Below are 72089 nucleotides of genomic sequence, written 5' to 3' on the forward strand. Positions count from 1 at the left end.
AAACCAAAGACATACTGGAATGATAAAATAAAACAATTATATCTAACTGCTAAACACGAACGATTACAATGGATGCGAAATGGTCGTCCGCGCAATCCAAGCCATGATTCATTAAAAAGATTTAAGCGAGCAAAATCCCTTTTTAGAGCTACACAGCGGAGGCTCGCCGAAACATATGTGCATAATGTTTTCGATAAAATCGATAACGCGGCAGGAACAGATGACAAGTTATTATGGCGCCTTCTTAGAAAGTTAAGAAATAAAAACCCTAACAGTGTTTCAAAACTTGAGGTTGATGGCGTAAAGTACGAGGGTGAGATGATAAAGGATGGTTTTGCTAGTTTTTACTGATCCGTATTTGATGTTAGCTATAATATGCCGCTTTCAGAATTTGAGCGTGAAGTTAAAGACAGAATTAATGAAAAGATTCGCGAATCTTTACCAGATAACACTACATTTAAAGAAATCTCAGAACATGAAATTAGGATCGCGATTAAAAGATTTAAACGTAAAAAAGCGCCCGGTCCAGACTCGGTTTTAAATGAACACGTTTATACGGTGAGCAACCAGTTATTATGGCCCTTAAGGTTCTGTTTAATGATATAGTACGCTACGAAAAGTATCCAGCGTCATGGAAACGTAGTTACATCATCCCTATTTACAAAGGAAATGGCAAGCCACGGTCAAGTCCTAGTAGCTACAGGCCGATTTCACTTTTTTCTACGTTTTGCAAAATATTCGAGCGTGTCATCGTAAATAGATTTGATATAATATCATTTTCCAAATTTCAGAATAAACAACAACAATGATTCCAAAAAGGACTGAGTTGTATAACTGAAGCCTTTAATCTACATGAAGTAATTACGCATACTCTCGATAGTGGATGTAATGTATATGTACATCAGTTAGATATGAAAGGCGCCTTTAATTTTGTCTGGCACGACTCCCTATTTTTGAAATTGCACGATCTTGGCATTCAAGGGAAGCTATGTACATCAGTTAGATATGAAAGGCGCCTTTAATATTGTCTGGCACGACTCCCTATTTTTGAAATTGCACGATCTTGGCATTCAAGGGAAGCTATGGAAAACTCTACTTAATGGTAACCAAAACCTTACAACATACGTGAGGTGGTCTGGTTCAACGTCTGACTCTATAAATGTACGTAGATCTGTCCGCCAAGGCGGCGTATTATCAGGTTTTTATTATTTAGTGCACATTAACGACCTGCTGAATCGATTAGAAACATCCGGATATGGCGCCAAGGTTGGTACAATTGCTGCAGGGAATCCTACTCTCGCAGATGACATTTCACTCGTTGCTTTAACGTTCTCCGGTCTTCAGCATATGCTTGATGTCGTACAAGACTATGCAGTTCTTCACAAATATGAAATCAATACTACAAAGTCTTGTTGCTTGTCGTTCTCCACAAAACGCTTGTCAGTTCCACTAATAGTAACATTTGCCGGACAATCGCTTAGTTACGTCAAATCGTCCACTCATTTAGGGATACTAGTTAACTCTAAGTATGGGATGCGGTCTACAACACGTATTGAAGAACGGTGCCAAAAGGGCAAAAACTCATTCCATGCTATGAAAGGTTATGGACTACATGGCGAAATTCTTAGTCCATTAACTGCCACTAGCATATATAAAAAAGTCATTATTCCAACTATTTTGTATGGAAGCGAATTGTGGAATAACCTCAAGTCATCGGATCTCGATATTATCAATATGACTCAACATTATATTGTTAAAATGATTCAAGGCTTTAATAAATACACTCGTTCCGACATGTGTGAGTCAATGGTGGGACTATATCGTCTTATAAGCTTAGTCGAGATCCACAAATTATCTTTTCTGCAAAAGATAATGACGTTGCCTTCTGATAGTTTAACACGAAAACTTTTTGTAAGGAAATATATAACATTTCTTAATCGCCGAACAAGTAATCCAATGCTAGGCTTTATACCTGATATATGCGCTTTGGTAAACAAATACCGCTTACAGGATAGCCTTAACGATTTCATATTGCATAATGTAGCGCGTTCAAAGTCGAGCTGGAAAAGCTCTATTCATAAAACCGTGAAACAGACAGAACTTACTTAATGGCGCGAATGACTTATTAGCGACAGGGATCTTTTACTATTCAAAATTCTCCATAAACAAATTGAGCCATGTGTTGTGTGACAGTCCGCAAATAATCGCTCGGACTTAAAACTTGCGCATTTTATTGCTAACTTGTGGCTAGACAAGCCCTCTTTACTGCACTCCGTCTGCTTAATTTGCAAACGCGTGTTCTTTAACAAAACCGAGCATATCGTGTTTGCTTGTCCGTGTACAGCAGCTGTACGCGATAGTTTTTATTGTGATAAAAACATAGTATTTGTCAACATGTCGGATCCGACTTAGCTAAAAAAGATTCCACAATTTTAAGAGATTTTGTTTTAGGGAGCAAGTACATACAAAATGAAGACTATAATCAATTGCTGTTATGCAAGCTCAGTTTTCGTTAAGTACAAGATGCGTTCAATGTATACAATACTTTCGATAATGTTTAAATAATACTGAAACAGTGGCATTTGTGCATATATTACGTAAGATGATTATGTCTATATTGTATGATCATACAATTGCTGTTAGTTTGTCATAAATATTGTGTTTGACTTGAACCCATTGTATACATGTATGTATTACTCTCATGCTACTTCATGCATGAAATAACTTTTCCTACTGACATATTTAAACATGCTTATATATATTATATTGTGTTCTCATCTCCCGTGCGGAGGATATATTGAAATAAATGAAATGAAATGAATGATAACAAAATTGTAACTGTGTATTTAATAGCAGAAAGCGCAAAAAAATAATAAATGATTGGTGAATTTTAAAAGATTAACTGTGGTCTACTATAGTCTCATAAGGTAGAAATACCTTGTTTTATTTTTATTTCTTTCAAATTTAACTTGGTATCCTTCATAAGAACCAATGTTTTCGACATTTATTCATACATTTTGAAAGATTGAAGCAATATCATTAATTATGGTAAATCTAATCTGGGAGTAAGGGTGCATCTTTAATGTATACTGAACTGTTATTACATTAATTACAGTGAGTTATGGTGCGTAAAATTAATGTTTTCAATATGTCGCTTTAAAATATAAAAACATATTGAAATTTTATGAAAAACGTAAATATGATCTAACCACAAGATAGACTACATGATTTTTTTTTTCAGTCTGATGACATCGGTTGTTCATAATAATAAGCTATTGAAAATAAACCTTTTTTTATTTTACTGTTTGAAAGCTCAATCGATTTTAATTCACTGTTTTGCATTTCAATCTTTAACAGGTTACTTTCTAGTCTCAGCATATAAACGGAATTTTGTTGGGTTGAAATTATCTTAAATTGAAAAAAAAAACACATGTCCTCTTTCAATTCTTCTAGTAATATTAATGTGTTTAAATGTTTGCATACAAATTGTGGCCCGCAAAATTAATGGATAGAGATTTGACATTGTTTTATTTTCGATAAACATTTTGCCACAGAATATAGCGATATAATTAACAACCAAACAGGAAAAAAGAGAGGTTATTCGCCTAAACAATATCAAATGGTATGGACAATGTTATAACTAGGGAGTTTTGTTTTAATGAATAACGAAAATATTTATGGGGGATATTTGTTGAATTCATGATCAGTGTATTTTATTTCACGAGTGGTCAAAGAAAAAAATATTTTCACGAGTGGCCTAGCCACGAGTGGAAATATTATTTGTCTGTGACCATGAGTCCCGCCCCTTAGAAGTAGTAAAATAATAAGCTCATTCGCTAAATGTGGCAGTCGTTGTTTTTGACCTGTGAAGTCAATTGACAAGCTGTAGAGAAATTCGAATTCACTCGGTGTATTCAGGCGGAGCTAAAGCCACGATCATTCAATGCAACGTATCTTTCAAATGCTAAATTCATTTGCAAACAGTAGTATCGAGGGTTAAGTTTTGCGCATACGCATTGTTCTGCACCTGCGTTAGTTAAATGTATACTCATTTCTTTTAGCTTAATTATGACGAAAGCTGATATATTTCATTTTTATAATCTCTCTTGATTCCATTTTAACCCCCGCCACTGAGTGGTGAGGGGATTATAGGAATGCACTTCGTCTGTCTGATCGTCTGTCTGTCTGTCCTCCCCTCCGTAACATTTCGTGTCCGGGCTCTAACTTATGCATTAATGGAAAACCATATTACTTCGTACAAATGTTGTCCTCATTGGGACGATGTGCAGTGAACTTGATCTGGGTCAATACCTGAAAGGTCAAGGTCACACGAAACATTGAAATGTCAGAGTACACATACTCGTGTCTGCGCTATAACTTACTTATGCATTGATGGATTACCATATAACTTAGTACAAATGATATCCTCAGTTAAGACAATGTGGATTGACCTTGACCCGGGTCAAAACCTCAAAGCTCAAAGTCACACGAGACATTTAAATGTCAGAGTACACATGCTCGTGTCCGCGGTATACTTTACTAATGCAATAATGGATTACCATATAACTTGGTACAAATGTTGTCATCGTTGAGACGTTGTGGAGTGACTTTGACCCGGGACCATACCTCAAAGTTCGTGTCCGCCCGATAACTTCGATTTGAATTAATGGGTGACCATATAACCTGGTACAAATGTTTTCCTCATTGAGACGATGCGCATATACTTTGACCCGGGTCTATACTTCAAAAGTCAATGTCCAACGATATATTTAAAGGCACACATGCTCGTGTCCGCGCTATCAATTACTTGTGCATTGATTGATTACCATATAACTTGGTAGAAATGTTAACCTCATTGAGTGACCTACTTTAGAAACTTTTGTTGAGAATACATAAAAAAATTATCCTGGATCTCATCAATTTTATTATGCAAGTATTAAGAAAAAACAAAATGTTCTAAAAACAACGGCGGGGGATATAGCCGGCCTTAGGACTGCTTTGTCAGGGTAGGACCTAGTATTTGTTTCATTTTGAAAAGGCCATCAGAACGAATCCCTGGTGGGTATCGAACCCACGACCTCTTGGTTGAGACGCGGACACATATACGTTTTACCACTTAACCACTCTCATTCTCTCACTCGAACGTCTACATTAGAATACAACTAACTGTTTATCTTATTATTAAAGAGTCTCCTTTACACCCATCTGAAAAATATAAACACAATCGTTAGATATTTGCTTTATAATACCTGGAAATAGAGAATCAGAATTACGACGATCATTTGCAATCAAGTATTAATTTATAAGACACCAAATGAACCTTAAAGTTCGTGAAGCAGTATGGTAGTTCGTCATACTTTAAAAAGATCGAAAATGTTTTTAGTTAATTGTAAATTGTCATGTTATGTAATTACTACAGTTTGTTTACAATTCGTTTCCTACTAAATTACAATTCATGAGCACCACAACCTATTCATTGGCACCACAACGATCAGAAAGTCGAGCATAGTGCACCAAGTAAAACAATTTTTCTAAAATATTTAAAGAGACAACCTTTTGTCAATAAAAAAAGCCACACACATGTAAAGTAATTGCTTAAACCTAAGGTACGAAAACAATTCTCAAGAAAATCCAGATTTTTAAGTTGTCGACGCTAACCTCTAGCAACTTTTGCAAGTTCTAGACAATCAGATTTTAAATTTTATTCAGGACTTTTACAAGAACTACTCATAGCAAATTCTATGTGGAACTACAATCTCCATTTTTTAATTTCCTAGTATAATCCTCTAAAAATGTAAAATAAGAAACCATACTCACTGTTTACATCCATATTCCACTCATTGGCAATATAACGGGTGACGCGTTAGAGCATTTTCAACGCATAACAAAATGTTTGCCCGTCGTAATTTAAATATCTAACTTGTTAAAAAACTGATTTATGAAACATGTATCACGTTCATTCAATATTTTACAATAACAGAGATTTAAACTTTTCTTTCGATGTCATTACAAACATATAAAACATTCGCGCTTTAAAGGCTAGATAAAAACATTAACATATCCCTCTAGTTTTTCATGCACTATCACGCACGATTTGTTTTTCATTTTAAAAACCAGCACGCGTGTGCAAATTACGTCATACACTGGCATAAAGACACATTGAATCTTGAATTTGGATGAAAAGGAAAACTATTGGTCAAAAACACATGTAAGTTTACACTTTTATCTTTGTTCAATATCATTAAGTGTGTAAATATGAATGGATACTTTTGTTAAATTCGTTTATAACCTATGTTGATTTTGTTTTGTAACTGATTGAATGATGTAGTATATTATATTTTATGATACAGAATATTATACTCTTCAGAAATGGCTGAATAGATGTATTCAGTCATCCTACATTATACCATATCCACAGTATTCGTAAAACGTATTTGTGGATGGGAATGGGAATATGATCATTCTGGCCCAAAAATGACATTTTGAGATATTGTAACCTTTATGATGCCAAGTATTTCAAGAACAAAAATCCAAAGTTTCAAGTCAAAATTCACAAAAACTAAAAAAATATAGTACTTTTCGTAACACGGGTGTAGAAATCGAAATGAACAAAATGTATGGTCTAATGTGTTTATTTAGAATGAAATATCCATGTCAGATAAGTATCATGTCAAGGACTATTTACATGTAACATATAAGTTTTAGCATAGAAACAATAAGCACTCATAGTTTAATTACAAAAGTTAACGAAAAGTTCATAAGTGCATTTGGTTGCTATGGTAACTATTGATAATGCCATTTTTACTCATTTTCTAAATGTTTCTCAAAAAATAATGTTTTTCATAAAGTTGTGTTTTAAGTTATTGACATTTTTATGATACCAAGCAATTGCAGAAATAAAATCTGAACTAGTCAGTCAAATATTAAAAAATAAAAACAATGGATATGGAACATTTCGTAACAGATCGCTTTAACACAATTTGAACGAAATGTTCGCTAAATCTGTTCTTATTTTGAATGAAGTACACAAGTCAAAATATTAAAATATTAAACTATCTTTACTAGTATCACATTCACTACAAAAGGAAAATAACAAGTATACATTGCTAATGTCCATAATGATAAAGAAACTTACAACAAAGGTCAAAGCAAAATTCAGTTGCTATGGTTACTTATGAAAATGCTATTACCAATCATTTTTGAAAGTCCGCATAATTTTTTTTTATTTATAAGTTATTGACATCTTTATGATACTAAGTATTTACAGAAATTAACTCTAAAGTTTCACGTTAAATTTCACAAAAGTTATAAAACATATGAAACATTATGAAACACAGGGATAAAAAACAATGTGAACAAAACTGTTCTTATTTTAAATATTATATATATGTCAAGATACCTGTTTAAATATATCACTTATCTTTACTAGTGTTACATAAACTTCAACATTAAAATAGCAAGTACACATTGCTAATGTCTATAATGACATAGAAATTGGCCACAAAGGTCAAAGCAAAAATCGGTTGCTATGGTTACTAATGAAAATGCTATTTCCAATCATTTTCAAAGTCTGCCACAAATAATGTGTTCTCAATATACAATGCGTTTTAAGTTATTGGCATGTAAATGATACCAAGTATCTTAGGTATAAAAACTAAAGTTTCTAGACATTTTTGTACAAAGAAATCAAAAGATATGGATCATTCTGTTACACATTGGTAAGCCAGTTTGAAAACAATGTCCACTAAAAATGTTCTTATTTTAAATGCAGTGTCCATGCCGAAATACTAACTTAACTGTCTGTTATAGCTAACACATAAAATAATTCATAGACACAAAGAGTACACATTGCTCATTATATGTACAAAATGACATAAAAGAACTACATAAAACAACAGCCTGTTCCTATGGTTACATGTGATAATGCCATTTTTTACTCATTTCTTTCATATTTGCCACAAACATTTGATCTACAATCGACATTTCACCAACAAATGAGTAAACTTCGACTTTACACAGAGTTGGTTTAGGGCATACTGCAGATCTTGATGACTCAGATCTAAAGAATGGACCAAAAGAATATTGAAGGTACGATTGACGTTCAGCATCTAGGCACGTTGCGTGCTTTATTTCAGGCAAAACACCACATTCTGGACTCATCCTCAAAAGAATAACTTCAATTTCTGAGGAATCTACAAACTCTTTGCATACTAAACTCCTGGTTTATGTTTTGATACATAGAAATGGTGGTATTTGGTAATATTCTTTAGAGTTTTGAAATATGTATCTAGGAATGATTTCCAACTGTGAACTGTGATTGGCTATTGAGGGTCATAAACCAAGTGTGGGATGTTGTGGCCGGACTTTGAAGAGGTGAAAACAGTGTGGGCAATTTCTTGAAGATTCTCGGCATTACAACATCGCCACTGGACCTTCCAGTTGCCGAAGTGACAGTCAGGAGCAAATTTGGTGTGCCCAGCCAACATAGTGTTTAGTGTTACACTCTCATGCAATCCTGAAAATTGTTGGAAGATCTGTTTAGTGTAAATAAAACTTATCTATATTCACAAAAAATATAACTAAGCAAATGATTTTAACTAGGGTATAATAAAGTTTTCAAGACATATAAATCTTACAATAATGGAGTGTTAACATATGTTTATTTAGTTAACATATTCCTCATATCAAATTACTGCCAATTACACTTTAACTTCATCCAGTTCTGCATCCTTTAAAATTAAAGCACCAATCGCAGATATCAATGATGTGATTGATTTCAAAAGACAGTGCATTTGTCCTAAAAAATCAGACAAACCATTATTAACAGATAAGAAAACTTACAGGTCACATGGCATACCAAAGCATAGCATTGTTCTTGTTTTGGCCGACAGCATTATCGAAATAAACCTGGAAAATTTAATACATTTTTTTTCTTTTTTAAGCTATATGCAGTACATGAAGAAAGCAATGTTATATTGATGGACACATTTCATAAGCCATGGTTGAATCCAAATGTCCAATCGTTATCAATCATCGAATGTGAAATGGAAAAAAAAATCTGAGTAAGAATGTGTTTCATGGTGTAAAATATGTTAAGTTTCATCATCTTTTATATTCACTATTGATTCTCATAATCTCTTCTCAGCAATAAGGATAAAGTTTGCATAAGCTGTTAGAACCTTTAATCCATTAAAATTCTATAGATAATTTAAATGGGTGAAGCATTAAATACCTCAGCATGTTTTTCACCGACACCATAGTGCTGAAAGTAGTGGTGGGCCAGGCTCACGACACTGTCACTTCCTTTCCCCGGCAATTCGGCCTCGTCCACCAGATAAAATGTCTAATTTCCTGTACAAATAAATGTTAACTATTGTTAAAGGGACTATACACCAGATTGGCACCAAAAACAGTTTTTTTCTGTAACAAATCTCAGGACAATTATTTAAAAAAATGTTTTACTCTTTGATATCATAATTGTAAAAAAAATACCAAAATGTAAATGTTCGATCCAGATTCACCAAAATTGCAGTCCAATGTTGTATCTACTGTGCTACGAAGGCTTACTCTAAACCTTTGGAATATCTAAGCTATATACCTAACTTGGTAATATCAGGTGATAACATCGACAAGCCAATCACGCATACAAATGAATTCTACTAGGTATACATACCTAGTAATCTTTTTTAATGGTACAATACGAAAAAACTGCAAATATATAATTGTAAACTATGTGGTACTTCAGTTACATGTAGTTAGTTTCAATGCATTGTACTCATTGATACCAAGTTTATGTCAGTTTTCGACAATTTTCTTCTTTTTTTCCCGCTATTTCATCATATGGTGTATAGCCCCTTTAATTGATTTCACAAATAATAATAAAAATTGTACTGAAATAGTCAGCAAGAAGATAATGTAGACAACCCAAAATGACACTAACAGATAGCTGTATTACAATTACAGATCTTTATTTCTAATTAAAATTCATTTTTAAAATCCAAGCTAAGATCAAGAGTGTTTAACTTGTTTACGTTGAATCTTTTAAAAGGATTTCTAAGTATGGCCAAGGTAAAAGTTTTTGAACAGGAATACAAAGCTGACAACATAAAAAATCTAACCTAAAAAATTAATTCTGACTTGGAAAGACAATTTTTACAGGTACATCATTATTGTATAAGATCTGTCTTATTCTGTTACTCCATGTTTAATTCAGAGTGACATCTTACCATAAAAACATAGCTGAACCTAAGGCACACATGCGAAACACATGACACTTCTGTGGGGTGGCGAAATATATCGGCCCAACTTGTTGGCATGATGTGGATAGTGGACTTGCTGGGCAAAATCCCATGAGTAGTGGTAGTGCACATCTTGGCTACATGGTTCAGCACCTTCAAAAACAATAATGATAGCAAACAAAAAATCAAATAGTATTTTACTTTATGAAAACAGGTGATCCGAACCGTTATTCAGTAACATTCAAATGATAGTAGTATGCACACTGCAGTTTGTTTACATTTTGAATCTCCTTGACATCTTCAGTTCTCAGAGTACCATCATAATTATTTTACAAAGTAATAAATCATCTTTGAAATTAGTCTCAGAAACATCATGTCCACTATCAGACTCTTGTTCATTTCACAATCAAAATCATCATTATTTATCAAACATAAAATTGACCTTTCATCTGAATCTTTTATATTTTGACTTTGAGAAGACTGCACAAATTCATTTATAATAAAGATTGTCAAGTTAAAGTTGTACATTTGCAAAATCTGGATCATCATTTTGAATATATTCTTTTTCATAAGGTACCGTCGAGGCCTGTGACAACGTTTAACATTTAACCTTGGCGGTCATTATCGGTTGCTAACAACAAAACAATTCACAGAATTCACTTCCGGGTTTTGACAATTACTTTGATTGCCATGTGAAAGTACTGTCAAATTACTTATCAAGTTTGTAGATTGTGTTATACTGATTAAAAATAATCATTAATGATTAAATAACATTTTATTGTACTTACCACTTGCAATTCCACAATTTAAACCAAGAAACGTTGAAGTTTAACACCGAATGTTCCTCGTGATAAACTGGGAAACGGTGTCTCGGTTACTACGTTGTTTGTCAGAATGTTAACAAATATCGGTTATAAACAACCATTTCATGATCAAGCATATTCTGATCAATGTTCTTTCGTTTCAAAAAAATAAAATAATACTGTTTTTATTTCAAAAACGCCTCACATCCTCGACCAGAAATGTTTGCACCTTACCGTCATACAAACGTAGTTACCAAAGTCCAAAAGCCGAACAGCTGACCAACTCTTTCGGTAAATTAAACACACGTTAAAAGGTTATGATCAACTAAACGTCAATAAATAGTGTTGGAGAGGGTTTATTGCTGAAATTGACGTGTTTTTTTATGTTGACAACAAATAACTAAGTTTTAAGCTCGAAAATACCATGAAAAATCAAGGGGAAAAGAGTGCGCGATTTGATTCTCGCTTTTTCTCGTTATTCACGTTAGCGCCACAATGATCAAAATCGCGTTCCCATCCACATTTATATAATTTTCATATTTACGAACCATCATTTTGCTTATTGTATTTATAAAACAAAACAACAGAAACGTGCTTTGCGCTACAAAAATGGCAACTTCCGGTCAACGCAAGCTTCTTATCGACACCGATGCCGGTGTTGACGATGCCCAAGCGATCCTGATGGCATTGAAGAGCCCGGATGTTGACGTCATAGGTATTACGTGCGTGGCCGGAAATGTTGACGCGATGCAAGTCGGGAAAAATGTGTTGAGAGTGTTACAGGTTGTGAATCGACTTGACGTAAGCGTGTTTTTTTTATAAAAAAACAATATTGTTAAGATCAATTACTGCCCTGGGTTCCTTTAAACTAAGTAAGTCGTCATTGCCTACTAAATGGGTGAGTCCAAACATGCAGACAAAATGTTACTTTGGTAAGAAATACTCTGATTCTTTAACGTGCACTATCGTACAGCACCCTCACACGGGACACCTGTTTAACGTCCTTCCCGGAGGACCTTCAGATCGAACCTGCTCCCCCCGGATCAATAGTAATGTGTGTTGTTACTAGGACAAGGATTCGCCTCTTATAGACTTGCATTTGTAGATTCCAGTATATATCGGATGTAACGAGGCGTTGCTTGGAGACGAAAAAGAATCGAGTGATTATTACCACGGTTCGGACGGTTTAGGCGACGTACCGGATCCTGAAGCCCCGGATAAAAGTCTTATCCAATCAGAACACGCAGTTAACGCGCTGATACGACTTTCTAAGAAGTATAAAGGTATGGCTCATTTTTTTAATCACAAAGGACAATATAAATCAGTGAATACGCAATATAGTGTTGGGTATACTTGATTAACTCCATATACACTTGCTTATCCTGGTCGGTATCCAACATTAGTCAAAATTGGAAAGAGGATTGATGTGGCTAATCGGATTGTATGGTAAAAATAACATTGTATACGAAAATTGAAGTAAACATTGTATTAACACAATATCAGCTTAAGTTGAATTTTGAATACCACCCTTATTATTAATGTATCTTAACAGTGGTATGAGGGTCCGGTAAACACTGGTCAGTTTTATCATTTAACTTTAATAACATTTGGACACTGACTAGGTTTACGAATGAATCTGATATCACAGCCTAATGCCCTTTGCTTGTTTGTCGAACTCTGAATGGTTGTCGTTTATGTTCATATATTGTTGTCCAAACTGTTGTAGATAAATAATTTTGACTAAAAGAATTTGAGTTCCAAATTTTAGTCGAAGTCTCAAAGAAGATATGTTAAAATTTTAGAAGCGCAAGATAACTTGCTGTAAGGAAAATGAGATACACATCATGATTATCATGGCGATTGTGATTATAACTTATTACGTGTACGATTTCTATTTCGTTCTATTTTCAGGGGAGTTATCTCTGGTGTGCCTTGCTCCCCTTACCAATATTGCAATGGGCCTCAGATTGGATCCCGGACTCGGCCCACGACTTAAGCACTGTTATATTATGGGCGGGAACCATCATGGTAATAATACACACATAGTATTACATAATACTATTGTAATAGGATTTAGGTTTGACAGTTTTCGAAGGGTTCTTCACCCTGCCTTTTTGGTCCCACCTCTCTGCCCTCATTGAGACCGGTCCCCACATACCTCTGTGCTTATGAAAATCAAATATTGCATTGGTTTGGACCGCATGCTTATTAATTAGATAAGTCGATAATAACTACATACAGACTTAAAATAGTGCCAAATGAATTTAAATCATACGAGTATTTTAACAGTTCGCTTGGAACCATTTCAATGGTAATCTTTAATCAGGTCGTCAGCAAAAAATTAGATTTACATTCGTTCCGATACAATGTTTTCCCTTACCTTTTCTGCAGCTCTCTGCCCTTTTTAAATAATGACTTGAAATACTATAAAAGATAAGTTACTTTCAAAGTATCTGAACCCACAATTTTATAAATAACGAACGAAACGAAACACATACAGTTAAATGAATTAATACTCTTGGGCTTATTTCCCTTTTAGAGAAAATATCAAAGTTTCTTTAGAGTACAAAGTTTACGAGTATCAAGTCTTTGGTTATAACTATAGTATTCGCGATAGCACAGTAAGGATCGCGCAATTTAGAATCGCGAAATATTGAAAAAAACATCATTATCGTTAAAAAAACGATAAAAGGATGTCAGTAATACTTATTATAATGGTATGTCCATATAAATGTGTACGTGATATCTGTACTGTTTTAGGGAAAGGGAATATTACAGTCGCCGCGGAGTTTAATTTCTATTTTGATCCTGAGGCCGCTTACGTTGTCTTGAATCAACTAAAGGCGCCCATTACCATTGTCACGTGGGAGACTTGTATGGAGCATTCCATTCCATGGGTAAATATATTAAGATATAGTTAAAGGCAGCCAACCGTATCTCAAACCTTTTCGGCGGATATTTATGAAGTAACACAAAACAGAAGAATCTAAGCCGAGAACGGTACGATTCTTTCCATTCAAGAAGTAATGAAATTGGCGGTTACAATTGCTGGCTAAGATAATCTTTTTTCAGATGTATGTGGTACAAATGCATACAGTAATAAATACTTTAAATGGTATTTTCATTCTTAAAAAATAGAACTGAGCATTTCATTAGGAGTTAAACGTTCGAAATGTGTTCGATGCCGGTGTTGACGATGCCCAAGCGATCCTGATGGCATTGAAGAGCCCGGATGTTGACGTCATAGGTATTACGTGCGTGGCCGGAAATGTTGACGCGATGCAAGTCGGGAAAAATGTGTTGAGAGTGTTACAGGTTGTGAATCGACTTGACGTAAGCGTGTTTTTTTTATAAAAAAACAATATTGTTAAGATCAATTACTGCCCTGGGTTCCTTTAAACTAAGTAAGTCGTCATTGCCTACTAAATGGGTGAGTCCAAACATGCAGACAAAATGTTACTTTGGTAAGAAATACTCTGATTCTTTAACGTGCACTATCGTACAGCACCCTCACACGGGACACCTGTTTAACGTCCTTCCCGGAGGACCTTCAGATCGAACCTGCTCCCCCCGGATCAATAGTAATGTGTGTTGTTACTAGGACAAGGATTCGCCTCTTATAGACTTGCATTTGTAGATTCCAGTATATATCGGATGTAACGAGGCGTTGCTTGGAGACGAAAAAGAATCGAGTGATTATTACCACGGTTCGGACGGTTTAGGCGACGTACCGGATCCTGAAGCCCCGGATAAAAGTCTTATCCAATCAGAACACGCAGTTAACGCGCTGATACGACTTTCTAAGAAGTATAAAGGTATGGCTCATTTTTTTAATCACAAAGGACAATATAAATCAGTGAATACGCAATATAGTGTTGGGTATACTTGATTAACTCCATATACACTTGCTTATCCTGGTCGGTATCCAACATTAGTCAAAATTGGAAAGAGGATTGATGTGGCTAATCGGATTGTATGGTAAAAATAACATTGTATACGAAAATTGAAGTAAACATTGTATTAACACAATATCAGCTTAAGTTGAATTTTGAATACCACCCTTATTATTAATGTATCTTAACAGTGGTATGAGGGTCCGGTAAACACTGGTCAGTTTTATCATTTAACTTTAATAACATTTGGACACTGACTAGGTTTACGAATGAATCTGATATCACAGCCTAATGCCCTTTGCTTGTTTGTCGAACTCTGAATGGTTGTCGTTTATGTTCATATATTGTTGTCCAAACTGTTGTAGATAAATAATTTTGACTAAAAGAATTTGAGTTCCAAATTTTAGTCGAAGTCTCAAAGAAGATATGTTAAAATTTTAGAAGCGCAAGATAACTTGCTGTAAGGAAAATGAGATACACATCATGATTATCATGGCGATTGTGATTATAACTTATTACGTGTACGATTTCTATTTCGTTCTATTTTCAGGGGAGTTATCTCTGGTGTGCCTTGCTCCCCTTACCAATATTGCAATGGGCCTCAGATTGGATCCCGGACTCGGCCCACGACTTAAGCACTGTTATATTATGGGCGGGAACCATCATGGTAATAATACACACATAGTATTACATAATACTATTGTAATAGGATTTAGGTTTGACAGTTTTCGAAGGGTTCTTCACCCTGCCTTTTTGGTCCCACCTCTCTGCCCTCATTGAGACCGGTCCCCACATACCTCTGTGCTTATGAAAATCAAATATTGCATTGGTTTGGACCGCATGCTTATTAATTAGATAAGTCGATAATAACTACATACAGACTTAAAATAGTGCCAAATGAATTTAAATCATACGAGTATTTTAACAGTTCGCTTGGAACCATTTCAATGGTAATCTTTAATCAGGTCGTCAGCAAAAAATTAGATTTACATTCGTTCCGATACAATGTTTTCCCTTACCTTTTCTGCAGCTCTCTGCCCTTTTTAAATAATGACTTGAAATACTATAAAAGATAAGTTACTTTCAAAGTATCTGAACCCACAATTTTATAAATAACGAACGAAACGAAACACATACAGTTAAATGAATTAATACTCTTGGGCTTATTTCCCTTTTAGAGAAAATATCAAAGTTTCTTTAGAGTACAAAGTTTACGAGTATCAAGTCTTTGGTTATAACTATAGTATTCGCGATAGCACAGTAAGGATCGCGCAATTTAGAATCGCGAAATATTGAAAAAAACATCATTATCGTTAAAAAAACGATAAAAGGATGTCAGTAATACTTATTATAATGGTATGTCCATATAAATGTGTACGTGATATCTGTACTGTTTTAGGGAAAGGGAATATTACAGTCGCCGCGGAGTTTAATTTCTATTTTGATCCTGAGGCCGCTTACGTTGTCTTGAATCAACTAAAGGCGCCCATTACCATTGTCACGTGGGAGACTTGTATGGAGCATTCCATTCCATGGGTAAATATATTAAGATATAGTTAAAGGCAGCCAACCGTATCTCAAACCTTTTCGGCGGATATTTATGAAGTAACACAAAACAGAAGAATCTAAGCCGAGAACGGTACGATTCTTTCCATTCAAGAAGTAATGAAATTGGCGGTTACAATTGCTGGCTAAGATAATCTTTTTTCAGATGTATGTGGTACAAATGCATACAGTAATAAATACTTTAAATGGTATTTTCATTCTTAAAAAAATAGAACTGAGCATTTCATTAGGAGTTAAACGTTCGAAATGTGTTTCATTTTCCTTGTTTTGTTTTGCACCTTAAATAGTCTGTATAATTATTCCAAAGTTTAATTGCTATGTGAATTGGGAACTGAAATAGTTTTGAATTGTGTCACAATGTTTGATCTGTTGTAGGAGTGTTATTTCAACCTTCGTGACAAAGGCGGGGATGTTTGCAAATTTCTTTCGTCAATCGAAAAGAAGTCATGTGAATACGCTCAGAAACAAAAGTGGACAACGTTCATATCCGCGGATGTGTTCATCATATCCTGCTTTCTTCGGCCCGACGTCATCAAAACCTGCTGTGACGTATACGCAACTGTGGAACTTAAAGGACAATACACCACGGGACAAATGGTCGTGGACTGGCAAAAAGCCCTGAAAAGACCCAGCAATGTACGCGTTGTAACAAAAATAAACCAAGATTTATTTGAAGGAATGTTAGAAGACCTATTTAAAGACAAGAACACACATCAAAAGACATGATTGGCCAATCATTTGAGGCGTCTCGTCTTTGTTTTTAATCAGAGAATTCATTTTATCTGAACATAATTAGGTAAAGGCTAATATTTCTGTTCTTATAAAAAGTTAGGACAATCTCACATTACAGCAGTTGATACCTAATATCTATTTTTATAAAGCAATGGACAGTTATTGCCTATGACGATTTGATATGTTAATATACAAACAGACTTAATCAGGGCTTCAAAAAGTTAGAAGTGATAACTAGTTGGTTGTTACATAAGTGTGCGTGGGTTTGGTTTGATTATAAATATATGTCCTATTTATTAACAAGGAAAAAAATCGCAGGACATGATTTGTCTTTTGTTTTAAATCTTAAAATTCATTTTTCTGAACCCAACTCGGTTAAAAACAAATATCTTTGTTCATATTACAAATTATGACAGTCTCATGCAGAAGCTGTATTTCACCTTTCACTGATACAAACTTTAAGTTATCAGTGTTGATTTATCCTACAATATTTCTTTAATCAATGAAAAATATACAAAATGTTTTTGTATTTCAACTGCACGCTTACTGGAAGATGTAAATCATAGTTTACGAACAGTCTATGAACTTCCCGATCACCCCTAGTACAAATAGACTTCATCATGGCCTAACAAATGTGTCACAATTATGATCATGGACACTGTCCATCTAACAGTGAACATTATGTACACACTGTATGTTTGACGCACAAAGGGGAGTTTATTGAACAACAATATCCAGGGATATTTAAGGAATAAATGGTGTCATTATCTGGGTATGAACGCAGTTGGGCTGGTTAAAGTAGTTGGAGAACTCCGCGCATATTTTAACCAGCCTAACTGCGTTCATATCCCTGACAATAACACCAATAACGCAATTCATATTTGATTACTTAAATATACACCACAAGTTTATTATTTATTTCCAGAATTGTGATTTAAATACTTACTTTCATTTAAAAAAATACTTACAGTATTTCTTTCTTACCCATGCTGTATATAGAATGACCCGATAGGTTAACACATTTCATAGCTACGGACAAAAAATAGGCCGAAAATAAAATCACTTCTTAACATAAAATTGAAACGCAAATACAACAACTGCTAATTGCCAAAGGAATATAAGTTGAAGTTTAACTATTTGTCTTTAATGAACACCTTCCATATGTATTATCAGACAATTCAGGGAATTGCAAAAAAATCTGTCAATATACCAGTATGATATATCAGTTGTTCGTTATCATTTTTGACCGTCCATACATCAGTGTGTGTTTATACCACGTGATAAAATGCCTTTTAAATGGTACGTCGGAAGGCAATATTTTGATTTGAAAAAACAACAACTTTAAACAAAGATAACTTCACTATTTCTTCACCATTTTAAATGAAACATAGCGCAGTCTACGCTATTTACGGAGCCCCACCTTCAGTCTTTTACCAGAATTTGATTAAGAGTTTAGTTTCTTAAAACACTTCGACAAAACATTTCATAATGTGCCGTCTGACGGAGCACTGTCAAAACATTATTTTGGAAACAGGTATGTCTAAGTGTTTGAAGAAACTAATGACCTCATCAAATTGGTAATAAAACAAATGCGGGGCTCTTTAAGCGGCATAGACTGCCCTTTGTTTCATTCAAAAAAGTGTTGTAAATGAAAAGTTATCTTTGATTTAAGTCTTCATTTTAAGCATTTTTTGCCTTCCGACGTAGCATGTATGACGTCATTTATCACGTGGTATACACACACTGTACATTACTCAATTCAAGCGTTAAAATTTATGAAAGAACATAATTGGAAAAAATAACTTGCTCCAATAGTGTTCGTTCATTGTACATAATTGTTTTTATTTATTACAAGTTATCAATTTAAGATTTCTGTGAAAATAAATACATAACATAAAAACTAGCTGCTTTATTTTATTTTCAATGTCAGTACATTTTAAAATGTGAATAATAAAAGGTATATATATATATATATTTAAAAGTAGTTCGATACGAAATTTTAAAAACAACAACATGACTTGTAAATAAAACTACTTTGAATACAATCTACGAAGCAATTTGTATTTAAAATGATTATTAGGTTAATGATTAATGATAATTATGTAAGTAGAACAAAAATATCACACATATTTTGGCATTTTGTAGAAATTGTTTTCTTAATACACACAGGAAGCAGAATACTCAACCTTTTTCGAAATCAATGATCATTTAAATAATTTCTAGTTGGTGAGGAGTATTTTAAATCTGTCAAGCGATCGATCTTCTTTGTTTGAATTAGCAAAAGAAGTCACATTTGTGTTTGACCTTTGCGGCGAAAAAAACGATTTTTCGGGAAATAGTGCACTTCCGGTAAATTCTGAACTTCCGATTCCGGTATGCGTAGTCTTATCATTGCGCACTCCTCTTGACCGTCGTCTTACTACGATTTTATTTCCAGGCTTTGGGGGTGTTTCCATTTCCTGTAAAAAATGAAAGTCAATATTTTATGTTTGTAATCAAAATTGGATAAGAATATATTCGGATTAGTATTTAGTTGTATGGAATTCATGAATATATTTAAAAATACAGCGGGTTCTAGTTCTCTTCAATCAAAAAGTCAAAGTACATTTGACATGGTTATCTCTTTGTTTATAAAAACTATTTAATACATCCAAGACACTCATGATTTATTTGACTTTTAGACTTTTATTGTCACTTAACCAAAGGCGTTCTATTATAACTGTTGCATCGTTAGTATGTGTTATCAAATTAGAGATGGTGTCAATAGGTTGATATACAAAGAGGTAGTCCAAATTTCGCTTTAAATGCTCCAAGGGAGTTTACGACAAATCAATAGCGAAATTTATGCCTGAATCATGGCTGGAATTCAGCTTCGCTTTTATTCAAAAATATTGGTAAGTTATTTCTGTTCTTGCACTCACATTGTGTTAGACCAATACTTCATATTATAAAATCATGATATTTTATGAGAAATTGATTAAATTAAATAACTGTTAACCTGAAAATTGTATAAGTATATATAAACGCCCCATTTGTTTCTTATACATAATATACTGCTATGGATATAACTTTTCAAAGGGAAGCTACCCATGACTCCCTGAGTAATGACAATAACTCAGCTACGCTTGTATTCGAAAATATTGGAAAGTTATCACTTTTTCTAACACTTATACCGTGTTAAACCAATACTTCTACTCTAAAGTGATGAGTTTGTGATGAGAAATTGTTAAAATCACTATTAACCTCAAAGTTCCATCTACATATAAAAATACAACGTTTGTTTCATACACAAAATCTAATGTTATGGATGAAGCTTTTTAAAGGGAAGCTACCTATGACTCACATTTTTCTAATGTCAATAAAGGTTGCTTCCCTTTCAAAGGCTTTAGCCATGACTGAAAACGCGGATATTCCGAAGTTGTTCGCCGAAAATAGCACACAAAATGTTAGTAACAATACAAACAAATGATCATGCACTGTAATTAGTTCTTGTTATTTCCTTCATGTTCACAAAACACACAGTTTTAATCACTGCAAATCGTAACCTCATCCGAGTCGTTAGACCAACTATTCACACATTAAATACCTGATAAGACTTTCTGCTGAAAGGAACAAGTTTCATACATATACAAACCTCGTTGACATGAAAACAATTGATCAGAATTAGAAGTCCCATGCATAAAACACATATGCGGAGACAAGAATTCGAAAGAAAAGATTATTTGATAAAAACAACAACAGAGGATATGATTTTCTTTTAGGAAACAAATAAGCGTATAGGTGCTTTACCTCCAGCTGTATTCTCCTTAATTTTGATACGTGTGCGGATGCCTTAGGGTTATCTTTCTTCAACCATTCTTCCACCTTGGTTTCCAACCTTTGCAACTTCGTTTCAGTTTTACACCGTTCTATTCTTAGCCTAGGTGAGGACGGTAACGATCGAATTCTGTGTTCGTGCTTTATTTCTACCGTACCATTTTTCTGATCATGGTCAACTGAACGACTGGAAGTACTCTTTGTTGCACTCTGAATGCGCCTGAATGACCTGAGCAATGATTCTGGAAGCAGGTCAACATTTTCCTGAGCTTTTTCTTTCACAATGTCACCATTTTCGTTAATTTTGTCACCGTCGCCTTTTGGGTCGGGAATTATTTCCAACTCGGCTCTGTTTTGACTCGCAACTACGTCAATTTCACTGTTTTGAGGACGTTTCGCAACCTCAATGCGTGTCGAAGGAGGAGGTAAAGATATTTCAGGCAAGTCAAAATGAGGGTCATTTCCGGCCTCGTTTTCAATTGCAATTTGGGCGGCCATTAAAAGGGATTGTGGAAGACGAATGGAATGGAGGTGAGCGTTAAAATGGTTGTTTTTTCGGGCTTCCTGGCGGTCCTTCCGGTGTTGCTGCAGCCTTAGTCGGGATTTCTCCCTAGCTCGAATCATGTAAAATACGCTTCCGGGTCCGTCCATATCAAGTAGAGGGCCTAAAAAAGAAAGCAGCGTGAACTATTTGAATGAAGTTTCGGATCCATGGTCAAATGATAACTTACTTGCCCGTTAATCCAGGGGTTGCATGTTTGATTGCCCGCCGCACCATTAAATACTCATATTCTTCAGGAAGGGACGTTAAATGGAAGCCCCGTGTGCAAGTATAATTAAACTCTCACACCATTGAAATGAAATTATCAAGAATCGTAAAATAATAAAGAAATTATCTGACAAGTACCGTCGGGGCGAGGAATCATGAGACTTAAAGCGGTTTTCACATAGGTTACCACGGGTCAAACAAGTAAGTAACGTTATTTTTTAAATAATTCTTTGACAGAAATGATATGGAAATATTTCAAAGCCTATATTTCAGAGATGCATCGTTCTATAAAATTCCGTCAAATTGATATTTCTGCTAAGGATTGCATCTTTGAAATACAAACATAACTAAAATAATTCACACGTGTAAGAGCAGAAATTTGCAAAGTCTTTTAAAGGTATAGAAATTAATTTCTTATATTTTCAGTTAAAAAAGTTATTTAGAAATTAACGTCATTTACTTGTTTGTTTGTCTGGTTTTGACCCGTGTTGACCAGTGTGAGAACCCCTTAAAGCCACGTTATTCCCTACCCTGACCTTTACAAACCCTTACCCTGGTGGTTAAAGAAGAGTTTCTCGGCAACCTGGACTGACGTTTCATTTCGTTTCTTCTTGTCTTCCGGTGTCTGAGGTGGATTGTGCAAGAGGTTTAACTTCAGTTGAAGCAATTTCAACAGCGGTATGGCGTCATACTCTTTCAATACTGACGTCTTCGTGTTAAGCTTCACCTCAAGACGACGTCGCATGGCGTCAATGGTCCGTTGGTGCTTTTTAACGAACAAGCGTTCGTAATGCTTCATTTCAAGCACGATAACTTCGGTCTTTTCCGTGCAGACGGCAGTGGTCATGTATGTGTCCATGTCCATCAAAACTTCCACTTCCCCTAAAACAATATTATTTTAGTATAGTTTTTCGTTCAATAATGTATCAGTATCAAATTATACAACCCTGCTTGTAATATATTATTAGTATACAACTGACTCCAACGAGTCGTACTACTGCCTAGCGACCCTTTCTCATTTGAAGTGGTGTGTATAAATGTGATCTTAGAAGGATGTAGCTAATCGGATTGCTTTCTATTAACAACGGACCTATTAAGTGAATGAAGTCAATGATGTATGACCATGCGATTGACTTAATATTTGCATAATAAATATCCTCACAGGATAATATTCAAAATTGTATCGCACAGGCTGATTTAGTATATGAAAAGCTAATGCTAAAAAATACATGTTAAAGTATTTTATGTTTTTTTTCTTTAAATTAATTGTAATTGGGCGTAAAAATACATAATGCGCAAAATTTTGTGAGGAAACACTTCTTTCTGGTTAAGCTTTTCAAACGACAGCATACTTACTGTAATTTGAACTCAACGGAGCGATAGAGGTGTTCATTTGAGTTTACAGAATCAGCTTTTAATAATATATATATCAGAGTTGCACACGTCCAATCTAGTTCCTTTCTCGAAATTTATTTTCAAATATAATTAATTAACCCACAAGTTCTTACCTAAAGACTCGTTCATGCCGAGGAAGCACATTTTGTGTTTCCTGATGGTAGATTCTTTTTTCTTCAGTGACGGAGGGATATTTTGGACATTTTCTGTTTCGTGCTGCTTTTTGTGTCTTTTCTGCTTAATAAGTCTGAAAACATCAGACACAAAGAACATGATAGCAATTTGTAAATTTGTATGACTTCATAATTATTATTTTAGTACAAGTATGCAGTGTAACGCCGTATTTTGTTAGCGACGAGTTTTGGACGAAAATTCGGAGGCGGAAAAAATCATCTGAAGATTATGACAAGTTCGCAAATGGGAAACATAACGTATTTTTGTAGTTTTAAAACCATAATTCATCAGCATCACGTTTTTGCATACATAATTTTATAACATGGTCTAAAAAAATATTTTATAAACATTTACAATTGTCATCGACGTCATACAGTATGATTAGACTCGTGAAAGGTGTCCGGTAATGAAGCTACAAAATCACGAGGAAAAAGCTGATAGGCCTAGTGGTACTGGTGGAAAAAGCGATATTGCAAACGCCCTTTAAAGCTGCACTCTCACAGATTGACCATTTTAACAACTTTTTTTTATTTTTTGTCTTGGAAAGAGCAAATTTTTGTAGTAATGTCTGCAAACCAATGATATAAGACTGCTGACAATTTTTTTTTTAAACTTTTATATCAAAATCTGCGATCTGATTTTTTGTCAGCAGTCTTATATAACTGGTTTCCATGGATTTTCGCAAAAATTGGCTCATTCCAAGACAAGAAATAAAAAAGTTGTCAAAACGTTAAATCTGTGAGAGTACAGCTTTAAAGGCAGAAAGTAAAGAAGTATGCACAATTTTTTTCAATGTATTATTATGTTTAACCAATTTGAATTAAATGATCGAAAAAAGCAAATTAGGGTGGTATTCGATATTTGTCTTAAATGAATCTAAGAACGATGTAGCTAATCGGATTGCTCGATATAAATAACGGACCAATACAGTGAATTGGGTCAATGATGTATGACTAAAAGATTGAATTAAGTTGTATATTGAATACCACGCATTGTTTGTAGAAAGATAAACATATATTGGCGATACTTCGACAGGGACATTTGTGGCTACGTAGCTATAAATTTAAACATAAAATAAATAATGCATCAAAATTAAATAAGTTGCTTTTGTGCTTTAAATAGACTTAAAGTGACACTCTTATTCAAAATCAATACCTACACATAAATTTTGAGTGATAAACCTTTAACTTCTTACAAAAGAAAGCATTTCTGGAAAATGTTAATATTATTATTACTGACTGCAAGATTGTAACCGTCTATTTAAAGCTGAAAACGCAAAAAAATATTAAATCTTTGGTGAGTGCTAAAAGATTTACTGTGATTTACTATCGTCTCATAAGACAGAAATACCGTGTTTTCTGCACATTTCTTTCAAATTTAACTCGGTATCCTTTATAAGAACAACTGTTTTGATATTTATTTAATATTTATCCTTTTTGGTATATTTAAACCATTAAATTAATTGTGATAAATCTTATCTGAGTGCATCTTTAACTGCAATTTGACTGGTACGAGTATGTACAAGTACATATGATCAAGTACAATTAGCGTTTCGCAATCTCGGTAAGGCGACTTTAAATTATTTGGTAGGATTATATCCCCGCCCGCCCCATTTTTCCGCCTCCCCTTAATTTTTATTCACTCAAACAATACAGGGTTTGTATCTTAGTATTGGTCCGAAAATGTCCACCAACGTCTATGTATAACAGTCACATGTACGAAAGGAGAATAGTTACGATCGTGTTCGCAGTTCGTCTAGATATACATGGATATGGTGTCTTATGCAATAAGACAAAGCATGAACACATATTCAACGGTGAAACAGACATCTTTATCAAAATACAAAATAAAATATCAACCCCGCTTTAAAAAATTGAATGAATTAATTCATATTGGACTAAATGTGTTTGAAATCTTACTTTTCTCTTTCATCTTCAAGTAGCTTGTACAGTTTTGGGTACTGAGTTGGATGTTGGCTCGTGTCAGCTCGTATCTCGACCTGGCCACTGAAAAAAAAACATCGTTTGTACTTAAAACGCAGATACAAACTATTTTAAAGCATAGTATGGTTTGTCAGCAAAGTATGTCCGCTGAACAGAAATGATCGATAAAATCACAGATTCGGACTATAGACACGTTTTAAAAAGTTGATCCCTGGTAATTGTTGAACTTAATCATTTATTTATAGTCAAACCCCGCTTGCTCGAGCTTGATATTTTATCTAGCATATATATCAAACACCAGATTGCAGCATTATACACTTTGCGTTTATGTATATTGTAACGAATAAAATCGAAAGCAGAGCTTATAATATTGCTTTCATATGTCCTCCTTTTGAAAGGAAATATTTTATGCTTAGTCTTCATTCAGGACAATCACAAAGGAAAAGCCGCCCGAGTCTTCCATTTTATTCGTATGTGTATCTAAAAGGTATATAAACAAGAGCGCCGAAATTTGAACGCTTGCTTCTTGTCCGATGTTTTTAATTGAAAATTGGCAATAACGCAATTATTATTGTAGCTAAAATTATCAGTAAACATATTGCCTACGGCGATTTGTGTGCCAAATTCCTTTGCAGATTGAACGGTTTTAAGTTACGACAAAGGTGTAGTTTTTGCACAACGGCGACAACAACGTTACCAACCAAGCTATGGTAACATCTCGATTAATTTATTTGAAAAACGGACGAACCTAAACCAGCTGTGCCAGAAATCTGATGGTATTTAACTGATTCGGCAATACATTAAGCCTATCTTTATATAAAAAAACTACCCCACAACACATACTGTGCCACGCGGGCCCTTAACTAGATTATTAATGTCGTTGTTAGCGGACAATACCGGGTAAGTAGCCGATGTAAGGAATACATATACTTTATATACTTTTAAGGGGGGTGTGTGTATCATTATTAAGTACAAGTTTTGAATAAGAAATATCTTACCTGATTATGAAATATATGTTGTTCACCTGGTCCCCCTGTTTCACCAGGACAGAATCGTAACAATAAATCTCTTTATACATGGCCATCGTCAACTGCTTCTTGTATTTCGGTGTCCATGAAGAAAACAGGTCATTTGTCTTAATAAATGCTTGTTTTTCTTCAAATTCCGCAGCCAGTACGTCGCGAACTGCTCTATTGTACAGCGCCCGATCGACGACGAGTAAGTCCGTATCCTCTTCGGCAACGATCGTAGCTGTTCGGATGGCATCGTCGGAAACGAGCGCAACTTCGCCAAACGGAAAACCGGTTCCTGAAAAATAGATGGTAATTGTTATTTTTGTTTTTGTTGTTGTCGTCGTCGTTTAAGTTGCCGTTGTTGTTGTTGTTGTAAATGTTGTTGTTGTTAAATAACAGTCATGCTATAAGTCTCTTCAATCATGTTAATATTTTTTCAGTGTTTTAATCATCGCATTTGTTGTTATCATGGCATTCAGACAATTTTCCGCTAATAATCGTTTAGATCATATCGCATTACTAGCACTTTGGCAAATGATACACGTAATGATTACAATCCTTGGCATACGCATGCATTTAAAAAGGCGTCTCTTGAAACTTTCAAAGGCGATCTCCGGGAGAAATCAGAACATTTCGAAGGTAACGAAAGACATTCGGGGTAACATGTCATCCTAATGATTCGTTGACTACCTTAATGCATCTATCAATGTTTGAACCTGGGAGGGGGAACTGGCATAAATGGGTCATTAAAAGCGGGTTATTGCCGATCGAAAGAATTTTGACAGGCCAAGAGATATAGATTTGGTTATAGGCCGGATTCTATTAAAACGAGTCCTTCTAATTTCATAATACATTTACAAGTCCGTTTCTAAGAAAACATAGTATCAATGCATTATCAATTATTTCGATTGATAAATTGATTACATTTCCTTACCAAGACTCGTCACAAAGTTCCCGAGCTTCGATCGATCAAGGACGCCGTCTTTATTGAGCGTCCCGATGGCCCCAAAAGCATCTTTCTCCTCGCCGTCGTTACCGCCATCCCGGTCCTTGTTAAGGATAAAGATGGAGATTTTGCCTGCTAGGATGATGTAGAAACTGCAAATATAGTTACAAGATGACTGTTAAAACACCCAAAAACCTGTGCAATCGATTGGTAAATATATTCATTTGTGTGCTAAAGATACAAATCATAGTTCTTGTATTTTAATTTGGTCAAATACTGGATGAATGTACAAACAAATGAATTCAAATTAAGGGCTGCTTGGTTCCCATTTTTTTCTAACGTCATCTAGAAAAATGACGTCATTTCAATGACTATTTATGGATTTTTATTGAACGTAGAAAGTGTTTTTTGTACATTTCGCAAAACAAAACACGTGCGATCTGGTTTACTGGCGTTATGATATCATCAATTTTATATCAATTTTGACGTCAAATAGTTTTTTTTCTAAATACCGTGTTTTGACGAATATTACTATGTATTGATATCAGTTTATTGAAATGCCATAATGTTATTTTCATAACCGAAGTGGGTTGATGTTATGACACGGCCATTTGCCCAGGAAATGCCTGTCCGGTTTTCAAAAATAATCCTTACCAATCTCCGATTTCTCCTTGTTTTATGATGACGTCATCACGTTTGTATTTCCCAACGCTACAATTTCTGACAATGTCTTTTAGATATTCTGAAAATACACAAATGTTTCATTTATCGCCATATGTTCGATATGTTGAACCAATGGTGGCAGTATCGGTCAGAGATAAGGAATTAATTGTATTTGAAATTGTTTCTAAAAAAGAAATCGATCGACATTCCTGACCCATCATCAACTACCACCTGTTGGCCATGGCCTTGTTCAATAAGATATCTTGAACCGTTGTTTAAAAGTGCTCAATCCCTGATACCCATTCCTGTAGAATCGTAAAATTCCAAGCAGAATCCCGTTTTTTAGATTAACTATACGGGTGCTTAGGTGCATGTGAGTTTAGTTTGTGGTCATCAAGCCGGACAAGTGTATACTCCGGTTTCCCCCACAACACAAGACCACACTATCGCGGAACATCGTGCCAACGAGAAGTATAAAGTATAAGTATAAGTTAGGTTAACTTTCTTCACAATCGTTGTAAAATATGTAATGTTTAAACTAAAACAGAAATCAAACTGTACCATAATATGATGACTACTGATGCGAGTTGTGACAGAAATTTACGCTTACCAATCAGATAATGATGTTTATCGTTATGTTTCCGCATTATGAGTGATGCAGAATAGATGATGAATGATATCTGCATCAGAATGGAACGAGAAAAACTGACTGGCAACGAATAGCAATTTACAATTACAAAAGGGCCATTAGAAAAACGAGACAGTGAAATGAAAATCCAATCTACAAGTATTGGTTTTAGTGGTAAAACAAATGGAAATCCTATCTAATTAAATTTTCGTTTGTGATCATTCGAATATGACACGGAAAACAAATACATTTGCTAGGAGCTTGAACAAAAAGAACAAAAACTATTCCGGTTCACGAAACATTGATCAGATATTCCATAAGTATCACAAGATTTTCATCTGTTTTCGCTTTTTTTCCTTTAAACCGATACGGAAACCTTTTTAAGCAAAATAACTCAAATAATTCGTTCAAGTCTTAAACATATTTATTATTTTTTCGGCAACAATATCAAGTTGTATGAACTTGTCGACTTTTCGTGACCTCCGTTGATGGAGTTTTGCAAGAAAGATCTGGGTCGCGCATATGAAACGACCCAAATCATAAGCACCAAAAACAGTTATGAAAAAGGGGAAAATGTAAATATGAGGATTCATGGATTTCCCAAATCGCGCCCGTGCGTTGATACTGCATGAACGCCAGACATAAGAATCTATCCTTATTTAATTATACGAATATAAATACGATGGTCAAAATGTACAACGAAAAAGGCGTACATTCAGAAACAAACAATATGTTCGGCCTTATTGAAATACGAGTTGTTTGAACACACTGTGCCGATTGTTCGCACTTGCGCCGGAATATAAAAACATCTTAAGTAATTTCTAATCTTAAGTCGTTTTCCTAAGTTAATAACTTCTCTTATGATTTAAATAACTAAGTTATATAAGACATATTTTTTTTGTGAATGATTTTTATCAAAATGTTCGTACTTTTGCCGGTATTCATTATACATCTTAAGGCGTTTCCCGAAGTAAATCATCTCTCTTATCATATGATAAAAATAACTTTGTTATATACAATGTTAGAAATAGTTAATTTCAAAGGTATTATCAACATAAGATACTTTTATGCTGAAACCCTATGACTTTTTTAAAAAACTGACTGAAGTTAAAAAAAACTGACTTAAGTTAAAAAACTGATTGTTAAAAAAACTGACTGAAGTTAAAAAACTGACTTAAGTTAAAAAACTGACTGTTAAAAAACTGACTGAAGTTAAAAAAACTGACTAAAGTTAAAAACCTGACTGTTAAAAAACTGACTAAAGTTAAAAAAAACTGACTGTTAAAAAACTGACTTAAGTTAAAAAAAAACTGACTGAAGTTAAAAAACTGACTGTTAAAAAAACTGACTGAAGTTAAAAAACTGACTTAAGTTATAAAACTGACTTAAGTTAAAAAAACTGACTGTTAAAAAACTGACTGAAGTTAAAAAACTGACTGAAGTTAAAAAACTGACTTAAGTTAAAAAAACTGACTGAAGTTAAAAAACTGACTGAAGTTAAAAAAACTGACTTAAGTTAAAAAACTGACTGTTAAAAAACTGACTGAAGTTAAAAAAACTGACTTAAGTTAAAAAAACTGAATGTTAAAAAACTGACTGAAGTTAAAAAAACTGACTTAAGTTAAAAAACTGACTGTTAAAAAACTGACTGAAGTTAAAAAAACTGACTTAAGTTAAAAAACTGAATGTTAAAAAACTGACTGAAGTTAAAAAAACTGACTTAAGTTAAAAAACTGACTGAACTTAAAAACCTGACTGAAGGTAGAAAACTGACTTAAGTTAAAACACTGACTGAAGTTAAAAAAATGTACTTGAGAATAGAAATGGACTTAAGAAGTTTTATGAATACCGCTTTATATCGACATTGTATTTAAACTGTTTTGTATACTTTACAAAATGGGAATAATCTGAAGGAGAAATGATAGCACTTTGTCTTTAACGATTTTAAAACGTATTTATCTTTAATACCAGGCATTTCAAAATAAGCCTTAGCATGCAATCACGAGGATTAAATGACATTGTTCACACAGATCGAATGTCGTAATTTATCACAAATGGCAATTCCGTTAAGAATATATTGCAATTCAAAAGTATTAATAATCCATGGAATGCAGCGCTGTTAGAGTTGCAATTAGAATTAATGACATAGATAGCTAGCTGTGTTATAGCTATTTAAAAACAAACTAGTCTATTTTATTAAAACCTTCATTCATTTATCAACACAAGTGGTCCTTAGCTAGATTGTATGTCACGTAAAGCGTTTTTATCAAAACATATTATTATGCCTAATCTGGGAACGTGGTATAGATCTACTTCAAATACGACGGGTAGATTCGATATGTATAAGTGTTATTTCTCAAATCTAAGATATTTATTAAAATAAATTCATTTGAAATATTGTTTTCAAACTTTTAATTAAAAATTGAAGACCAGCGGTGGCTCTTTCTCAATGGTAACATTAGATACCCCCCGGCCCACCCCACTCAATCCTGGGGCTACTCTTTATAATATAGTTTAAACTCGCTATGTCGAAGTCTGTTATCTCGATATTCTGGTTATATCGAACTGTTTTCGAAGATGTTGGGTTTAGTTAGACATGTTTTGTGTTTCGTTTACATTGATTGTTCGTTATCTCGAAGTATTTCCCGGGGTCCCAGCGACTTCCATATAGTGAGTTTTGACCCTTGTCCAGCTCAAAGGGGGCGGAACATCTTTATTTATCCAGATTAGTACAAATGTCGCTGTTTCATATCACCAAATAGGCAATGTATCCACCTTTGCGCGATAAAAAAGAAAACAACGCGCCGACCAAAGAGAGAACACATTCATAACGTCACATTATGTTTACCAGAACGGGGCTACCTAGCGAAAACATAGCAGCATTAATTTTGATTACATTCTTTTAAATCAATTACTGTAAATTAGGAACAATGTAAAAGATTCTTAACTGTGTTTGTTTTTTTGTCTGAGAAAAAGGCGATTGATCGTTCTTTTACCTGACAACAATATCAACCAGTATGTGCTCCATAATGCAGCTTTAAAAGATTGAAGTAACCGAAGACATTCAAAAACATTTAACATATAAGCTCTATGAAACACGTATCTATGGAAGCGCGTATGAATAACACTTATCGACTCAACCGCAAGTCGACCTGACTACATTATCGCATAATCAGTATATACGATATACGCTTCCATACGTAACAATGTGTGGGGCGGTATGATACATAATAAATATACTAAAATAGTTTTTGCCATATCTATGTTCATCATTATCAAGCTGTATTGTACATGAAAACCCTAACTGCAAATTAAAGCCTTTTACATGTGTTAATTTGTGAAATTCTTAAACTCTCAACAGAGTTTAAAAGAATGATCAGAAACTGTCATCATTTTCCTCGAGTAACATTGCGCACCTTAAAGCTGCACTCTCACAGATTGACCATTTTATCAACTTTTTTTTTATTTTTTGTCTTGGAAAGAGCAATTTTTTGCGTAAATATCTGCACACCAATTATATAAGAGTGCTGACAAAAAGTCAGATCGTAGATTTTCATAATTCCGTTCGAAAAATAATGAGTTATGGCTTAAATCGTTACTAACGGTTTAAGAAAAAATGCATATAACATCAATTTTTGGACTTAGATTTAAAAATCTGAGATCTGAACAATTGTCAGCAGTCTTAAATAACTGGCTTCCATAGAGTTTCGCAAAAATTGGCTCGTTCAAAGGCAAAAAATAAAAAAAAGTTGTCAAAACGTTCAATCTGTGAGAGTGCAGCTTTAATGGCCTATTGAATATTTTGATTTGTGACTTCGATAAATTGAGGAAATCTCGTCTTTGGGCAGTAAAATATATAATAAGATACGATAAACACAAAACTGTCATTCCATTCATTGAATTTTATAATATAAATAATTTGCCCTTTTTAAGCGTCTTTATTTGTAAATTCGATAAATTGTTAAACTCCAAGTAAAAAAAAAAAACTTTACGAAAAACTGCTCTAATTTCCATCCACTTTGACAACCGTTCATTTAAAAAGTCTATACTTGCTAACTCGACTAGTTCTTGAACTATCTGCATCGACTTGTACTGTATCTTAAAATGCTTTCTTAAGCATTTATTTAAAACTATTTGCGCTAAATCGATAAATTGTTAAACACTCGTTATTTTTCCTCTGGTGCTGAAATCTATAAATTTTGATATTGCAAATTCCTGGTGTTAGGATACAAAATATCACAGCGCTGTGAAATAAACCCTAAAATAGCTACATAATGCTCTTTTCATGCACCAAACAAATGGCTTTCATCAATATTTAATCATGACCGATGTTGCGGATGACACGGACTAATTTTTGAAATTATTATGAATAAGAAATTATATGCTTGAAATATTTAACAAATACTTGTAGCATGCAGATGAAAGACGCTTTACTCTACTCATCTTTCGAGCATGCATTTTATTCTATTTCAACCCAATATTGCATACATGTGTTTAATTAATATTACCAATTGAGATCTATAACACCTTGTTAATATGCAATTTAATAGATGAACTGCAACACATTGAATAAAACATTATCGCAAATACAGGTCTTATAATTATTAAAAGACAAACTTTGTAGCTACATTATGTTTAATGAAATGTCACGTCTTGAAAAAAAACGTGCCAAAACTTAGTATTAATTTTGTTTAGCGTTCTGTGACTCTGTTCTTTCGCCTAGCGACCAAGCATTCAAGTCATAAAAAAAATATTATCAAAAAAAAAAAATACGGTTGTTTTTTAAGTTTACGATATAAATGATGAATTAGAAATTTAAGAATACATAAACCAGTGTTGTAAACAAAAACTAAACAATTAAATGTTTATTTATTATCTGCATAGACAAGAGCCTGTTACTAAATAAAAGGATTATTCAAAATCTTGTATTTTTGTAATAAATAGGGAATCTTAAGATAGTCGGTGGATCTGTAGGGCTGTATAACTTCAAAATCCTGAAGTAAATTCGATATTGCACGATTCGGTCAGATGCGATCAGTGTGTGTATACCACGTGATAAATTACGTCATATTTGCTACGTCGGAAGGAAATATTTTGCTTAAAATGAAGACTTAAAACAAAGATTACTTTTCTTATACTACACCATTTTAAATGAAACAAAGGCCAGTTTATGCCGCTTAAAGAGCCCCACATTTGTTTAATTACCGGAGCTCGATAGGGTGATGAGTTTCACCAAACACTTAGACAAACCTGTATCCAAAATAATGTTTTGACAGTGCTCCGTCAGACGGCCGTTTTGAGAAAAGGTTTGTCAAAGTGTTCGAAGAAACTTAACTCTCAATCAATCTCTGGTAAAATACCGAAGGCAGGGCTCCGTAAGCTACGTAAGACTGCGCTATGTTTCATTTAAAATGGTAAAGAAATAGTGAAGATATCTTTGTTTAAAGTCTTTTTTCAAATCAAAATATTGCCTTCCGACGTAGCATTTATGACGCAATTTATCACGTGGTATACACACACTGGCGATGTATTCAAGGAACTGTATCCATAAAGCTACTTAAAGTAACTGTTCAACCTTGTTATTATTTCTATACATTTTTAACAATGCTCATTTAAAAAAAGAACCATTTTTCAAAAAAATAAATCATATGCAATTATCATTTGGACCCTTTTCTTTTTGTTTTCGTTTAAATATTTTTCGTGTAACAAACATTGTTGCTTTTTCTTTAAACTCAAGTCCGAGAAAAGCATTTCGTGTTGATTTTTTTTCAAAAATGAAAATAAAGCTTTTAAAATCGACTAAATGTAAATATTTATGACAGTGTAAACTGTCCATATACATCCGCAGTTGTTGTCGCTAGAAAATGGCCGAGGAGTTCCGATTGATAGAAAATCGATATGTTGTCTACTGATTATGTTGAAGGCATGCACTAGTTCAGACGGAAATTTAACAGATATGAACAATAACATATTTAATCAGTCAATGTCATTAGGTGTATATAGTTGTATACATGACGTTAATATTTGCACCTTAAACTCGCCAAAAGCATTGCTTTACTGTTCACATATTTGATGTGTATTAAACAAATATATCCCGTCAATCTTATATCTGGTTGCATAAATTAAACAAACCACGGTTAGTCTGTAATTGTAGAGGTTTTAGCGGATTTTAAAAAGGGCAGGTCAGTGCAGAAAATGGGATAAAGGTAAAAAGAGTACATTGGGCCGAATGTTCAAAAATTAGTAAAAGTTAACAACTCGGTTAACAACATGATTGTTAACTTTAAAGTCTTCATTGCTCTGAAAATGCTCTTTTGATCTGCAGTGATGTTGAACCTCGTTGGCTGGAGCTCCCAGGGACCGGAGAATATACCTCGAGTCTTAGGGAACTCGAGCCAAGCGAGAATGCTTACCTTCAGTATAAAAAATCGGTCTAATACATCGAGCTCGAGCAAACAAGAATATCGAGCCAAGCATGTTCGAGCCAACGGGGTTCAACTGTATTTCTAACACGATAATAGACACATATTGGAGCTGTGCTTGTTCTTTTTTAAGTATATGAGAACATCACGAAATAGTTCACGTTTGAAAGTTAACAGCGTTGTTCATAATCATGTTGTTAACTTCAACAGAGGTCTGAATAATCGGCCCATCGTATCGGGCTGTGACGAACTAAGATATCATGTTTTTGACAGAATATGTAAGAAATTGTGATTAATAGCTATCATTGCAGTAGCTTTAAGTTTCAGCTGCCGTTTAGGTCAAATCGGTATGTATTTATAATCTTATACTACGTTTTAAGTAATTGGATTTTAACCAGTTTCCAGCAGGCGGGGAACCAAATCATGGCGTCATATATTTTAAGATGTAAATCTTAACGAATAAGCGTGGTACTCACTAAAGGCCGTTAAGCGATTTATTTGCCCGGAACGTTGGCTATATTAACGTTGGTTATATTAACGTAGGTTATATTAACAAAATAAATTGATTATTTTATTATCTTGAATAATCCATTGCGGACAGAATGGTGATACCAAAAATCACGACACATCAACAGAAACTTACCTCAGGCTGGAAGATGCTCTCAAATTTAACCCTGACTTTTAGTTCTACCATTTGAAATTAAAGAGCTTTCAGTCACTTTTACAATTGGCTGTTGCTATAAAGAAAAAAATGGATGTATGTTTTCAGAATTTGCCTGCCTGCCTGTTTAATACCCGTCCGTCTGTTTGGCTTGCACGCTGCCTGCATGCCAGACTAAATATCTGGGTTTCTTTCTGTCTGTCACTTCAAGTTGATGAAATTAAACACTTCTTAACCAAAATAGAATACAGTGTCGTTTTTTTTGTTTTGTTTTTCATTTGTTATTCGCAAAATGTTTAACAGGTGGGGAAGTGGAATCATAAAGTACATCTATAAATATGTCAAACGTTTCACAAAAGTATAAGTACACTAAGCAGTGTACAAACATAACACCTCGAAATGAACTGTCCATGTTTGTGAAACTCGGCTACCGAAATGAATCTTGAATTCAAAATTTATTACCGCTTTTGAGCTAAAATCAAATATATGTTTACCTATAACTGCATCAATGTTTCTTTATTAACAAGGCAAATGGCGTGTTTTATCACTTAACTTAAATAAATTTGCTAAGCTAATTTTATGGTTTGATTTATTTTCCTGAAGTGGAGAAAGGATATAGAACATAATAAATACTTCAGAACATTGCTTCAAACAATATACATGTCTTATTTACCATAGAACACTGCGTTTAAAGATTCAATAAATATTTTAACTTTTTAAATAGTTGTTGTCGTTGTGTTCGTTGTAGTGGTGATTATTGTTGTTTAAGGTCGTGTCGATGGTATGGGTGATGATGATGATGATGATGATGATGATGATGATGATGATGATGATGATGATGATGATGATGATGATGATGATGATGATGATGATGATGATGATTGGTGGTAATGTTGATTTTGATGCTGCAGTTGATGCTGCCGCTGTTGTTTTTGTGGTCGACGTTGTTGTTGTTGATAATGGAGACGGTTGTTGTGATTTGTTTATAACGGTATAAGATATAAACTGTGGTAAATATTTTGAATATGCATGCAGTACAAGTTTCATGAACTGTTCGTTTCATTTGCATAATCCAAATAAATGCACTGTTATTTGAGTTTGTAAATTAAATGGTTGTTTAGACGAAAACATTCATAAATTAAATCATATTCTTAAAAGTGCATTCTGCCAAGTCGGTTACCGCTTTCTGTACATTTTATTTGTTGTTTATTCGTGGTGATCCGCATTTTACACACGCTAACAATATTGTTTATTGCATTCTGCCCTGTCGGATACCAAATCAAATCAAACCAAATTTTATTTTCAGTCGGTATTACATAACAGAGAAATCATTACGCTTTCTCTACCGTTTATTTGTGGTAATCCGCATCTTACACACGCTAATAAATTTGTTAATTGCATTCTGTCAAGTCGGTAACCACCCTCTCTACCGTTTAGTATAGGTGATCCGCATTTTACACGAGCTAATACTATTGTTTACTGCATTCTGCCATGTCGGTATTCACTTACTTTACTGTTTATTCGTGGTGGTCCGCATTTTACACAAACTTATGATATTGTTTATTGAATTCTGCCATTTCAGGTACCGCTTTCTCTACAGTTTTTTCGTGGTGATCCGCATTTTACACAAGTTAATTCATTTGTTTAATGTTAACGTGCATGTCTCCCCCAGTTGGATCAACGGACGGATAATGATTTCATTACACACGAAGTCGGACTTAAACTTAAAGTTAAATTTTTAAGTCAAAAATTGGTTTGGAACGTTAGTAATTTAGCGATTTGCACATGCGCTCTTGCTGGTAAAAATGCGCTTAGAAGGTTATTCTTTATTTTTGCTTTATTAATGTTTTTATAAACTAAATACTGAAACGATTTCATTTTGTTGATCCCTTATGGTGCAAATATTGTTCACAGATTACTTAATAAATTCCCTATATTTCCTATAGACAATTGACCAATTTGCACGCAAAAACACTGATTTTTAGTGCTTCATGACCTCTACACTATATATGATAGGAAGGTTCCATGTGTATAACACATTAAATAAAGTAAGATAAAAAACTATACATGTATATTAGTTGAACGTAACCACTGTGTATTCGACGGAGTGACCTTATGCGGTTACGGTGTACAAACAATGCGGTGAAAATGTAAACAAAACAGTAGATCAAGTAAGAGTTGTTTTCTGATCCCGTATTATGCTACTGTCGTTTTCTGATCCCGTATCATGCTACTGTCGTTTTCTGATCCCGTATCATACTAGTGTCGTTTTCTGATCCCGTATCATGCTACTGTCGTTTTCTGATCCTGTATCATGCTACTGTCGTTTTCTAATCCCGTATCATACTAGTGTCGTATTCCGATCCCCTATTATGCTACTGTCGTTTAATGATCCCATATCATGCTACTGTCGTTTTCTGATCCCGTATCATGCTACTGTCGTTTTCTTATCCCGTATCATGCTACTGTCGTTTTCTGATCCCGTATCATGCTACTGTCGTTTTCTGATCCCGTATCATGCTACTGTCGTTTTCTGATCCCGTATCATGCTACTGTCGTTTTTTGATCTCCAGCATGTTCAGAATGTATGTTTTAAATCACAAACCATTCTGCTGCAAATACGGAAAGTAACCAATGGTCTGAGATAGCATAACCATGCTTTGATTCACTGTCATGAGTCAATTAAAAGAAATAAGGCATGTTACAATAAGTATGCACTTCCGAATCGGTGCAATCCGTATCGATTCTCCAATAAGCATCAGCATTAATGATTGTTTTCCATGGAAGTCTCAAACGGATCGATAGTTTGACTTTATCTTGAAATTTGATAATTTACATAAAATAAATATTTATCAAATGTTTTGCATCATTCGTTAAGTGGTATAAATAAAAGTAGATAAAGTTCTCTTCAACAAATTTAAGCAAGGTTTTAGTGAGTTGAACCCTATTAGAACTATCTATGAAGTGCGTCAGTGGAAAATGACAAGTAGATCAGTTTGCATAACATTTGTTTAAGCTATTTAAACAAGTATAAGGGTGGGGTAGGAGGCGGAATACATATTAATTAGCTTTGACAACGGGAAAGTGTGGGGGTTTTCAATGAAAAAATAGGGTTTTAACCAGGCTTTTTTTTTAAAAAAAGCATGGTGCTGCAGCAAAGCGAAAAATGGGCACATTGTGTCGGGCTGTGAAGAATTTGAACTTGTTAAGAAGTATGCTTAATTTAAAGCTGCATTCTCACATATAGAACGTTTGGACAACTGCTTTTATTTTATGTCCTGGAACAGGCCAATCTTTGCGAATTCCATGGAAACCAGTTATATAAGACCGCTGACAAAAAATAAGATCGCAGATTTTTATATTTAAGTTCAAAAATTGATGATTATGCAGTTTTCTTAAACCGTTAGTAAGCCATAAAATATTATTTTTCGAACGGAATTATAAAAAATCTGCGATCTGATTTTTTGTCAGCACTCTTTTATTATTGGTTTGCAGATATTTACGCAAAAATTTGCTCTTTCCAAGACAAAAAATAAAAAAAAGTTGTAAAAATGGTAAATCTGTGAGAGTGCAGCTTTAAACAAACTTAAGCAAGGTTTAAGTAAGTTGAACCCAATTAGAAATATCTATGAAGTGCGTCAATGGAAAATGAAAACTAGAACATTTTGCATAGCATTTGCTTAAGCTATTTAAACAAGTATGAGGGTGGGGTAGGAGGCGGAATACATATTAATTAGCTTTGACAACGTGAAATATTGGGGGCTTTCAATGAACACATAGTGTTTTAACCAGGTTTAAAAACACACACATGGTGCTGCAGCAAAGCGAAAAATGGGTACATTGTGTCGGGCTTTGAATAATTTCAACTTTAAGGACATGTTAAGAAGTATGCTTAATTGAAGCAATATTAGGTTTTTAACTGGCAAAAGATGTCAAGCTTATATGAAATTTATCATAATCATTTTTATTTAAGTTTCAATCAAAACAGAAGAAATAGTTTATGACCGTAAGCATATAATTCTATGATGACAGAAAGGTGCATATTACTGGTCCCCATGAGGGCATTAGGGTGCTACCAAAAGAATAGGGTCCAGTACCCTTCCATAACCTTTTAGCCAAAACGCTAAAAAGTATACACTTTTTTGTATGGTATGCTCAGTCGAAATAGTTTCAGATGCAATAAGTTTACTTTTCTTTTAAAGTGACACTCTTATTCAAAATGAATACATACACATGTATGAAAAACATCAATTTTGACAGATAAAACTTCAGCTTCTTACTAAATAATGCATTTATGGAAAAAAATAATTTCTGATAACTAGATTGTAACTGTGTTTTTATTAGCAGAACGCGCAAAAATATAAAATGATTGGTGAATGCTAAAAGATTTACTGTGGTCTACTAAAGTCTCATAAGGAAGAAATACTGTGTTTTATGCTGATTTCTTTCTAATTAAACTCGGTATCCTTCATAAGAACAATTTGTTTCGACATTTAATTATCCTTTTTGGAATAGTGAAAAAATGTGATTAATTGTGGTAAATATTTTTTGGGAGTAAAAGTGCAAGTTAGTTAACGGACATGCTTGACCACTTTCGAAGAATGTTGGGGAAAGCGCTCGACAATTTCATCATATAAACGTGACATTTCTTATTCTCAATAGGGGAAATCGTGGTTAAAGACTTTTTTGTTTATAAGCGTCATCAAATATTAAGATATATTTTATGTGATATCCCCACAGCCGTTATAAATCAACTGAACAGTCCTTAACACTAATTACAAAGTATTAATCTTTCTTTACGAATTAATTTTGCGGTTTTTTGATTGCGGATTTACGATAAAGCACTTGATGTTCCACTTGAGATCAGACTTATACGTCCAGTTAAAGGGGTTAATGTACTTAAAGTGCTTGGATTTATTAATTTATGGACTTTTGTAAACAAAATCAAATAGGTTCAATAGCTTGCATGGGGATTATTGTCATATCATTTATGTATATCAGTTCCGTAAAAGAGCAAAATTTGACGACGTTTATAGTAAATAAGAGAGTAGTTAAATATACAAGAACACTTTAAATATCATGAAAAATAAACTCATATTAGGAAAATATAGCTCAAAGTTCTTACCTAGTATCATTAAATCTTTCTGTGTGGTTTATCATAAATAATTAATTCATTTTATAATAAGGAGAACTGCAGCACATAAAAAAAACGATGTTCTGAATTCAGTAAGACCTATCATAAAATCTCAGTTAAGTTTTTATAATTTGATGGTTTTATTTAAGTGTCCCGCCTTAGCTCGAATAATATATTTGAACAGTATGCGAGTTGCATGATTTGTTAACGTACTCACCGACACTACTTTTATGTCTAATGGCAGTAAGTAGCTGCGTACATATGCTTCTGAGATGAAAAATCTAGAGCGAAACTACTTGAATCGGGATTTGTACCCATAGCGGAGATTTCCACAACAGTCTGAGCTCAAGTAGTGTTTAGAGTTCTGGGGTGGTTTTTAATATTGGTCTTAATTGGATGTAAGAACGATGTAGCTAATCGGATTTCTTTTTTAATAACTGACCAATAAAGTGGATGCAGCCAATAGTATCGTCGGGTTGGTATCAGGAAATGACGTAAGGCGGCTGTAATAGGGGAATTTCCCACAACCCAACCCGTCCCCGCTCCCACTAAATAAAGGAAGTTTTAAATAATATGCCGCTTACAACCTGAAGGGGGAGGGGGGTATTCGGTGACTCCCTAGTAACAATTCCTTTAAAATGTTGTATTGTGAAACCAAATATATTTCAAACAATTATAATAAGAGTCTGCTTGGAAATAAGGGACGGATCTATAGTGTCGAGCTAGAGGGGGTGTAATTTCGGGAATACGACGCTTCACACATAACCCAAAATACTTGTCATGATTTGAGTGTGTGTCATTATATTTTGGAGTCCACTCCCGAGAAATGTTTGGATATAGTTAGCCTGTAATGGTACATTATTGTGTGATGCATTATACAAAGTCTTCAACAGTGATAAAAAAAATGTTAACTTTGTAAATTTTCGGGGGGTTGGCGCACCCAACCTCCACCGAATACTCAATATATGCGCTAAAATGCAGTGTTTTATTACTTATTGTTTCAGAAAAACAAAACTCTTTCGACATGTTTTCGCTAAGGCTTGGTGATTGAGACTCTTGTCGTAATTATACATGAAATATCAACAGCTTATAAACATCGATATTTGCTCGTAAAAGCCACGGCCCTTATATCACTGTCAATATTTATTTTCGTTAAGAATTTGAGTACATTAATTTTATATCGTAAGTGATTTAAAACTATAACACTAAAGGTAATTTCAAGGGACTCGCCCATGTTTTGTAAAATAAAATTTTTGATCGAATAAAGTCTGGCAATTCATTTGGATTATTTTAAACTAAGATACTGACGGCAGGAACCATTCAACAAATGTTGATATATGCTCAAATATTGTCTTTGAAGTCAACTTTTAAAAGGGCACTTAAGTCTTCGCGGGGTTACTTTATGCACCAGTCACTTGCAACCACGCCCCCCCCCCCCCAAGGTCCGGGGGTATACCGGGGATAGCCGGGGAAATGGGCCGCGTTTTTACCTGCCAGGTGGCCCCGCAGTGCCGAGTGAATGCGGTGGTTTTGTCTTCGCCCCAAATATAGAGGAGAATGGGCGTTACCTAGAGTCCCTGTAGTGCGGGGGCATTTGGCGGGGGTTTTACCGACGGTTCGTCCCCAGGGCGGGGATTTTGCCCGGGCTTGGCTGGACCGGAAGTCAAAGTCCCCGCTATTCCCCGCACCTTGGGGACCGTGGTTACAATTGACTGGTGCATTACATGTACCTCCATCCTCCTACCCCACACCTCCATCGGCTTTATCTTACACCTTATCTTTATTTAATTTTACATTTAATGGCGTCAACAAACGTTGTGCAACATGTCTTTATAGTTTTGTCTTATACTCATATCGCTGCCATTTTGATCGCCCGACAGATTCTGATTCCATAATTTTAAAAGCATTTGATGAAATCGAAATGCCGAATTTTCAGTTAAAGCAATTGCTTTGTTATAGTATCGTAGTATTTAGCAATTCGCGCATGCTTTTTGCGCTTAAAATGGAGACATTCGCGACAACACTCTGGAATTTATTACTAAATCTTGTTATACTAAGCAATTTAATCGGTAGCCGGGTAGCGCCGATTTCATACTTATTATATAGCAAATTTCCTTATAAAAATACGGAATTCATACATTATACTACGCAGATTAGATGCGATTTTTTACATTGCGCAACTTTTCAGCAGATAAATTGACCCTAATAATGGTATCAGACAATAGAGGAATGCTAGAATGATTTCCATGATTCAACAGTCATCGACCTTAATCATTATTTCGCCATTCCACAATTGTCAAAGATAACACAAGGAACTTGCGTTAATAGTGTATTAACAGCTTAACCCATGTCAACATTCAACTTGATTTTTTTCCGGATTCGATAACAGATTAGGTTATTTTCCAAATAATTAATCGTTTTTTTCTGTCCTATTTTCAAAACATTTCAAAAAGTCAAGGGGTTAATTTGAACTTTTCAAGTTTTTTCATGGTCAATTATTTCTAAAGTACAAGTTTTGAGTAGTATGTAAAAGCTATTAGGTAATTATATTTATGTTTTAAACACGCCTTCCCCATGTCATTAAATTTATTATCAGTCGGATTACCTCGGTCATTTTCCATTGAAAACAACCTCGGATGTATGCCGGTACATCAGTAGAAGTAATTCAAAGACTATTGGATAAAAGTCCTAATTAATTGTGTTTTAACGTGCATTTGTATTACTTAGTTAAAATTTATTGCAAATTCAGTGTATTATTGCATCAATAATTAAGATTCGCAAGAGTAAAGTCATTATGTTGAACTGCTTAATTGAAATTACTACGCGATCTACTTACAGCGTAGTTAAATGTTAAGATTACTGACATAGCAAACCGTCCATATACAAAGAGGTTGTTTTCGATGGAGAGTGGCCGAGGTGTTCCGAATGTTTTATTATTGACCTGATTGTTATTATTAAAAATATAACTTTAAATGTATTATAATTGTAAATACATTTCAAACAAAATAAAATTACAGAAATTTCTGAACGTCTTAAAATTCCACTATCTGCAACCTACATTGGCTATCAAAGAAGTCCGCTACATGAAATTGAGATTTTAAAGTATCATTTATCAGCCAGGGCGATAAGGCCAGATTATCACATAAGCCCCATGTCAATACGAACAATGTCACACATTTCCGTGTTAAGTGGAATGTCCGAGCGATGACATTTTTGTTTTTGTTCGCACTGGTCAGTAACGGTCACTAACAATCCAAAAACGATAACTTCTATTTCTGTATTTCTGTGTCAGTTACTCATATTATTTCCGCTTGTTCCTGTTGATAAGCAGTGTTTCGACTTCAGCTGTTCAAACGGTAACTTCAAGGCCACACCTTCAACAATTATTTGTTTACAGTGACCCGTCAAGCTCATCGGCGTCGGCTTCGTCATCGGAGTGCAAACATTTTTAATTTTGATCTAACTTAAAGACCATTGATGATATTTGAATGAAATTTGGTAATTTTATTGCCAGAAACTCGGCCATAACGCTATAAACGTTGATGATATATGAATGCAATTTGATACATATATTGCCAGAATCTTGACTATAAGGCTAAATTATGCCATTTGTTCGACTGAAAAACAAAACAGGTACAGTCGAACCCCGTTGGCTCGAACTTCCAAGGACCGGCGAATTTACCTCGAGCCTCGGACAAGTCGAGCAAACGGGAATGCTAACTTTCAGTATAAAGAAAACGGTCCTTAACATCAAGTTCGAGCCAACGATGAATTCGAGCCAACGATGAATTCGAGCCAACGATGAATTCGAGCCAACGATGAATTCGAGCCAACGGGGTTTGACTGTACGCGTAGGCGTTCCCTCCACGGCGCTCGTGTTTAATGAATGTGTTGCTTTAATTTGGCGTCAGTATAAACTTGATGGTGTCCATTGTGATGTGGCACTTTCACAATTGTCTGTACGCGTACAGGTAATGTTTAGCAACTTTTCAAACTAATTGCTTAATATGACCTTACTATAAATCTGTGTCAATGACTCGGATTGTTTCCGCTACATCCTATGACCTAGACGCTATTTGAATGAACAACCATCGATACGTACGCGTTCAAGAAATGTTTCGCAACTTCTCAAACTGATTGTTAATGATGGCCTTACTCTTAATATGTGCTAATGACTCGGATTGTTTCCGCTGTGTCATGTCAACCAGACGTTTGTTGAATGAGTAACCATTATAATACACGTTGAAAATTTGCTATGGTAGTCTTTGATAATATTGACTAAGGTTTCTATTTTGTCTTTTTTTTAGAACTGCGAATGCAATCTTCAGTAACAGGCGCCAACAATTTAATAAACAAATATTAGTCATGGAATAGCAGCGGTCCAGGATTTTGCATTGAACATGGTCGCGTTTCGGAGGCAGGTGCATTTTTTTGACAAGCGCTCCCCCAAAACAGAAAGATATTTGTTGATTAATATCAAACAATTTTTCCTATTGTGTTCTATTCATATTTCATTTCCGCCTTTAATACTAAAATGTTAACTTGGACAGTTTAAGCGGGAATAGTGTGGGTGTATGTTTGAGGGCTAAGTGTTTGTCGTGGCTATTCCTCTAAATTGAGTCCTGTCACCTGTTTCAAAATACTACAACAACATATTTGTCATTGATAAAATTATCACTACAATGTCTAAATGTGTAGACTATAGCTTCGTAAACAACAGCCCCACAATTTCTATTTCAAGGGATACACTGCATGGCTTCGAATGGATAGTACACCCATATTCAGTTTATCGGGTAACAAGGAAACGTTTCAGAAACCATACGATTGCAAATGAAATATGAATGCCTGCATTTGAAAAAAGGCCGACTTTTACCTGTTTTTAATGTGGAGAACAACTTGGACTTCTTCCGTAACCATGGTAACAAATCCTGGATTTCAAAATCTTGTCGAAGATCTGGTTTCTTTCCAATTACATTTAACACTTTTTCAAATGTATTTGCCATTTTCACACAGATGAAATTCAGAAACTAATCTAGTAGCAAAGACGTCGTTCACAAGTTTGTCATTTTTCAGCAGGTTTATATGCACTTTTGTCCGATATCGATTATTCATGTATGATAGAACATTATTAAAGTATACAAATATACATATAAAATAACACAACTATCAAGTGTTATTTTGATTAAAGCTTCAGAATGTTCCTAAATTGTGGAATTCGTCTTCAATAATAGTGCAAGTGCAAAGTCGTCTTTCCTTTGCTTGTCAAAGTCTTATAGAACCAGGTAGTTTGTCATACTTTTCGATTCCCGACAGGCTGATTTTCAATAAACTGAAAAAGAAAAGGAATGTCTGATTATTAGAGGTGCAAGATTTAAATCTTTGTTTTGCTTTTTTTTGTATTTGATGAGGCCAATAAGATGCTGTCGTGTTCAGGGTCCCGTTTTAAAAAGAAATCTTAGTCGTAAACATTAACGCTGCTGAAAAGCGTCCGGGTTATACCATCGGCAGAAATGATGTGATATAATTATTACGATACTTTTATTAAAACGCAGCTAACGCCGCAGACGATCTTTACTGACATGGAACCAAGACCCCCCCCACCCTCCAATTGAATCGCCGCACAAATTCACATTTAATCATTTAGAACAGCTCTGATATTAGAAAATCCATGATAAGATTACATCCACCAAATGTCCATTTTGTAACGAAAATAACCACCAAAATACAAAGTAGCCATTTTATTTTTATTAAGAACTTTAGAAGCTCGCGCATGCGCATAGTTTAGTATAGAGGCACTCGATAGGCATTTAGCGCTGTGCATAAAGAAAGTTAGCTTTTTATCTAATACAAGGTCTGTCAAAGTGTAAAATTGTCGGGTTTTCCCCTTGTTATAACGATGAAGAAAAACAGACGAACGTTGGCATTCACTTATTGACGCTCTTTCCTTTAATAGCTTGTATCAAATAGAAATGGAAAATAAGTGGGCAACACATTCTTTGTCCAATTAAAAGTCAGAATAATTATACTCATAATTTACCAGATTATTTATTTAAGTTAATCAGCAGTCAGCCGTTATTGACTTAAATCAGGTGAACCGGTAGATATCAACAGTGGCTGGCACACTTTGTGGGTAGTTTACACAATAGTAAACGTCGCATCAAACAAATCATTTTTGCTTGAACATACAAACAAGCTTTAACCATTACGAAGGGGTTTTTCATCTTAGATAAAATTATGTTTCAAACTCAATCTTAAGAAACAAAACTTTCTTATTAAGGCGACGGAACAATCCTAGCTTGTAATTAAAACTTATTTCAATAAAATGCTTCGCAGATAGCTTTCTTACACACGATCAACCTACTTCTCACGATATCTGTATAAACTCAAAAAGCGAATTGATAGTTAACAATCGACACGAAGTGCTCAAATACTCAACTTTTAAAAACGTATGTTATACCCAAATTTTGTGTATTGATAAAACATCTTCAGCGGCGGTCGCTAGACACATTAATTATAATAAAATCTGAATTCAATGAAACTTAGCATTAAAAAGGTTTACAAATAAAATGAATACAATAATTATCTTTAAGTTATATAAAAATCCCCACTTAGCCCGATGTTAGAGACCATTTAATCTATTAATTAGACGTATGCCATACTGCGATTAATCATTGTCATATTGAATAATATATCTCTTTTTATATTTTCATTCAATTTTTCATTTTTTTTATATATTGACAGATGATGTTTTCTTCACAATTTGTCAAAACAAGGAAAGGTTATTAGATTTATGGTACTAAAATCGTTATCAATCTTTAATTTACGTAAATTATGTAAAGCTAGAATATAATGTAAATCTATCGTAGAAAACAGAAATGAAAAGTACGTGAATAGTTCTTAAAAAAAAGATACAATAAGCAATAAATGATTAAATCGTTCAATCAATCAATCAATCAATCAATCAATCGATCAATCATTCGATCAGTCATAAAATTAATCAATCGATCGATCAATCAATCAATCAATCAACCAATTGGTCAGTCAATGAATACTCAATCGATCAATCAATCAATCAATTAATCGATGAGTAAGTAAATTAATCAATCATTCAATCAATCAATCAATAAATTTATCAATCGATCAGTCAGTAAATTAATCAATCGACCAATCAATCAGTCAATAGATTAATCAATAAATCAACCAATAGGTCAGTCAATGATTAATCAATCAGTCTTTCAATCAATCAATCAATCAATCGGTCAGTTAATCAATCAATCAATCAATCAATTAAAAGAACAATTGAATAGAATAGCCTCAGAGTAAAAAAGTATTAATCCATCAACCATGGCATGGATACAATTTGATATCTTAAAAACAATTATGTAAAACTTAAACCTGTTTAAAGCATGCATCCATATCCCCAGATATATACTTCTAATTTGCATTTTGTAGTTGATTTACATTGATAATAAATATCAGAGCTTTAGCAATAAAATTGGACTCAGCAATAAAAATCCTCCCCTTGTGAAGATAAGAAGTTGCATTTTTACATTTTTATGCTATTTCATTTCTAGCTTGCAAATATTCGATTACTTACATAGATACATGAATATATTTTGTAGCTGAATATGTTAAAAGGCCGTTTATTATAGATAGACGAAGTATTATGAGTGATAGTAATAAACATAAATGATAGTAATAATAATGATAAAAATAATGGTGATGATGATAATCATAAAAATTAAAAAAAATAAAAAAATATTAATATTATTATTATTATTATTATTATTATTATTATTATTATTTATAATAATAATAATAATAATAATAATAATAATAATAATAATAATAATTGTCATCATCATCATCATCATCATCATCATCATCATCATCATCATCATCATCAACATCATCATCATCATCATCATCATCATCATCATCTTCATAATCATCATCATAATGATCAATTATTTTTAATTCGTAATTCTTTTAAATGAAAAAGAATTACATTTAAACAAATTAATAGAAAACAAAATACGTAGAAAAATAACATATTACAATAAATCGAAACCTACGTCTATGAAATAAGAAATCCATACATTCAAGTGAAGTTACATCCAAAGACACTAATTAACCATTACATCGAATACCAGCATAATGGATTATATCAGAAAGCACTCTCCTCCGCTGGTTGTTATCACTAAGTCAAGAACCGCAAGCCTAATATTAACCTAATATACTCCAATTGATGTATGTTGCCCGGTTTGTTAAACCATAACGGGCTGTACAAACAGTCGCTTTAACAATCGGAGATGATGTTTACCCTATTTGTGGCGATGCCATCGGTTTTATATTCATCCTCTCTTTGCTTAAATAAGGCCAAGGAAAAATATAGGTTTCACAGTGTGTTTGTTTGTTTGTTTGTTTGTTTGTTTGTTTGTTTGTTTGTTTAACAGAAAATTACGGAATATGGATCGGGAATGATGTTTACCCAATATGTGACGATGACATAAGTTTTTATTTTACATCCTCTCTTTGACGGCTATTTAAGGCCAAAGGAAAGGCAATTAAAGTTCCACATTCACTTTGGCACTTTGATGTTGTTGTTGAGTTTATAAAGGTCTGCCCACGCCTTGTAGTGGTTGCATTATGGCTTGATCCCATTTCATCCTCAAGTGTGACTTAAAAAAACACAATTTTGAATTCAAAGAGGGAGTTTAACCCCCAACGGTTGATGGGATATTTGGCAAAGGAGTAGTTTTGTACCCTAAATGCCGCGAGACCTGCGAGGAAGGACATCTAGACAGGTCCCACATTTGGCACTTTGAAAAGAGAACATTTAAGGATATAACTCAATTTGTGACGATGGCATCAGCTTAGATTAATCCACTTTCTGATAATACGAGGCCATGAAAAGAATATATAGGTTTAACGATTTGCCATCCTGAGAAGATGTAATTAACGTTGAATGACTATTTTGAGACGTTGGCATAAGTTTAAATCGTCGTCTATTCAGTGGTAAAAAAATGCTAAAATAAAATAGCTTTTTAATTTGTCATTTTGACTTATACAAAAGAGTTTCTTTTTATTGTAATAATGATATTTTCGAAAAAAAGTCCGTATCATACCAGCGATCCTAAATGTTATGTAAAATTTCTGATCAAATACAATGATATTTGGAACAAAGATGACAAACTATAAAAAAAAGAAGAACAAAAAACAAACATGGTATGGACGGGGGAAAAGTAATCCCTAATGACGTAATAACGATTTTGACATTTGTTCTGCATATTACATTACAATTTTCAAAACTTTATATCACATGAAGCTATTTACACAGGCACCAACAATAGAAAATGCTTAGCCTTATTTGATTTTGCCAATAGCTTGCGAAAGTGAGCACTCACAATGGAAATTACGGGCTCGTCGCCTGCCATTGTGAACATAAAAAGTCGGTCCAATTACTTTGAACTGTTGTAAGCAATAGCATGTCCATTTCATTATTTGTAGCAGAATCCTTTTCCGTAAATCAATACGAAATAAATGAATAAAAAATATAAAACATAATATAACTGAAATTTTATATAATTTAAACATTAAACTAGTGTACTTGTGATCGATTATGAAAAATGTTGACCGTAGATGTCTAGTTTAAGTAGTCTTTAAGTGAACCTCAAACCCAACCGACCACGAGCCCCAGGTGAACCCAGGCTGGCCCACCCCGGCACTTACAAATCATGTGTACCGTAAAGGGTTGTTTATTGATCGGTATCTGGCTCTCGTTGCCAAACGTCAAAGCATTTCTGATGCAGTCCCTTTTCTTTGAACACAGCCCTAAATGTGAATTAGCCTATTAAAGTTACGAAGGTAATTTGACACACTGCAGTGACACCAGATTAAAACATTCGGACCATCTCGGCCATTTTCATCGAAAACAACCTCGGATGTATGTACGTACATCGGCTGAAGTAGTTAGATAAGTTTAAGCGTTACATTTTGAAATAATATTATTAATAAATTGTATTGTTTTTACGTGTATTTTGTATCACTATGGTTAAATTGATTGCTAGTGAAGTGTTTTATTGAACGCGTTATTACGATTCCCAAGAGTAAAGCCATTAAGTTTAACTGCTAACCTTAAAATACGACGCGATCTACCTGCAGCGTTATTAAATGCAAATATTTCTGACATCGTAAACCGCCCATATTCATCAGAGGTTGTTTTCGATAGAAAATGGCCGAGGTGTTCCGAATGCATGTGAAAAAATGCGGGATGCGTAGGGGATTAACAAGCCAGATATTCTTTAAACTAGGCCTTTGTAAAAATAGATATGAATAATAAATCTTCTCAGTTATTGGCAGCTGTTTCGTGCAAGATCATCATTTTTTTTAAAAAGAATGAAGACAACTTGTGTACACATAGAGTAATATAAAATAGAAAAAAATGCAGCGAAATAAGACTTCTGTCGTAGAACAAAACGCCCATCTTACCTTTTACAAAACCCAATCAAACAAGAAAACAGCAAAAAAAGTTTCAATATGTCTCCGCTATTTACCGACAAAATACAAAATAATTGTCACATTATGCAAATGGCATCTGGCTGACAGAGTCACAAGCAAGGCTGTGTTTGAAGTCACTGATTTATTCCTATAATCCGCGCACAAATAAACACAGGCAGCGCTTTGATCTTTGCTATTATTTACAACACTTGTTTCACCCCTGTTTTATTCCCATGATTCCAATCTGTGTTAGAGTGTTCAGTGGTACTTGCGTTGCTATTTACACCAATAGCGTTACTACAGCTGCTGCTTACGATTATACTGTTGATAATGCTAGTCATGTTCATAACTTTAATGTTGCTGCTGTAGAAAAATATGTTTATACTGAAACACTTGTTGATGCAGCTGCTGGTACAAGTGCTTCTACTGATAATGCTTTCATTTTTTCCCCAAAAGTTCTACTGCTGCTACGAATAAATCAGGCGTTAATACTGTTGTTGTTGTTGATGCAGCTGCTGGTAGTCCTACTGCTGCTTATGCTACACACATATCTTAGGGGTTGCTGCCGCTATGAATTATGTTGATGTTTAAACTGTTATTTTTGTTGCTGATGCAGCTGCTAGCAGCAGTCTTTCTGCTGCTTATGCTACTAAACTATTAAGGGGTTGCTGTAGGTACCACCGATGCTGATTTTTTAATTGATGTTGTTGATTATGTAGCTGCTTGTACCGGTGTTTCTGCTGATGATACCCACCTATAGCACTCCTGCTGTTGTTAACGATAGTGATGGTTGAACTGATGCTGTTGTTGCAGTAGTGGCTTTCACTTTAAATACTACTACTTCTCATGCACCTGCCTATATTCATTTTTCTTCTACTTCTGATGATACTGCCGCTGCTGCTGTTCTTGTTGTTGCTGCTGCTACTTCTACTGCTGCTAATGATGATGATTATGATGAAGATGATGATGATGATGATGATGATAATGATGATGATGCTGATGATGCTGATGATAATGATGATGATTATGATGATAATGATTCATATAAAGCTGCGTATCGTGTCGTTGTTACAGCTAATGCTGCTGTTGGTACTGTTGAAGATACCATTGCTACTGGTGCTTCAACTGGTATCATCATTACCTCAGCTGCTACAGCCACTACTAGCACTACTGCAGTTGATACACCTGCTGATATCATTGTTGCTGTTGCTAATGCTGATGATACAACTGTTGCTGTTGCTACTGCTGATGATACCACTGTTGCTGTTGCTACTGCTGATGATACCACGTTGCTGTTGCTAATGCTGATGATACCACTGTTGCTGTTGCTACTGCTTATGATGCCACATACGCTGTTGATACAGCTACTTCCAATGTACATATAACATTAAAGATAAATTGGCAATTTGTTTTTAACCTTGAGATTTTCCAATCATACTGTCGCAATACACTTGAAATTACATGTTTTTTGTTCGTGTGTAAGAGTAAACAGCAAAAAAGGTAATGAAATACCCGCTGAAGTTAAGGACACGTTTTATACATATTGATCTTTAAGGAGAGGCTATAAACCACTTTTGCACCTACTTATCAAAACTTTATTTAAGTTTAAAGTAAGTGGGTGGACATTTTACAGGGCATCGTATATTGTTTATGCTGTTTTGATATCGACTTTTATCTTTTACGTGACAAGAAAGATAAATGTTTACCTATGCGTTTGAAATAGAACATAACAGTGAATAATATCAGCGATGGAATGCCCTGTAACGCCGCATAACAGCATCGCCGCATAAACGTGTTTTTATTTCGTTTATGCGGTGATTTTCAACGCATAAAAAGGATTTTTTTATGTGGCAAAAATACCCTTTCGCCGCATAAAAAGCAATTAAAACACATACTAGTACAATAGTGGTTGATAAAGTTTCATCAAGATCGGTCTTAGTTTTTGTGTCCACTTAACCAAGCTTTGAACTAGACTTTTAGAGACGTAAATTCTGACAAAGATTTAGTAAGATCGGTTTAAATGTGAACCAAACCAATTGATCTTTCTGCGAAAACGTTTGAAATGACGTTTAACCCGAATAAAGGCTGGAATAACGTTACGACAAAGCACAACACCGTCATTTGGGACAATCAAAACACTGAATCGTCCTATGACGTAACATATATTCTCGCCTTATTGTCAGACTGACGGGCATGTACTCTTGACAATGCGCACTTTCAACGTGTACGTGAAGTAAGCGGCCTAGCGGCGTGAAGGTAGCGGCCTAGCGGCTTGAAGGTAGCGGCTTGAAGGTAGCGGCATGAAGTTGGGGGGCCTTGCGGCCTAGCGGCCTAAAATTGAATCCTATTTCAAAGCATGTTTACATGCATTTTCTCCTAAAACAATGACATATTAACTGTTTTTATGCAACAAATTAACACATTGAAACTATTATCAACATATTTTTTTTCAAAAACGTCGATAAAGCAGTCAGCTATTTCAAAGCATTAAACATGCCTGTTCTTCTCAAACAATGATATGTTTACTGTTTTTATGCACAAATTATCACTCTTAAGCAACTATCTTCTTTTTTTTTCCAAATAGTCGATCAAGCAGTTAGGCCGCTAACTCCACGTACATACTTTCAACGTCATTTCAAACTGATAATAGGGTCATCATGGACTTCTTTCTTTCATTGATTTTTTTTATGCACTATTCATTTGAACACTCCAAGTGTATTATTTTCAACATCCATTTTGGCTCAACTTGCCTGCCAATTTTTCCCATATTTTCTTTAAAATGACAGTAATATACAACGCCCTAATCTTAATAATCACCATAATCAACAACATCATCACAACCACCATCATCATCGCCACAATCACAACCACTACCACCATCATCATCCCCACAACCATCATCATTATCATCATCATCATCATCATCATCGTCATCATCATCATCATCATCATCATCATCATCATCATCATCATCATCATCATCATCATCATCATCATCATCATCATCATCATCAACAACGACATCACCATCGTTTTTGTTGAAATATTTTTTTAGCTTTATAATAAATGGTTAAGTTTATCCTCTTTATGTGGCAAAAAGGCACAGTTGCGCACCATATAAGCAATTTCTGCTTTATGCGTTGAGCGTCGCCGCATAAACGTTTATGCGTTGAAAATCCCCGCATAAATGGTTAAGTTTATCCTCTTTATGTGGCAAAAAGGCACAGTTGCGCCCCATATAAGAAATTTCTGCTTTATGCGTTGAGCGTCGCCGCATAAACGTTTATGCGTTGAAAATCACCGCATAAACGAAAAAAACACGTTTATGTAAAACAAAATCGGTCCTTAATATTCAGTTCGAGCCAACGAGGAAATCGAGAATAGCGATATCGAGCTGATGAGTTTAGTTTAAATGTATACAATTTGGAACGATTGTGAAACAAGTTATAGGTATGACGTCACCATTGCGTCATATGTACTTCCGTTGTGTGGAAAATCTCAATAAAAAAATCATGTTTTTATGACTGATATACATGTTTTCACATGCTCAATACACTGTAAATCAAAAATATCATTATTTCTGAAACTGTTATACCTTGAGTATCTATTATTGCTTGATTTATCATTTAGAATAGAGATTTAAGCATAAACTGCTGCCCTATAGTTGAAAGGTCATTTTGGAAGAACTGTCATGGCGGACTGTGCAATTTTTAGAGTTTGTTTTTCAAGTGGAGGGATTTTTCTTAGGAATAGCTTGACCCCCCTTTTTTATTGGCTTAAAAAGTAATTTAAAGCTTGTACTTTAAGAAAATATATGTTTATCATAGTCTGCATTCGCTCGAAATGCCTTTAAATGTTGTCTGAAAATAATCATTTCACATTGAATTATAGAGGAAATGACAATGGTGGTGTGTAACCTAAAATAACAACATTATATTAGTCACTCTCGCTGGCACAATGCTACGCGAGAGTGTGGTCTCGTGTTGTTGGGGAAACAGGAGTACCCGGAGGAAACTTATTTGTACAGCTTGGTGACAACAAACCAAACTCACATGCACCCAGGCCGGGATTAGAACCCAGGTCGCCTAGGTTAGAAGAGCTTACCACCACACTAACCGGATAACAATACGCCGACGGGTTTCGACTGTATTACAAAGAATTTTAAAGAAGTATGAAGAATAAAGAGGGTAACGGTATGGTATTTTTAAAACGCTTGGCATTTCCACTTATCGTTTAAAAATACAAAAAGAGACTCTTGTCTGTTATCATTGTATGTATTCAAACTTAAAATATTCCAGACATTTTTTTTTAAAAAATACCAAAAGATCAGAGTTTCTTTTTTGTAACCATATTACTCATTCAAACTTTAGTTAAACGGACACTTATCATACAAAATAACCAAAAGAGTATCTTGTCTGGCAATCATATTACTTACACAAACTTAAATTATGCAAGTATTTGTTATGTTAACGTATATATACAGTGGGAGTATCAGAATTTGTAGTAAGTTGATACAAGATAGGGCTAATGTTTTTGTGACCGATGATAAGTTGAGGCAGTGGATGAGATTGGGAAGTGTATGGCACTGACATGGCCAGGCATACCATTTGGGTCAAAAGTATAACTGAATTAAAAGTATTTTTCCACTTACCCGACCGACCATATTCTTCTCTTTGATAAAGTGTGTATTTTTTTCGTTATTTCTTTAAAAGTGAACATGTTTAATTTTGACCATTTAATTTTCGAATCCCGTTTGCTCGAACTCGCTTAGCTCGTTGGCCCTAACTGACGGTAAGCATTACCGCTTGGGTCGAAATTTTCCGAGACTCGAGGTTTTTTTTGTGCTGGTCCCTGGGAGATCAAGCCAACAGGTTTCAACTGTATATTCGAAATGTTCTTAAATAGTGATATACCCGAATAAAGATCGGTTTGGTGCAGAATCTCGGTTCTCCAAAAATGAAAGAAAAGTTATTTCTACCTTAGTAACCTACCCTTTGTTTGGAGATGTTAGTGAAAACATTAAGACCATTTTTTGGCCCTCGTTGTCAACCAGCACTAACCCTCTAAATTGGTCATGCGTCTCCAATTTTAACAAAGATATTTCTGCCGCCAAGCAAATTGCTCGTTTAAAAGCGGAGGTTATGTGAAACCATATTTTCTCTGAGAATCAGACTATCGCTTTTTAAATATTTGCACTTGACAATTCAATTTTGAAATATCGTAAATTTTTAACATATTGTCTAGACTCAAAAATCTAAATGGTTTCATATTGATGGTTTCGTATTTATTACAACCATTCAAAAACAAGCATCGTTAACCGCTTCTCAGAAACAATAAGCACTTTGACCAATTAGCCTCACTTGGCGTGGGAGAATCCAATCCAATAGTTAGGATTTTTTATTTCACATCAATGGGCAAAAGTCAAAGGTATGCTGGACATTAAAGGATTGATTTTACGATAACTGTGTTTGTAGTCGTATTTACAAAGGCATGGTTTTCAGTAATTAATTGATCCGGCTCTTTAAATGGCTTTTGTTTTATACGTTCAAGTTCGAAGTCCATTTTATTGTTCGCGGACCTAATGGAATTTTGTGTTCACATGAGTGCGTTTTGTACGGAATCCTATAAGGGCCATAGCGATCCCTCGCTATTTCACTAGTATACATGCATTTATATCTTCGTTTTGTATTTTTGTTTACTTGTCTATCTGTCTGTCCGTCCGTCCGATATGTTGAGTTTCAATGAAAATCTATGACGCCTAATGACTAAACGAGAGACTAAAAAGCTGTGACCTTCCAAGATGTCACTCTTACATCATCTCTTATCCAACTCACCCATGCGAAAATCATGAGATTTTGTGAAACATAAAATTTCTTCTTATATAATCTTATAACACTCTAGTACCAGCACGGCTCACAAATAGTTATTCATTTGGCTTGTAAACAGTTAACATACGTTTCAATAAAATGGCACCGAAAAAAATGCACTGCATGGCAACATTACTTTTTATAGTTATACTATTGTTCTTCATGCTCCTAGCGCCAGCATATGTGGATTTTCTTTTATACAATTTTCGGAGGGAGATGTCACAGGAACATTTAGATAGAGAAATGGACAGGATTTATAACACTGCACAGGATAATTTAGATTCAGAAACTGACACGTTGTCATCTAGCAATGTCGGTTCAGGCACATATGAAGCACTGCGAGAGAAATCCGATTTCCACCCAATTCCAAAACTGACTGGCAAATGTGTCAAGCGTTTTCCTGAAGCGATTATAATCGGTATACAAAAATGTGGAACTTACGCGTTGTTGTTCTTTCTGGATAAACATCCACAGATTGCTGGATGCCTTCATCCTCCGGAACCCAGGTTCTTTGATAAAGACCCAGACGCTGACGTAAGCTACACAAACTATTTACGGGGACTCTCCAAGAAATCAGTTGTGCGAAGTGCTGGGGTTATCAAATGGAAGAACAGCTTTGATAAATATAAAGAGATGATGCCATGTAGTTTTAAACAGCAAATAACAATAGAAAAAGATCCTGCATATTTTTACCAGGAATTTGTTGCTAACAGAATACAGCAGTGTGCGCCTGACATTAAACTGATTTTCATCGTGAAAAATCCGGTTGAAAGAGCAATTTCTGCGATCGCAATGTATCGGGCAAGATCAGAAATTGACAAGAATAAAACGGTAGATGATATAGTTTTCAAACAAGGTGATCACGGCAAGATGACCGTTAACGAAGAAGCGGTTTGTAACGTCACCAAGTATTCCGACTATCAATATTATATGCGTATGTGGTTAAAATATTTTCGTCTGAACCAAATGTTGTTTATTGATGGTCATAAATTTGAATCGGAGCCCGCCAAAGAATTAAACAAAGTAGAACGGTTTCTAAAAATAGGTACTTTCTTTAAAAGTTCAATGTTCGTCTTAAATGAAAAGAAAGGAAAATTTTGTTTTGAACTAGGAAATGATGAACCTTGGTGTATGAAAGGAGGCAAGGGCCGGAAGCACCCATATGTTAGTAAAGGCACGCTAAATACGCTTAAAGAATATTTTGCTCCGAAAAACGCAAAGTTTTTTAAAATGGTGAATAAAACATTTGATTGGGAATGACATTGCTCAAAATATGTTCATTTCATTTCCTTGATATGGAAATTGCTTTTTGTTTCATTTCCGTTTTATGGAAATAAAGGGGTATATCTATTAACGGGAGATTCTTTTCGATTGTTGATATGAGTACCATTGTTTTTTAGCGTTGTTTTCTAAAAAAGACACGACCACTAAACGCCAGTTCTACCACTTAACGAGGGTGAAAAGAGAATGAGCTGTCGACAATTTTTCTGGCACCACAGGTCGCACATTATTGAAACGAAATCGTAGCCAGCATGCTGTACATTTGTTTTTACACGGTACCACATTTACGATTTTCAAAATATGTCCGTTTGCTAAAACTATCAAATAAAATATAAATCATATTCACCTGTGTAGAAGTAAACACAGAGTACATCTGCAACACGGAAGTGTCGACAGCTCATTTTCTTTGCACAAGGAGGGAGCTGGCTTTTAGTGGCCGTGAAAAAATAAAATGATGACACTTGATGATTTGAATATGTAAATTAGAGCAAATATTTGGAACGATGTATTTTTACCCCTACGACTGTAAACAACCTTATGGAAATGCAACTTTTGGAATCTTATCGAAATTTGATATGAATTTTATTACCTCCTTATTATGAAGCTATTGTATAATGTTAAAGTAAAGACATAATAATAATAATGATAATAATAATAATAAAGACATAAAGGTAGTCCGTTTAGTGTAATGGATAGCGCATTGGGTTCTCACCAAGGCGTCCCGGGCGAACGTGTTCAATTCTCGGCCTTGGCGTATGTGAGTTTGGTTTGTGGTCACCAAGACTGAGAAGTTGCTTTTCTCAGGGCACTCAAGACTACATTCTCGCGCAACATCGTGCAAACGAGAGTGACTTAAAATAAAAAAGCTTTATTCACAATCGTTGTAAAAGAAATATCGTTTAAACTTCTGTATTGAAAATGTTTTATTTGAATGTGTATTTCACCATTAGCTTATAGGAACACTTTATTTTCTGGCGCTGGTCTACAACATACTTAAATATACATAAATTCACGCACGCACGCACGCTGGCACGCACACATATACATTCACGCATTTAACGAGGAATTAACATGTATTGTTCTAAGACTTATGATTGCTCAATTATGTAATCATTTCGACTTGAAAATAGGTTTATCATGGCTTGGCGCCACCTGTGACAGGATTATGATAATAGCTTTATCAAATGTTCCATGCGCAACATATGTCGATTTGGCTAAATCAGGAACATTCGGACATTAATCTTTAACTTAAGGCTTTTGTTGGTAATAAACTGGGTTTTGGTTTAATAATTGTTTAACGAACTGAGTATTTGTTTTTACAGTTTTACATAAAATGAAACCCCCTCCGAAGGCGGTTTCGACGGTTTGTTCCATCCGAAAACTAGCTCACTTTAAAAAAAAAAACATGGCGGGCAGTGATTAAACATGATTATCAATAGTGACCATTCAGCATATTAAGCTGTTACAGTCATGATAACCACGACTAATGTCAACAGACAAAATCAGACTTTATTCGTTAACAAGCACAAAATACATCAAATGCATCTAAAACGTCACGATCTGTAAATATATTACATTATATTGAGAGAATAACCCTTTTCCGTCTGGGCTTAGTTGGACTGTCATCATCTATTGGGGCGTTTTTGATGCCCTTTTTCATACAACTTATGACACCGTCATTATGTTCACCAGTCATGGGAGTTGCTTTATCACGTGCAGAATCTGAATTGACAAACACGTTATCGTTCTTCACTGTCGAAAAACCAGTGGTTCTCGTAATCAGACTTGCATTGTCTTCAGGTTGTGCTTTATCAATCACAGCAGGTTCAAAATCAACATGATCTATACTATTTTCTCGTTCTGCGATATTTTCTATTCTTTCATTTTCTTCGTTTGTGTTTTCCTTTGCAAGATCTTGTCTATCAGATTCATTTGCAATAGTTTCAACCCCACTAGCATGGTATTGTTTTGGTTCCTGTATTTGTTGGTTCCTTTTTAAATTATTCTGATATTGCTTAGAAACTCCAGTATGCTTGGACGGGCTTGTATTTTCCTGGCATTCTTTCAGTGTGTGTTTGTGTTTTGGGACACATTCAATTTTCTCTGATGCTTTTTGTATTTCCGACTGCGTGGACGGACTTGCATTTTTCTGGAATTCATTTGGTGCACTGGTGTGAATCGGCGGGCATATATTTTGCTTTAATTCCTTTGGTCCCCTAATAGGTTTTGGCGGGCATACATTTTCCTGGAATTCTCTTGGTATATTGTGGTTACCAGGAGGAGAATATTGAACGACTACGACCAGTGTATCGTGATAAGGGAACTTGGAAATTCCAACGCCGATTTCTGTCGTAGATTTCCAGATCAACTGCGTGAAATTCGACGTTCCTAAAAGAAATAAAAAACAATCAAATCAGTAAGGCATTTTTACCACATTATTATGCTTTTATTTTTAAATGCGCTAATATAGAATTGTTGAAGCACTATAAATCTATTGATAACAACAAATAGCTGATACCGATTTACAGCAAAACTTAGTTGTCCGGTTAGCGGAGTGGAAAGCGCACTCGCTTTTCACCAAGGCGACCCGGTCGGTTTCGATTCCCGGACTAGGCGCATGTGCGTTTGATTAGTCACCAAGCCGGACATGTTGGTTTTCTCCGGGTATTCCGATTTTTCCCTCAACACAAGACCACACTCTCGTGCAACCTTGTGCCCAACGAGAGTGACTTAGAATGTGTTATCATAACTTTCTCCACAAAGGTCGTAAAACTATATAATGTAAACTAACAGCACATGGGTATTTCTTGTTGACACAAAGAGCTCCCCCGTGACTTCCGATAATGGCTGTTAGCCTAGTAGACACTGTAATCAGTACAACCATTAACATCAAACGCGGTATCAAAATAATCACCATGGATACACATGTGTAGTGTACAGAGGTTTCACAACAATGAGAAATAATTGGGGATTAGTTCCTTACAGAAGCTATGGACTGCGCTTATAAGTATATCTATTTCTAGCATATTGGGTGAATAAACTTCCCGTTGAAGAAGGTTATTAGCGACTAAGTAGATAACACAAAGGGTTGCTACGAGATCCCAAGGAGCTCGGACCATAGAATACGCACTAGGCCAATCTTTTCTACACACATATCGTTCGAACGCTGTTTCGCCATAATAGTTTCTGGGGGCCGTTTTCTCAAAGGTCATATTCCATTTTGAATATGTCGTACATTGAAATGATCTTAGTGCCATGGTTAAATTATTTTGCTACATATTTTCGTGAATATTGAAAGTGAAAACATTTGAGGAAATAAAATAATAGATGTTATGCCTTTTGTGACATTTACACAGATCAAAGTTTATTTAAGTAACCCCTAAATATTTCATTGAAACGACCCCCACAGTACTTATTTTGAAACTAAGAGCTTGAATAGTCAGTTTATTACAAAGTTTCTTTCATTTTGATAGTAAAACTTTCTAATTAACTTGTGACACTCACTCAATATGTCAATGAAATTCTTATTGGTTGTCGTAAGCTCGTTAATAACATTGCACCACGTGATATCGTGTCACGCTCCAACATGAATGACGCAACACCATTGGTCCAGGACTGGTCACGTGGTGACCCCATATTTTTTTGCATAATTTTATTGTGTTTACTATCTTTTTATCGTACCAAAATGGCGTATTTGTTCTAATTCCATTGATTATAATTTAAGTGAAAACATAAGTAAATGAAACACTCCCCATCAATTGATCAATGTTAACCGACTGTTTGACGTGATGTATACGTTACGGGGTGTTAAGTGACCGAATATGGGATATGAGGTGCAAGGGAAGCCATATTCGGATTCGCGCTTCTAACCCCGACACATGTTTAACATACAGTACTTAACCATTAACACATTGACAATCGAACACGGGGTCGCAGGTTCGATCCCCCGTCGCATCGCTAAAAAAACTAATCGTCTTCCGGGAGGGACGTTAAATGGGGGTCCCGTGTGATAGTGCTATACACTGGTGCACGTTAAAGAACCAGGGTAGCTCTAACCAGGGTCACATTATGTCTGTACACTATGCTCCAAAAACCTAAAATGACTAACAATCTTAACGGGGCACTCGCCGAATGGGCGAGGCCCGAGTGCGAGTATAAATAAGCTTACACACCCACCCAATCGAACACATTAATATCTAGGTACGGACGCATATATAATTCAGCCGCTTTTTGGTGTGAGAATTATTCTAGCTTTTTATGATATTGATAATGCGGCCGAACCATTTCATCGTAGCAGCGCCTTTATCGTACTTATTCGCGAAACGTTTTTTGGTTTAACCTATATCACACAGTAGGCCATTGCTTTTTTATAGTGAAGATATCTTTCACCATATCTGCAATCTCACACGCATTTATCATTTCGCAACGAAAATCCTTTATAATCCGCACACTGATCTCTCGGGTCATAAATTAATCGCCATGTTAAGCCAAAGATTACTTGTAGCCTACATTGATGTCAGGCAATCGCGTGCACATAAACTTCGCATTGATTTTGATTGTAGGTTAATGATCTCAATACAAAAGTTGAAGAAAATGCCTATGGTTATTTCACTGTTAAGTAGAGTTGACGACGACGACGACGACGACGACGATGACGATGATGATGATGATGATGATGATGATGATGATGATGATGTTTATGTCGAAGAAGATGACGACAACAACGATGACAACGACAACGATGGAGATGACGATGATAATTTTACCTCTTTGCCAGCAATTTTGGTAGTATGTGTAATTCTTGCTTTCTCTATACCATGTGTGGACTACGTCATTTCCGGTTAAATTTATTTCCGGTTCAAGATCTAGAACCAAAATGTTTTCGCCTCGATCTGAAACAAAAAAATTAGAAAAGTAATGAATAATACACCTACATTAATGAAAATACTAGGATCTCTTTAAAGTCACTGCGTAACGCTATTGGGTATACAGAGTAATGAAACAAAATTATTTTTAATGGGGTTGGAGATAACATTGCTCTTGCGCGAAGACTGAAAGGTTCGAGAAACCAGGTTACATTACCCGACCCTTTAAGTGATATTAGTGGTGTGATACCTTATACACATTACCATTTATACAGGACTAAGGTTTCAGCTTGTAAAAAGAAAATAGTTGGCCATTATGTTTAATGTATGTCAACACCACAAACAACTAAAAGCACTCTGGGAGGCAGCAGTGTGGGTCTAGAGGCTTGGGGGACACAAGGTACCATACCCTCCTCCCCCTCAGTGGGCCAGCAGATGAACCCTGAAACCACCTCATATTGACTTTAAATTGATTCCTAAAACACTACATTTATACAGTTTTGTTTTATAAGTATCAGAAAATATTCTTTAATAAAGAGTTAAATTGCATAAACGAATTTATACGTGTACCCCCCCCCCCCCCAAACACACACACATAAATCCCTTGTGCCGCCACTGAGCTGAATAATCTGATAAGTGTCTCTCAACACCTGTTTATTTATGTGTCTTGATATTTGATCTCGGACATGTAACAGACGAAGACCATTTTTTTTATGGTTTCTGATTTCATTGCGTTATTATAATATTAGGTAGGTCGGGATTATAATATTTTTCGAATTGTTAATTTGAGTCAATGGGCGGAATGTTCAGGACTTTGTTAAAGTTAACAATGTTATTAATGAGATCGTTGTTAACTTTTTGAGCTTTATTTTTTTTAAGATGTGCTCATACATGTAGATAAAACAGGTATATGTGAATGGTTCTCTCAGATCTTGTAAAAATACTTCAGATCACAAGTTTATCGAATAAACTTTCAGATCATTAATATTTCTAAGTTTAACAACAATGACAGGAACAACGTTGTTAACTTTAACAGATAACTGTTTACCAGACGCTCAATAAGAGTATATTAATTCGTCTTGTCGGTACAAGAAACAGAAGATAAAGAAGTAAAAAAATGAAAAGGAAGAAAATAGTTTGTCCATTGGCAGTGAACATTTTGGAGACGATTGAAAAACAGATAAAATTACTATTATCCACTATTGAAAAATTTCGACGACAACGAAGAAACTACGACAATAGGAAACAAAAACGGTAATCAAAGATCAAACTCGATATATCGAACTATGTTTTGGTTACTTTGTATTTCGGTTATATCGAATGTTTGTTATCTCGAAATATTTCCTTCAGTCCCAATAACTTCGATATATTGAGTTTTGGTTGTACTAAAGATGCAATTTAATACAGTTATTTATATATTTTACTGAAAGTTTTTAATCGTACCGGAAGTATCGCTGTACTGCGCATATCCGCGCGCAGCTACTGCTTCCGCCCACCTCTGAGCGTCACGTGACAAAGATTTGGACTTGACGACTTCCTGTGACCCGTGCAGTTTACGACATTCGTTGTGGGCAACTAGGATTTCGTGTTTCATTTCTTTGAACCCTGTTAAAAATGAAAGGATATATGACAGAAAGATGGCACGAGACAAGATAGTTGTTTACAAACTTTCTGATTAGAAAAGTTAAGTGCAGGTTAACAGGTTGTATTCAAAATTCAAAATATCTAATAAAAAAACAATAAGACAATGAAAATTACAGGGTCAATCCCAGGCCCGAATTTCTCTAAACTTCTTAAGTCCCTTATAACAGGATTATTTTAATAATAATATTTTTGGTTTTCAGTGAATTGCGTAATGTTAACTTCTTTAGAGTTTTTACACTTCAGATAAAATTTATCTTTATGATAATCGCAATAAACCATTTTTCATTTATCAAAATTCAATTTAAGTATGTATTTTGGCTAATTGAAATAAGCTACTTAGGCCTGTTAAACTTAAGAAGTTTCGAGAAATTGGGGCCTGTTGTCGAAATCTCAAAAATAAAACCTCTTTAGTAGCTCAAGACCAATGGACTAGATAAAAAACATCTTAAAAGCTCCACAATCAGACCACACACGCATCGAAATATTCCTTCTGAGAAATGATGAAATTAAGGCATCGGAAGTGTCAATTTAACACGAGTTTGTAAGAACATCAGCTCACATTTTTAAAAAAACCCCACCAACCTCACAAGTAACGGTCATTCGAAAAACCTCGGCAATATTGCATCAAAAACAACCTCGGATGTATGTCGGTGTATGTAGTTCGTAAAATTAATAATAATAGTAGTAATAATGGTTATTTGTAGTGTTTATATGTGTATCTTTTATTGCTAAGTTTAAATTGATTCACAATAAAGTTTATAATTGCATAAATGATTAACATTCATAAGAGTAGAATCTTTGGGCTAGATGTCAAAGTTTATATTACTACGCGAACGACTTGCAGCGTGTTGAAATGTAAATTGTTATGACGTCGTATTTGAGGTCATTTTCGATGGAAAGTGGCGGAGGTGCTCAGGCTGATGTCGCGGTATGGCTTCAATGAATATTTCAACATACTTTTGAGTAACATCCGGGCCTTTTCCAATTCACATGGTCCTACTCCTGGCACTGGCCAACCTTCCCACATATGAGGAGCGACCTTAACTCTCCAGTCATGACTGACGTCACAAAATGCGTTGTCATCTGTGACGTCATCACAGGAACTCCATGGGCAATCGTGGTCTAGCACGCTGTCGAAGCTTGCAGTTGATACTGATCGGACTCTAAAGCGTCACAAATGTTTTTAACTATTTTTACAGTTCGGGGATCTTGAAGGGACTAGACATCAGACAATAGCAATAAAAATAACGACGCGTGTAACTTTCTCGGTTTTTGCGTATGTTTCCATTGCTAAATTTACTTGGTTTGTGTACAACGTAAATTCAAGTAAATTTGAAAATAGCGTCGGTATATGCATATGTACTAATCACCAGACTTTCACATGCTTAATTTACACTATTAATGCACCAGTCAATTGTAACCACGCCCCCCCCCCCCCCAGGTCCGGGGAATAGCGGGGACTTTGTCTTTCGGTCAAGCCAACCCCGGATAAAATCTCCGCCCTTCGGGGACGAACAGATGGTCAAATCCCGCCAAATGCCCCCGCACCCCAGGGAGCCTAGGTAAGGCAAATTCCCCGCTAAATTTTGAGCGAAAATAAAACCACCGCATTCACCCGGCACAGCGGGGCCACCTGAAAGGTAAAAACACGGCCCATTTCCCTGGCTATCCCCGGTATACCCCCGGACCTGGGGGGTGGGGGGGTTGGATGTGGTTACAATTGACTGGTGCATAACTCGGAAACCATGATACGCTATTTTTAAACGGGTAAACTCAGCTGAGACAACAACAAAATAGTCTTGTAATCATGTAAAGTGATGTATAATCGGCCTCAAACTAGCTCGTGTTGACAAGTCTATACTTTATTTTAAGTCATACTGTATTTGCCAATTTTGGGACCATCTGGTGTCTTGTCCCTTTAACAGACAGTTAAGGGTTTACTAAATAGTTACAGTTAATGTTTTTAATGCACGATGTCCATCGATTGAATAATTTCATGCTGTTATTAATGCTCCAAACATGAAAACAATCTCTGTAAAATCAAAATTGCATCTGAATGAGATTAAACATTTAATAATATTACAAAAATTAAAACTATTTAGAACACAACCTACATTATAAGCCAATGAAATTCCAGATACGAAATCATTAAGTGCTAGACTTAATCATTAAGAAGTTCACCTTTCACGGGTGTTTAAAGGTCCACCTACTGTCACTCATCCAATACACACTCCCTGCGTCAGATTTTGCATTGCCAATGTATCAGCTAATGAGGTTGTATTCTTAGTCAGTTATATGACCTGAAGTAATTTCTTAATGAATAATAAGGGCTCGTTCGCTTCGCTCACTCCGCCCATTCATATCAATGAAGAATTTACTCCACGTCATCTAACAATTACTTTAAACTGATTCGTGTAAGAATAAATCGAGGGGTGAAAGCGAAAAGGGTTATATCTTCTTCTTTATTTAATGCCACTTAGAACCTTTTTGCATTCACCCCTCGAAATAATATTGTTCATTGCTTTAATATATTTACCTTCGTTCAGCATACCAAGGAGTGTATGATCGATAGGGCAGCGTTTTTCCGTCTCCATGGAAACAACATCCGTATCCTGGCACGTGCGCTCTACACTTCACACTCGACCAAATACTCACTGAACTCGCACACAAACTTCGTAGACTTTGACCGAATCTTCGTTCAATCGGAATAAATCGTTTGAGGCCATCCGTCAAATCTATGGTTTCAGAAAAATCCACAGACCTGCTGTATCTTAAATTTGATTTTTTAACCTTATTCTTTTTGTATTTAAACTCATTGGCGTTAGTTTTATTGGAACGTTTTGGATTACATGAAAGTAGTTCCGATTCCGACGCGTATCCGCTGCCTAGACAGTTTACCCTGTCTCGTATTTGATTTATATCAGTTATGACGTCATCATAAGCGTGACGTAATCGTGTTTCGAAATCTCGCGCAACGACCTCTTGCTGTAGACACAAATTGTCTTTTAGGTCGTCCAACGATTTCTGTATGCCCAAGACGTCTTCAGCAATTGAAGTATCAGAGTTTAATAGTCCAGCATCCATCTTCAATCAATGATTATTTATTTTTTTCGTTCATTTTCTTTGAATATCTACATTATATGCCTGTGTTTAAGATTAAAAGTCCATATACACGTTTATAAAATGATACACTTATTTTTAAATCTTAAAAGTCTGAAATTATTAAAAATGGTTAAAATCTCACGGATTCGTATAGAAGTCGCAGTAGAAGAAATATAAATATATACACTGTGTGTAATAGTTTACAAACACTTTCACATAATAGATCACAAAAAATAAAATTCATTTTGCAATTTCAACACTTTTTGTATTCGGTTTAGCTGTTCTTTAGCTATTGTTCTTAATCAATAAACGATCTCGTATTTTGTTTAATCCGGAGCTTAAAATTACTGAAACGTAATCGGAAACAATAAACAATGATCACTCACAATTGACCGACGCGTTAATCCGTTCACGCGATTAATTGGGCTTTACAAATTTGAAAGTAAAACCAAACATGTGCGCAATTGCATATTTATGGTATTAAAGTTTTTTTTTTTTTTTTTTTTTTATTTAACTTGTGCCATTTTTTGTATCTAGTTCTTTATGATATTGTATTGACTCTCAATTTATTTATTTACTTATGATTATGTGACAAGAATACAACTAGTGAATTAATAGCACTGGAAATTGACTTTTAATAAATTAATTGTCAATGTTATTTAAAAAAAGAAATTTAATCTATTAAATTTAAACTATAAATAATAACTGCTCGGCTGGCAGCGCGCTTCACAATGAAATTAGCGCTAAAACAGCGCCACCTATCACCTAAGAATTATGGGAAAAAGGTGACGTCAGAGAGCGCCTAATAATGATCGTATATATACTTAGTATTGGAATGAATGAAATAAAGAAAACTTGACTTGACTTCAGCTTAAACACTTTTTTGGAGTATGTTTAAAGCTGCAATCTTACAGATATACCATTTTACAACTTTTTTTAATATTTTGTCTTGGAAAGACCAAATTTTTGCGTACGTATCTGTAAACCAATGATAAAAGACTGCTGACAAAAGATCAGATCGCAGATGTTCACATTTCCGTTCGAAAATTAATGTTTTATGGCTTAAACAGTTACTAATGATTTAAGAAAAATGCATAAAACATCATTTTTTGAACTTAAATATAAATATCTGCGATCTTATTTTTGTCAGCAGTCTAATTGAACTGATTTCCATGGAATTTTGCAAAAATTGACTCGTTTCAGAAGAAAACATAAAACAGTTGTCAAAACGTTCGATATGTGAGAGTGCAACTTAAGAACGATTGAATGTCCATGTGAAGTACAGTTTTAATATTTTTTTATCATATTCTTTCCGGGCGTTCATAGAGATCTATCTGTGAACTAAAATTAATATTTAACTGTTTAAATGATGATATATGTAAAATAAATATAAACGGCAACTAACATAGGTTCATGTATTTATTTGAATTTTAATGCATTACCATGTGAAACACCCGTTGAAACACTGCACACAAGGTAAACACACCCGTATAAAAACCGCACACAAGGTAGACACACCCGTATAAACACCGAACACAATGTAGACAAACACGTATAAACACCGCACACAAGGTAGACACAACCGTATAAACACCGCACACAATGTAGACATTCTCGTATAAACACCGCACTCATGGTAGACACACTCGTATAAACAACGCACTCATGGTAGACACACCCGTATAAACACCGCACTCATGGTAGACAAACCCGTATAAACACCGCACTCATGGTAGACACACCCGTATAAACAACGCACTCATGGTAGACACACCCGTATAAACAACGCACTCATGGTAGACACACCCGTATAAACACCGCACTCATGGTAGACACACTCGTATAAACAACGCAATCATGGTAGACACACCCGTATAAACAACGCACTCATGGTAGACACACTCGTATAAACAACGCACTCATGGTAGACACACACGTATAAACAACGCACTCATGGTAGACACACTCGTATAAACACCGCACTCATGGAAGACACACCCGTATAAACAACGCACTCATGGTAGACACACCCGTATAAACAACGCACTCATGGTAGACACACTCGTATAAACACCGCACTCATGGTAGACACACCCGTATAAACACCGCACTCATGGTAGACACACCCGTATGAACACCACACTCATGGTAGACACACTGGTATAAACAATGCACTCATGGTAGACACACCAGTATCAACACCGCGCACATAGTAGAAACACCCGTGTAAACACCGCTCACAATGTAGACATTCTGGTATAAACACCGCACTCATGGTAGACACACTCGTATAAACACCGCACTCATGGTAGACACACCAGTATAAACACCGCGCACATAGTAGAAACACCCGTGTAAACACCGCTCACAATGTAGACATTCTGGTATAAACACCGCACTCATGGTAGAAATACTCGTATAAACACCGCACTCATGGTAGAAACACTCGTATAAACACCGCACTCATGGTAGACACACCCGTATAAACACCGCACTCATGGTAGACAAACCAGTATAAACACCGCACTAATGGTAGACACACCCGCATAAACACCGCAAACAATGTACACATTCTGGTATAAACAGCGCACAAATGTAGACACACCCGAACAAACACAGCACACAATGTAGACACACCCGTTTAACCACTGCACACGAGGTAGACACACTCGTATGAACACCACAAACAAGGTAGACACACTCGTATACACACCGCACACAAGGTAGACACATCCGTATAAAAACTACACACAATGTGGACACACCTGTATACACACTGCACACAATGTAGACACACCCGTATAAACAATGCACACAATGTAGAAACACCCGTGTACACACTGCAAACAATGTAGACACACCCGTATAAACACCGCAAACAGGGCAGAAACACCCGTATAAACACTACAGACAATGTAGACACACCCGTATACACACTGCACACAATGTAGACACACTCATATAAACACCGCACACAAGGTAGACACTCTCGTATAAACACCGCACACAAGGCAGACACACTCGTATAAACACAGCAGAAAAGGTAGACACACTCGTATAAACACCGCACACAAGGTAGACACAACCGTATAAACACCGCACACAATAAAGACATTCTGGTATAAACACCGCACACATGGTAGACACACCAGTATAAACACCGCACTCATGGTAGACACACTCGTATAAACACCGCAAACAATGTACACATTCTGGTATAAACAGCGCACAAATGTAGACACACCCGAATAAACACAGCACACAATGTAGACACACCCGTTTAACCACTGCACACAAGGTAAACACACTCGTATAAACACCCGTGTACACACTGCACACAATGTGGACACCCGTATGAACACCGCAAACAAGGCAGACACACCCGTATAAACACTACATACAATGTAGACACACCTGTATACACCACACACAATGTAGGCAAACCCGTATACACACCGCACACAAGGTAGACACACCCGTATACACACCACACACAATGTAGACACACCCGTATACAAAATACACACAAGGTAGACACACCCGTATACACACCGCACACAATGTGGACACACCCGTATACACACCGCACACAATGTAGACACACCCGTATACACACCGCACACAATGAAGACACATCAGTATATACACCGCACACAATGTAGACAAACCCATATACACACCGCACACAATGTTGACACACCCGTATACACACCACACACAAGGTAGACACACCCATATAAACACCACACACAATGAAGACACATCCGTATATACACCGCACACAATGTAGACAAACCCGTATACACACCGCACACAATGTTGACACACACGTATACACACCACACACAATGTAGACACACACCGCACACAATGTTGACACACCCGTATACACACCGCACACAATGTTGACACACCCGTATACACACCACACAATGTAGAGACACCCCGCACACAATGTTGAGACACCCGTATAAACACCACACACAAGGTAGGCACATCCTTATACACATCACACACAATGTGGACACCCCCGT

General features: G+C 35.1%; 4 protein-coding genes and 1 long non-coding RNA gene across 5 annotated transcripts; 2 read left to right on the forward strand and 3 right to left on the reverse strand.

Moving 5' to 3' along the window:
- Positions 1–6616: 6616 nt before the first annotated feature.
- On the reverse strand, positions 6617–11090 carry LOC128223109 (uncharacterized). The gene is made up of 5 exons (XR_008259290.1): positions 11027–11090; positions 10227–10391; positions 9233–9351; positions 8842–8907; positions 6617–8515 (listed from the first exon to the last, which is right to left on the reverse strand). It is a non-coding gene; the product is annotated as an uncharacterized LOC128223109 (long non-coding RNA).
- Positions 11091–11650: 560 nt separating this feature from the next.
- LOC128224394 (pyrimidine-specific ribonucleoside hydrolase RihA-like) lies at positions 11651–17504 on the forward strand. The gene is made up of 10 exons (XM_052934219.1): positions 11651–11842; positions 12147–12324; positions 12953–13069; positions 13802–13957; positions 14099–14115; positions 14198–14374; positions 14679–14856; positions 15485–15601; positions 16334–16470; positions 16876–17504. The coding sequence occupies exons 1-10, from the start codon at positions 11651–11653 to the stop codon at positions 17224–17226; spliced, it is 1620 nt and encodes a 539-aa protein (XP_052790179.1). The 3' UTR covers positions 17227–17504.
- Positions 17505–19244: 1740 nt separating this feature from the next.
- Positions 19245–49009, reverse strand: LOC128224800 (uncharacterized). Its single transcript, XM_052934852.1, has 10 exons — positions 48872–49009; positions 45670–46125; positions 27943–28030; positions 27277–27440; positions 26328–26637; positions 25306–25392; positions 23326–23459; positions 22370–22699; positions 21022–21713; positions 19245–19691 (listed from the first exon to the last, which is right to left on the reverse strand). Exons 2-10 carry the CDS (start codon positions 45797–45799, stop codon positions 19452–19454), a joined length of 2175 nt encoding a protein of 724 aa, XP_052790812.1. The 5' UTR covers positions 45800–46125; positions 48872–49009; the 3' UTR covers positions 19245–19451.
- An 8370-nt stretch (positions 49010–57379) lies between these two features.
- LOC128224395 (heparan sulfate glucosamine 3-O-sulfotransferase 3B1-like) lies at positions 57380–58634 on the forward strand. Its single transcript, XM_052934220.1, has 2 exons — positions 57380–58208; positions 58564–58634. The coding sequence occupies exons 1-2, from the start codon at positions 57380–57382 to the stop codon at positions 58632–58634; spliced, it is 900 nt and encodes a 299-aa protein (XP_052790180.1).
- A 1346-nt stretch (positions 58635–59980) lies between these two features.
- On the reverse strand, positions 59981–68171 carry LOC128224863 (uncharacterized). Its single transcript, XM_052934945.1, has 5 exons — positions 67490–68171; positions 65911–66116; positions 64753–64914; positions 63211–63336; positions 59981–60832 (listed from the first exon to the last, which is right to left on the reverse strand). The coding sequence occupies exons 1-5, from the start codon at positions 68035–68037 to the stop codon at positions 60021–60023; spliced, it is 1854 nt and encodes a 617-aa protein (XP_052790905.1). The 5' UTR covers positions 68038–68171; the 3' UTR covers positions 59981–60020.
- Between the last annotated feature and the right edge of the window lie 3918 nt (positions 68172–72089).

The sequence above is a fragment of the Mya arenaria genome, chromosome 17 (genome assembly GCF_026914265.1).
Source record: "Mya arenaria isolate MELC-2E11 chromosome 17, ASM2691426v1".
Lineage (NCBI taxonomy): Eukaryota > Metazoa > Mollusca > Bivalvia > Myida > Myidae > Mya > Mya arenaria.

Excerpts from the sequence above, each read along its gene's own strand:
- LOC128224863 (XM_052934945.1), bottom strand. The coding sequence starts at position 68,037 with ATGGATGCTGGACTATTAAACTCTGATACTTCAATTGCTGAAGACGTC. Across the intron at positions 64,915-65,910 it reads GGCCCGGATGTTACTCAAAA|GGTTCAAAGAAATGAAACAC; the intron begins GTATGTTGAAAT and ends CATTTTTAACAG. Across the intron at positions 63,337-64,752 it reads GCAGTACAGCGATACTTCCG|ATCGAGGCGAAAACATTTTG; the intron begins GTACGATTAAAA and ends TTTTTGTTTCAG.
- LOC128224394 (XM_052934219.1), top strand. The coding sequence starts at position 11,651 with ATGGCAACTTCCGGTCAACGCAAGCTTCTTATCGACACCGATGCCGGT. Across the intron at positions 14,857-15,484 it reads ACTTTCTAAGAAGTATAAAG|GGGAGTTATCTCTGGTGTGC; the intron begins GTATGGCTCATT and ends TTCTATTTTCAG. Across the intron at positions 16,471-16,875 it reads TGGAGCATTCCATTCCATGG|GAGTGTTATTTCAACCTTCG; the intron begins GTAAATATATTA and ends GATCTGTTGTAG.
- LOC128224395 (XM_052934220.1), top strand. The coding sequence starts at position 57,380 with ATGTCACAGGAACATTTAGATAGAGAAATGGACAGGATTTATAACACT. Across the intron at positions 58,209-58,563 it reads AGAACGGTTTCTAAAAATAG|CGTTGTTTTCTAAAAAAGAC; the intron begins GTACTTTCTTTA and ends ATTGTTTTTTAG.
- LOC128224800 (XM_052934852.1), bottom strand. The coding sequence starts at position 45,799 with ATGGCAAATACATTTGAAAAAGTGTTAAATGTAATTGGAAAGAAACCA. Across the intron at positions 27,441-27,942 it reads CAAGGAGAAATCGGAGATTG|TTTCTACATCATCCTAGCAG; the intron begins GTAAGGATTATT and ends CTATATTTGCAG. Across the intron at positions 25,393-26,327 it reads AACATATATTTCATAATCAG|TGGCCAGGTCGAGATACGAG; the intron begins GTAAGATATTTC and ends TTTTTTTTTCAG.